General features: G+C 46.4%; 1 protein-coding gene across 1 annotated transcript; it reads left to right on the top strand.

Annotated features, from left to right (window-relative positions):
- The first annotated feature begins 13,904 nt into the window (after positions 1-13,904).
- LOC119165532 (uncharacterized) lies at positions 13,905-30,335 on the top strand. Its single transcript, XM_037417684.2, has 2 exons — positions 13,905-14,334; positions 29,070-30,335. The coding sequence occupies exons 1-2, from the start codon at positions 14,044-14,046 to the stop codon at positions 30,186-30,188; spliced, it is 1,410 nt and encodes a 469-aa protein (XP_037273581.2). The 5' UTR covers positions 13,905-14,043; the 3' UTR covers positions 30,189-30,335.
- Positions 30,336-72,089: the final 41,754 nt, after the last annotated feature.

Here is a 72,089-nt window from a genome sequence, read left to right on the forward strand (position 1 = left end):
GCTGAGAGCGCACAGGGTGTCACGAGTGAGCGTTGCAGGTAGAGGTGCTCAGGGTGAGGTGAGGGCGGGTGTACAAAAGCCGATTTGGCCCCTGCGCGCGAAGCAATTAGAAGTGGCGTAGTGAAGTCTTGCAGACCACCCATCGACAAGTAACGACTTTGATGGCGCTTTTGCGGGCGTGTACAGCACTGGCACCGATGTCGGTACACAGCTGTGTGTCGTGACTTGAGCGGCATTTGAATATGAGTTGACTTGACCACTTACGTTAACAGTGGGTAAGTAGCATTGTACACGTTGGGTAGAGGTGAATGACGTATGCAGCTTGTAAAAGGCTGTGCCTACATTTCAGTTACCCGCCCGCTGGCCCACGGTTTCCGTCAAGAACTCAGTAGGAGGCATGTCTTGTGATCCAGCAGATGTGGACTCTGGAGGAGGCTCAGTGGGCGTACTTTGACTTGAGGAAGCACCTTGAGTAGTCGGCGCTCGTGGGTTCGTGCGCAGGTCGGTATGGAGGATGGGTGCCTGCATGGCAGGCGTGAGGTGTGTGGTCTGCTGTGACATAGGCGAACCAGGCACGTCATCCTCAGAAGCGTCGGTCGTACTCGCAACGTCTCGGAAGTTTGGCCGTGGTTGATGGCTGGTGGCTTTAACTTCGGCTGCGGGAGACTGTGAGGGTGATGCTGGTCGCTGCTGGCTTATGCGCAGAGCGATGAGGCTGGTAGAGAGTGCCCTTCGGACTTTGGGGATGGTGAAGGTTCCGCGATCGGGAGGTGAATAGCGGGCGGAAGGATATCTGCGCCAGACTCCGAGGCGTGCGGCCAGGTAGCCGTCGAGGAGTCGGGTAGGGTCACAGTGTCGCGTGCCGTCGATGTCACGGAAGACGTGCAGGTAGCAGGCACGTGCGAAAAAGGTGTGCACGATGGCTCTGAGGGATTGTACCTCTCGGAGGGGTCAGCCACAGTGGGGGCGTCTTCTTCCTCGTGGTCGTGGTCAGGTGCAGGAGTGGATGTTTCTGCGACCGGATCAGGGGTAGAAGTAGTCGAAGCCGGGGTACCGAGGTAACGGTCCATGGAGGGCTGCGGACCGGTTCGTACCTTGCTCTGCGACGCCTGGGAAACCTGCCAGGTGCAGGTAAGCGGAAGCGGGCGGTACGTGTGGCCGTTGCGGGCGAGCACCGCAGCGCAGAGGGTATCGTGAGGCTGCGGGCTGGTGCTTGAAGTGGCAGCGAGATGGCGCAGCTCTACCGGAAGGGCGTCGAGAGGAATGGTGTGCATCAGCAGCTGGTCCGTGATGCCATTCACTGCAAGAACGGCGTCGAGCTGTAAACCATACCTTGGGGTAGGTCGATTGGAACGGCGGCACTGGTGGGCAGAGTCGTGGAAATATGGCAGCCAATAGCGCGTAAAAGGGCGCGTTCTCCGGGTCACCAATGTAGCAAGAGAGGAAGACCGGATGGTAGCCAACGTGGTCGTATCGTCCTCTCGCCACTTTATTCCACGCCTGAAGCGGAGCTGCGGTGGCTGACCACATCCGACACGCCAAGTTGTTGTTGTTGTTGTTCAGCTATTGGTAGTGGCGCATACCCACTATGAGGGATGGGCCAAGAATCGAGTGGTTTTAAAAATTACTGTTCAAATTTGGAATAATGAAGGTATAACAGAAAGATTACCGATAGCCTAGGAAAGTCTAGTGCTTAATGTAATGCATACAAATATTTACATAAACAAATTTATTCTTAGAATAGAGGAATAATTTGATTTTAAACGTATATAATTATGTGGACATGTTAGGATAATAAAACTGGTTAATTAGTCAACGTATTAGTTTCATCAATATAGTACCGGACGGCCACGCATACTGTCACATTAGAGAAACCAGAAATGGAAGCTCCAAAAGACAAAATGACAGGCACAGATAAGTACATACCAATACCACGTAAAGGTATTTCTAAATGGGTTTTTCGTAATGAGTTGAACCGCCTGCAGGTCAGAAAGAAATGATCTATTGTTTCCAGTTCATCACAGAAGGCGCACAGTGGTGAAGGTGCCTGAGCAGACCTGTGTTTGTAGAAATTTAGATTTGGTAACCGGCAACGCAGCCTAGTGATAGCTACTTCTTGTTTACGAGTGCGGCAAAAGTCTCTTCGCCAGGGATATATTAATGGTGATATTCATGGTGATATCAACTGCCCACCCTCGTCGGCAGTTGATGTAATAACGCAGACGCACGCTGAGGCCAACAACAAAATGCTCATCATTTCTATAACGCGCGCGTTTATGTTTGTTTCCCTTTCAGCCTGCGATGACGCTGCTGGGGCCGCTGATGTTCTATCTATCTATCTATCTATCTATCTATCTATCTATCTATCTATCTATCTATCTATCTATCTATCTATCTATCTATCTATCTATCTATCTATCTATCTGTCTATCTATCTATCTATCTATATATCTATCTATCTATCTATCTATCTATCTATCTATCAATTCGCCTATGACTATTAGCTCTCCTGGCCGTTTCAATAAGGGTATCTATACCAAAATAGGTATCGCATAACATGACTGTATGACGAGCTCAAGTGTCTGGTCATCGCATAAATTTTGCCATGTATGCCTTGAATGTCATGACTTACATGTCAAGGTGTTGCTGCTCCTGTGGTGGTTTCGTTCACATGACATATCCCAAACTGGTATGATATTAGATGACTGCATGCGAACACAAATGACAGGCTCTCACGTGGAAATCATGACACGCGTGTCATGTAAGGACATGACTACATACCATGACAATGATGCTCCCGCGGCCGTTTCACTAGGATCACACATGCCAAATTAAGTATTACGTGACGCCGATGATGACGAAAGTAAATGATACGTCCAAACATGATAATCATAACATGCGTGTCATGTAAAACATGACTACATGACACGCTCATAGTGCACTTGCGGCCGCTTCGCTAGTTTCACATATACCGAATTCGGTATTACATGACGTGAACGGACGACGAAGGTAAATCTTATGTCCAAACTTGATAATAATGGCATGCGTGTCACGTAAGAACATGACTGCATGCTATACTCTTGATGTGCTCGCGGCAGTTTCGCGAGCTTAACACATACACAATTTTGTATTACTTGACCCGAATGAACGACGATGATAAATGACACGTCCAAACATAATAATCAGGACATGCATGTCATGTAAAACATGACTAGATGCTGCGCTGATAGTTTGCTGAGGGCTTCCACTAGTTTCACGTTTATCAAATTTAGCAATGGGTGAAGTGAACGAATGAAGAACACTAATGGCAGGCGCGAACATGATAATGATGCCATGAAAGTCACGTACGGCATACTTTACGTCCGTCTCCAAACGTTCTACTGATTTTATGTTGATAAATGAAACTTCATCATTCATGCTTCGCATATCATCTATTCGCACTCTACGTGGGATCTACCAGTTTTATATAGATAATATTATTAAGAGTGTTACGTCGCAAAACAACTATAAGACCATGAGAGATGCTGTAGTGGTGAGCTCAGGAAATATAGGCTATCTGGAGTTCTTTAACGTGCACTGACATTGCACAGCACACGGGCTTTACGTCCATAGTGTTACGGGGTCGTGACGTTGATAAAGGAAGCAGACTTCAGGTCGAATATGAAACATTATTTGGGCTGACTTTGTGGCCACGCAAGATATAGTTTCGTTTTGGTTTATTCATTATTATTGCATGTACAAAATAAAGGGGACATAATACAGACAGAACCAGGAGGTCGTAAAGTATAGACTCTCAGGGGAACCTCCCATAATTAGTGGCACACATAAAACTAAACAGCAGCAAAAACATTGAACATAATAAAAAATAGAGTCTAAAGAGAACTATATTTACCGTAGCAGCAATACCATAGCAGATATAGATTACCATCTCCAATTAATAAATATATAAATGATGAGCCCAACTTTTTATTGTTCACAAAAAGAGAAAAGTGAGAATATTTCTCCACCCTGGCCTAGTATCTTTTTTTTCATCATGATATGTTATCATTACTCAATATATCTGAATTTTTTCAGTCTCTGTCCTGTTTATTTTGATACTGTTCAGTGTATTCATGAGTGCAGATACATAGTTATTAGTTTGTTCTGTGTCTATTTGTTCTACGGTTGTATTTGTAGAATATTCGTGTAATTTTTTGTTCTAATGGCCTACTTACGTTACAGCAAATTTTCGAAAGAGCTTTAATTTCAAAACTGCTGCCATGTACGCGGGGCCTCAGGCGCTCTCAAGTGGTTTTTTCAACTGCTTTTTGCCTGAGAGACCCCTCAACTTGTTGAGGGACCCCTCAACTGGTTGAAAATAAAGTATGATGAATGAATAACCAAAGCTTAAAACATTGGCCCGAATCTACATGTTTTACTGTAAATGTCATCGAAACACAATAGTCTTGCGTCTGGAGAGAGTGAACAAAACGTTTATTTGATGTTCTGCGCAAGAAAATCGGTGAATGGTATTCTGCAGGCGCTGTGTTAGAGTGCCTCTAGTGTGTGGCGGAGGCGAACGAGTGCATCTCGGCACGTTAGATACAAGTGCCATCTGGCAGTTATCTTCGAAAACGAAGTCGTGCAGCCAGCGGAGAAAGATGCGCGCCAGTCTCGGAGGTGATAAGGTGTAGAACCCAAAGCGACGGGCAGGCGACACCACCGTGACGTCGTAGCAAAGCGTTGGAAACACCTTTTTGAGCATCGCGTTGCACGGTCAGCTCAGCGCGATTAAACGCTACATTCCTTAAAGTTACTTGTGTGTGTCTCTTCTAGTATAAAGGCAGACATACAAAACTTGGCACCTCGGATATGCGCAATAATCGCTTTTTAATTGACCATCGCACAACTATGAACGCTAAACCTTGAGCAATATTGGTAGGCGCGGCGGATGGGGTTGGCTGTTTGGTGCCGTTTTAGGTATCGTTAGGGTGGACAATGGAGAAATGTACAGACAGACAGACAGACAGACCGACAGACAGACAGACAGACAGACAGACAGACAGACAGACAGACAGACAGACAGACGGACGGACGGACAGACAGGACAGACGGGCAGACAGACAGACAGACGGACTGACGGATAGACAGACAGACAAACGGACGACGGACGGACGGACGGACGGACGGACGGACATACAGACAGAGACAGACACAGACAAACAGACAGACAGACAGACAGACAGACACACCAAAATTTTTCCGTCGAAGGTCTCCGAAAAAGACTATCGTCTTTAAAATGCCAATACAGAAGTGTGAAGTGATGATGAAAATAAATTTATTATAGATGAAGAAAGGCTCCTTTACAATATGTTTTTCATGTTGTATTTAGGATATTCCAGTGACAAAGATGGTTTAGTATTAACAGGTATGCGATTCGAAAGATTAATACCATAGAAGCGAGCAGTAAATCTGCCAGAGTTCGATCTTATTTTGGGTAAAAAAAGCTTTCTTGCTTTGAAATTCTGGTATTATTCTTATTGACAAGGACATGGTGAAGAATACTGTTTAATGATATATTGCAATAAATCACGCGGGATGTGATGATGGATAAGCTGTGATAAAATAACTTTTGAATTGTTAGAAAGCGCAGCTATCGCTAAATGTGTTTATTATGGGAACGGAATGGACTATACGTCATTAATTTTATCGTCTTGTTTTGAAGGCGCTGAAGCGGTTTTAGGTGAATGACACAAGCGTTACCCCATGATGATAGGCAGTTTTATAAATGACTGTAAATACAAGCACTATAAAGACAGAAAAACTACGAAGTTGAAAAAATGCGTGTTTTAATGATAATGCGGATATCATAAGAAACCTCTTCGATATGTCAGCTGGCGTGAATAGTATATTAAAGTGTTCAACCCGATTATTACCCACTAATTTAACGTTATCAGATGTCGGCATATCACAATAATTCAATGAGACAAGTATGGAGAAAGCAATCACCGATTGAGGGCTTCGAAAAAGCACATTTGTTTTAGGATGATTAGTTTTAAGTTGGTTATTTATACACCATGAGTGAGCGTTTTTAGGATCGGTAGTAAGTATGTCCTAAAGTGCGGTGATTGATTATGTGGTGAATAAATGGTCGCACTATCACCATACAGCAAATAGTTAGCAGAGGTAAGGGCACTGAGTAAGTCATTAATGAATATAGAAACATCAAGAGGCCTAATATAGAGCCTTAGATACATATGCGGGCTTTAACGTTTCAAAACCACCTAGTGATTATGAGTGACGCCGTAGTAGAGGACTCAAAGAATTTTGACCACCTGGGGTTTTTAACCTGCTCCCAAATATGAGCACATGGGCCTACAACATTTCCGCTTCCATTGTAAATGGAGCCGCCGCAGCCGGGATTCGATCCCGCTACCTGCAGGTCAGCAGCCGAGTACCTTATCCACTGGTCTACCGCGGCGGGGCTAATATAGAGCCTTGGGGAACGCCGCAGGGAATTGGTTTAGTTGATAATAGTTGGCCATAATTATACACTAGTTGCGGCCTGTCGGACAAGTAGCTGTGAAATGAGTTTGATGGTTGGTTAGTAATACCAAAAGACTGCAGTTTATCATGACGAATGAAATGTACTAGTGCGTCAAAGGATTTGTTATGCCAATAAATATGACTCCTTCGACAAACTCTTCATCGGTGGATTTTTTTATTGCTGTTCGTGAAATTGATTATTGCCTGTTCCGTCGAACAACCATTCTTACAACCAAATTTAAGTGGCGTGGGGAAAGAACGATAAACTTGTGTAGATAGTTCATTCAACCAGTGTGCAAAAGTATTTCAATTGCTTTACTAAAATCGACAAAACACAAATTGGGCGGTAGTTCGTTATGTTATCACGAGCACATTTTTTGAACACCGGAATTACATTAACAACTTTCGAAAGTTCGAGAAATTTACCTGTTTTGAAGTCGTTAGTAATACTTACCACAACCATTGGTATATCCGTAGCAACCAGTTTTCTTTTAGAAGGTTGGATAGAAACCAGCCCCGGTCTCGTGACCTTTAGAAAATAAATTACGTTAAAAACTTCTTCTGAAGAAACAAGACCAAGGAAGAAGGACCAAGAGCTACGTGGAAGATTGGGTCGAACGCTAGAAGAAGACATATTTTGTCATGTGGCAAAATGGTCACTGAAAACTTTAGGTATATTATTTCCTATCGTTATGTATACTTTTATTACCCGTGTCTAACTCTGTGATAATAAATCATTCTTTAATGTGCTCCCAATTGCGCCTTGCATTTCGTACGCTTTCTATTATGCTCCGTTTATATTATTCTCGTTTCGCATGCTTAAAAATGCCGGAAAGATTATTGTTGTAGTTTTCAAATCTAGCTCGCCAAGATACGTTGAAAGGCTGCAGTTTGACTTTTTAAAGAAGAGTGTTTTTCGTGATTATAGAGTGCAGCAGAGCATTTGTGATCCATGGATGATCAGGAGACAAGAATGTGTGCTTACGGGATACATGAGTGTTGCAGTTATTAATGAGGTCATGACATGGTCACCCGACAATTTGTGGTTTTTGGCAAAAAACGAAGGTAGAGAGTTGAATATGCTTGCAAACGTGTGAAAACTGGACTGTGAAGGATAACTTAAGTTCAAAATAAGGCGTAGGAGTCTTCGGCTGTAAACTCTGCCCACTGCAAGCGACTGCCATTTTGCCTTGGCGTGCGTGACGTCACAAAGCGATGGGAGCAGTGCCGTCATCTGCTGCCAAACACCACCTTCGGCACGCGCTCACTGTGTTCTCTTTGTTGCGAGCGTTGCTTGCCCCGGGGTCCGCAAGTGTTGCGAAATGGTACCGGTGCCATCGCCATGTCGTCGGCACCGTCATCAGCTCACGATTCGGGCAACGATGCATCGAGCAGCAGAAGCGGTGACAGCGTCGTGTACGTTGTGCATTTGGTTTTTACCCTATCGCCCCCCCCCCCTCAAGTGACGATCAAAGTGTTGGAGATGGGGCGAACGCAGATTCCAACGCTATTTCTAACGACTAATGCACTCACCAAACTACTTTGACACTTTTCAAAAGCACCCCGATGCTTAATTTGGATATCAAAACGGTGCAAAAACAATTTCAGCACAGCGTCCGGCCGCATCCTAGGCCTTTTCAGTGGTATACCGAGCTCACCAAGAAGACACTGCTCATTATTGCCGCTGCCTCACGTGAAGTGCGCCTAGTATACAGAACAGGTGCGTTATTTGCTCACCAGTCTTTCCTGCGCACGTTTAGCTCCCAATCGTTGCGTATCGTGCGCTCTTTAGGGATCTTGAAGTATAATGCAGTACTCTTCTTGCTCTGTACGCTCTGGCACTCACAGCGCAGCAAGGGGGACGCGGTGCCAATTATTCAACCGCTGCAAGCCATTCAGTTCCAGTGGCACGTTGATTGACGCTGAAAAAACTGGATGGCAAGCGCAGCTGACCATTAGTACCATCGCCCTCCGGTTTGTTACGTCATGGCTAGCGAGCGCGCCAGTGTTGCCCGACCACCAGGCTGCTCACTAGTTTATGAATATATTTGATTATAAATTAACCGCACGACCGAATGCACTGAAATTTCACCAGCTTGTTAGTGAACGCATAAGGACCAGCCCACACAACACTGATTATAGTAGAAAACTGAGTGTCATGACCCCTTTAATGTATATAGTCCGCCATTGTTGACAGTAACTTGTAATATGCCTTCTCAGGACAATTTTAATTTAAAACACTATTCCATCATGTACCGTGCACCTTTCGTGTAAATATTGTTTCATTGAAAGAATTGAAAGAATGTATTTGCGATGCTGTATATGTTTTCCATTGCAAAGACAGAAACACAGGGAATAATGATCCGTAATGAAATAATCCATCTCTCCTGTGGTGCGATCGAAGGATGAAGACGATAATATATGGTCTATTAACGTGCAATCACCAGCAGTGTCACATCATGCTCAAACATAAATAAAAAAGAAAAGCCATGCCTGAACAAGCAGTCGATATATTCAGAGCATGAGTGACAACTGGGATGAAGTAATCACCACAAACGATGTTTTGCTTTCATTTTCACTATGTCAGGAATTTCTTCTAGCTGTGAACAGAAGTCCAAGTGCGAAGACGACGGGGAGTGGTAAATCCATGCCAAGATTTTATGTCTGTCATTGAGCGGCAAGACATTCCGACCGAACTCTAACCAGAGAGACTCACACAACAAATTACGGAGTGAAATATCGTGACGACGAATGTACGGAACTGACGAATTTCTAAAAAACGGCAGATCCACCACTTCTTTATATCTCCCAGTAGCTATGTTGACTAGCCTACCGTACAGGATCAAATAGATTGATATCTGTTTGTGTTAGTCATGTTTGTGTTAGCCAGACGAACAGACTATACAGAAGTTATGACCAAGTATATAAAGAAAGTTTATCTGATCATCGTGATGCTTACGAAGACTCCGAGCACTAGATTGAATTATTGAAAATTGGGGGGTTTATTACGTAGCAGTGCTCTCGTTTTATCACACCAGAACACGCCCCCGTTCATGATCTTATTTCGAGTGAAGGATGCGCAGAAGCCCTGATTATGCAAATATTGCTAGATCGTTCACGCTGGAGATGCGATAAGCACGAATATTTTGTCTTTCGGCAAAAAGAAAGTAAGATTACAGCAAGACACTGCCACTGATAGTGGTCAACAGAGCGTCGGCCGTCGATGAGCTGGCTAACGGCGAAGCGCGTCGGCATTTAAACACGTGCCGTCGGATATTCTAGCGTTATCGCTAGCAGCCACGTAGGTTTTAAAGTGATCTGTAATACTCGCGAATCCCATGTTATCTTAACAAAATTGATCTACTGTAGTCACGAAGCTTCTCGAACACTGCGGGCACAGTTTGCGCTGAGAACTACTCAAAATGACACGGGGCGCTCACATAACTTGGAATGTGACAATGCTCCCCTCTGAAAAAAGGTATCATCCTGATGCTTTAACAAACGACGAAAGTACAATAATAAAACTACAAAGTAAACAATGAGTGCAAACAATAAGTTACCGCAACAACAACAAAATACAGTCTTCAGGTTCTCGCATGAAATGGCTTAAGGCACACGACATGGACGTTGCCCTGACGTCGAAACTTTTCGGCCAGAAGACGACTTGATGACTCAGCATCTTAGCAGCAGTAAAAATCATCGTAGCCAAGATCCAACGCTGTGAGCTAACTGCAACGCGAGGAGGAGAACAAGTGACATGGGCATCCTCATCGACGGCCACAGCGTCACAGCTCTCGTAGACACCGGAGCCGCCTATCAGTCGGCTCCAGTGGAACATTCACCGTGAGGTTGAAGAAATTAAAACAACTTGAGAAGACTCCGAAATACGTACAGGTGGAGGTCACCTAGTTTTGCCGGAAGGAACGTGCACAGCCAGAATCACCATTAACCACAAGATTGATCCTGTAAGCTTCGTCGTACTACAGCATTGCTCGAGAAATATCAGACTTGATATGGACTTCCCAAACTTACATGGTGCCGTCATAGACCTGACAATTACTGACAGTGAAACAGGCCGATAACTTAGAACTAAAACGACACTGCATGGTGGCGTCTTTTAGGTAGAAGTAGACACGGCGTAGTTTTTCTTCAGGGTCCCAGCTGTTCAGGGCGGCGACTAGGCCGTATATCTCGATACAGCTTTTCGGGTCCTTGAGTGACAACCCACGGAAGGTTGGTGGTGTCTTGGGCTGCCGGAAAACAATTGGGGCATATTGAATGAGGGTGGTCATCGTTTCTTAAAACGTTGTCGGAATCCGGGGCTGCCTGGATGTTACAGAAAAGGGTCCGTACTCTCGTTGCAGTCTCCTCTGCCCGCGGCTTGTTCACTGTTTGGGGTAGGCGTCGGTGTCTTTTTTGCCACTTGGGCTGGGTTCACAGTCTGAAAGGGGAACCTAGAATCGTTGGTCAACTAGTGAACGGCGAAGCGCGTCAGAATCCCTACACGCACCGTCGGATATTTCAGCGTTATAGATAGCGACCCGTAGGCTCCAGAATAATCTGTAATGCTCGCCCAGTGGGCATGACCTTAACAAAAATCATCCACTGCCGTCCCGAAGCTTGGGGAACATTGCAAGTGCGCTTTACACTGAGAATCACTTATTGTGAGAGGGGGTCATAACATAACTTAGAATGTGGCAGTAGATATGAGACCACCGCAGCCGAGATTGAACCTGCGAACTTCAAGTCAGCAGCATAGCATCATAACTAACGATGGCTCAACTATGAATAATAATAATAATAATAATAATAATAATAATAATATAATAATAATAATAATAATAATAATAATAATAATAATAATAATAATAATAATATTTGAATCACTCGCGTTCATGGTTACTTTTCATGTTTAGTAGAACCGGCCACCATCGGGAAAATTGGAACAGCTTCCGCGCATCAACTGAATGAATGGCAATGAAAAAGTAAAAGTGATTTTCATAGACAGGGTGGACAGAAAAAAGGAAGATGCTATACTCTCTTTTTTTTCCGGCCCGCGTTTGGGCACCGTCTTTTATAATGATGACTCACAACAAGCTGAGTGCCCTGCTAATTTTAGAGACAAAAAAAAAACATGCATGCGAAAAACAACCATGCTAGCACAGCTCAGTGTGGCGTATATTCTTTCATCGCTGCTTTATGCTGGTGACGTGTAGATCAGGACTGTCAGGTAAAAAAATCGAATCACCATCCTCTACCCCAAGCCTCTGAAAAATTGTGGAAGCGTTTATAAATACAGTTATTACCCTAGGGTTGTCAGGACAGTGGTGACGTGGGTAATAGAGATCACGTGAGTCCGGTATTAACCCGCATGCCAAGATTTTGTGTCTATATATACACATTTAAAAAATCCATAGGACACCAGTGCTTAACGGGTACATTAGTCAGTGTTGCCAATAATCTTGCTCGATAAGTACCACGTCAAAATAAAGCATTATAAAGGTAATTTCGCAGCTAACGTTTCCAGCCCATACTCTTTGAGGTTAGCCTAGAATGAGAATAACATTTTAACAAGACATTCACAACATTACAGGTCTTGAGAATTGTGTGCTAAAAGCTATATGATAACATGATGGAGTCTACGGTTCCTTGAAACTGGCTGCAATAGAAGGAAAGATGGGCGGAGGGCCGCAAGTATAGCCAATGTTGTTCTACCCCAAAAAATGTACTGGTGCGATCAAACGTGGGCAGACCACGGACTCGCGTGACAGAATGCATCGACAATATAAGGATTAGCATGATCAATTTTGCCTAAATAGATTTGGCTATAGTTATTTCGACTCATGTGGGCTCATCTAAGCTTAACTTCACGTAACACGAAAACATCAAGATGAACTGGGCTTAACTAAACTTACTTACGCCTGATTTATTTAGGTAACAAAGTACTGGACTACATTTGATTAATTTCGGCTACATTATCTTTGACAACTAAGATCATTTAGGTGCAACGTGGATTAGCCCGACAAACACAAGCTGGCCTGAGAAAATTTATTTTGTGCGTTTGCCTTCGTCAAGTTGTGCGATGCTCGCTATGCTTACTTGCCCCGTCGCAGTGGTCTAGTGGCTAAGGTACTCAGCTGCTGACCCACAGGTTGCAGGATTGACTCCCGGCTGCCTTTATGATGGAGGCAGAAATAGCGCAGGTCGTGTGCTCAGATTTGGGTGGACGTTGAAGAACCCCAGGTGGTCGAAATTTTCGGACTCTTCACTACGGCATCTCTCATAATTATATGGTGGTTTTGGGACATTAAACCCCACATATCAATAAATCGCTATGCTTACTTATTCTAATCAACCGGTGTCAATTACAATACGAGGCGGTGCTTGAACTGGCCTCATCACAGCCACTACGTAAAAGAACGGCACAGATTCAAAAAAGCAAAAAAAAAAGCGACATCCAGTTGCCGTTTTGGCTACGAGCGTCGTAACTGCATGCAACAGAGCCACATGAGAAGCCAAGTGATAAGACTTGACGCGCATGAGCCCTGAAGCAGTTGTCTCGTTTTGTCTCATCACTTGATGGCGTGTCGATGCATTCTGCCACGTGATCCTGTGTTCGGCACACTTTTGATCGCACCTGTACATACGTGTATACCAACCGCATCGTAGAGCAGATCACATGGGCGGTTGCAGCAGTTTTCTTTTGTCGTTTTATTCATAATAATCTTGACAACCATCAGGTTTAGCCCGGCCACGATGGTCTAGTGGCTAAGGTACTCGGCTGCTGACCCGCAGGTAGAGGGATTGAATCCCGGCTACGGCGACTGCATTTCCAATAGAGGCGGAAATTTTGTGGGCCCGTCTGTTCAGTATTGTGTGCACGTTAAAGAATCCGAGATGGTCAAACTTTCCGGAACCCTCCACTACAACGTCTTTTATAATCATATGGTGGTTGTGGGACGTTCAATCCCACATATCAATCAACCACCAGGTTTGCAAGAAGTTTTGTTTCGGGCCGGAGAAGTTTGGATAAAAAGCAGACGTTTGTATTAAATAAAAAATAGTACGAGTAGATAACAGGTTATTTTTACAAGGAATGAAAGTTAGATATTTCTGGCATGGGTCTACACGTGAGAGCGATTACACCGTTTTCGCACACTCCAATCTTCATATTTCTTCCAGCTATGGTCGAATCAAGATTGTTCGCGATGCGATTTCAACATTCATTGTCATTATCACATTACAGCAACGAATGAACAGGACGACCTTGTTATTCGAACGCGACGCTATCTACCACTTGCGCATTATGATGTTCTTCCAGCCTTGAAGCGTAGAAAGCCGCAGAACGGTTAGTTGTCTTCCTAATGAGAGATGATACACGCTCGACTAGTGGTCGCGACTGGGGCTACTATTTGTCAGCCATTGCTGCAGTGGTGGCATAGAAGCAGGGTGCCCCGCAGATAGCTATGGCGTAACCTTTCTCGATTTCGGTTATTCGTGTGCCGAACGTCATTTGAGATGGCCGAGGGTCGCAAGCGCGAGACGACTCACACGTTGTACGGCTTCGGCGATGGCTTCGACTGGCGGAGCACGTCTTTCTTGGAGCCTTTGCCTTCCGAGCTGGTTTGCAGCTACTGTGGGTTCGTCTGCAAATGGACGGCGCGGTTGCCGTGCTCTCACACTGCTTGCACTCGCTGCTTCAGAAAATCCGAGCGAAGGCCGTACACGTGTGTGCTGGATGGAACTTGCTGCACGGACAGCGGCGTATCATGGTCTGCTCTTTCCGAGGACCGACTGGCTCAATTAAGTGTAAGTGTCAACGAAGCGTTTGTTTTGCCGTATTTGGGTTCGCAGGTATTGATGGTGTCAGACTGCGTGGAAGACAGTAAAAGATCGACGAAGGGCGTAATAGTGCGCTTTAGAGCGCTTCCCATTGCCAAAAGCAGCTTACCGCTGTGGTGTAGCGGTTACGGTACTCGGCTGCCCACAGTTGAGGGTTCGATCCCGCCTGCGTGGCTTGTATTTCGATGGGGGAAAATTCGGAGGCTCCTATGCTGTGCACGCGAAAGAGCACCAGATGACAAAAACTTCCGGCGCCCTCCTCTGTGGCGTATCTCACAATAATAGGAAGATTTAGAATAGCGCAGAGCAAACTCTTGCGGTGCGGTCGCTGCCATGGCGCATGTGTCGTAACGCGAGCCGCCGTTCGCGGCCCGCACGCAGAAAATCCGAAATAGCGGGTAGCGTGTGCAGCCCACATACACCCCGCAAACGCTGGTGTCGAGGCTATGTGTGGTTTTCATGCATTTCAGTTTGCGGGGCAGCTAAAGTCCTTAGATTGTTCTCTAGGAGGGGCAAGCGTTAATCTAAAACTCATATGGTGCCCGATATGCCCAGAATGCCCGCAAACGTTATTCTAAAACTCCCGAATAGCGAGTTTTAGACTAGCGTAAGCAAACACTATCCATTGATATTATTGCCACTGCGCATGCGTCATGAGGCTTACCGCCATTAGCGTTTGTAGCCCCGTCGTGGTGGTCTGGTGGTTAAGGTACTCGGCTGCTGACATGCAGGGTGTGGGATTGAATCCCAATTGCGGCGGCTGCATTTCTGATGGAGGCGGAGATGATGTAGGCCCGTGTGCTCAGATTTGGGCGCACGTGCAACAACCCCAGGTGGTCGAAATTTCCGGAACGTCTTAGAATCATATGATGGCTTTGAAACGTTAAACCCCACATATCAATCAATCAATCATTAGCTTTTGTAGTCTTTTTGCAAGAAATCTGAAATTGCATGCTGCTCCCAAGGCCCGAAAAGTCATTTTGTGGTGACTCTAGCACGTGACAACGTTTGCAGGAGACAAACGCTATATACAAATGCTCATATGGCACGCAAACGCTACGCCCGCTAATTCAGCGTACGATATTCCTAAATTACCTATTAACAAGGTAAATATACAGCACGTAGGACCACCGCAACTATACAAGCACACCCAGAAGTATCGTACGGATGAACACTCAAAACCGAACAAAAAGGTGCTTTCGAAAATGTTTGTTTCCATACTGTATCCTTCTTCACTGAACTCTTCATATTTTCAAAACGTCATTAGATTTCCGAACGCACCTTAATAGTAAGCATTTAGTGTTTTCATTCATACTTATATGCCACTACATCGTGATCACACGAGATTTTGTCCAATTCTCGATTTTTCTCAGAAACAGAACCGGTCAGAAGCAGCATGGTGTTCATGTTTTCTTGAGCCTTCGTCTTTCGTCATGTTTAACTTTGCAGATGTCCTACGAACATAAGAAAACTGCTCTTCCGTTAACCAAGAATGGCTGATGAGCATGCGCATGTACCAATAGAAGTAGTAAGTCCTTTTTGATAAAGACATATACATTGCCTTCTGAAACTGCGTTACACAAGGCGTTTTTTTTTTTTGTGGGGGTGGGGTGACTCTCTAGTTGTAATCCTCAAGTATGCCTGACTCTAGCGCCACAGTAGATTTGTGACATTTTTATTGATTGATTTGTTGGGTTTAACGCGCTGAAAGCGCCATATGATTGAGGGACGCCATAACGGAAGGCTCCGGAAATTTCGACCACCTGGGGTTCTTTAACGTGCGTCCTAATCTGAGCACATGGGCTTACAGCCGTTATGCCTTCATCTAAAATGCAACCGCTGTAGCTGGGGATTCATGGCATTTTATTTTTCTGACAGGACCCAGTACACTTCAAGCGAAAGTTAGAAAAAGCCAGTTCTTAGCTTTGTGCGCAAATGACGAGCCTGCTCTAACCATATTTAGCCGTTGTCCTTCAGCCACTAATTACCTCAAGCCTGTCCTGCAACCTAAATAATAATTAGTAGTCCTCCGTAGAAATTATTCATTAGTAACACCTGGCCTGGGTTCTTACAGAATTGCTATGCGAGTTCACGGGTTGATCGTGCTCCCGCAGTTATCTCAGATTGCGCAGTGCGCCACCTGTGGTCGGTGGGTATTGCGAATATAGGCTGCAAAGTTTAAAGTACAGTAAGTTTCCAGCTCATCCAGATCTCTTCCAAAAGAATCACAAATATAAATGCTCTAATATGGCTGGCGCATATTAACACCTAAAAAAAAAATCCCATTTGAGAATATATGCTCCCAAGCATTGACTTCGCCCCTCGTGCATCTTGGCCCGACATTCCCAAATGAGCGCGAAGTTATTAAATTCGCAGAGCCTTTTTTTTTCTCGCCGCATGCGAGCTACGCTAACAGCGTGGCAGTGTTTTTGACCCTAAGAAGGAGCGCCGCGGTACGGAGAAAGGAGCCGGCTACGCCCACCTTTGGAAACGCGCTCTCTCCGTGTGACTGGGACGGCCGGAGAGAAACATGCCGCGCGCCCGCTATCTCGGAGGCCGTTATTCAGACCTTAATTTGGGGGCTACATGACCTGCCTCGGAAGTCACTTGTGGCCAATCCATGATCTAAAATAATAGTTTGTCGCACGAATCACTTACCATAATTATTGTGATTCCATTGGTGTCGTATTTTGTTGCATACACCTAATGACGGGGACTGAACTTGTAAAGCGAGTGGTCCTTTCTGACAACAACCCCACCATTCGGAACTGTCGGTGGCGTTCGCTTGCCCTGAGTATCTTCTGAAGGCATTCAAAATGCGTCGTCTCTTCTTTTTGAATCCTTCTCATCTGATTTTGCGCAAAACTCCTGTCTATCTATCTATCTATCTATCTATCTATCTATCTATCTATCTATCTATCTATCTATCTATCTATCTATCTATCTATCTATCTATCTATCTGTCTATCTATCTATCTGTCTGTCTATCTATCTATCTATCTATCTATCTATCTATCTATCTATCTATCTATCTATCTATCTATCTATCTATCTATCTATCTATCTATCTATCTATCTATCTATCTATCTATCTATCTATCTATCTATCTATCTATCTATCTATCTATCTATCTATCTATCTATCTATCTATCTATCTATCTATCTATCTATCTATCTATCTATCTATCTATCTATCTGTCTATCTATCTATCTATCTGTCTGTCTGTCTGTCTGTCTGTCTGTCTGTCTGTCTGTCTGTCTGTCTGTCTGTCTGTCTGTCTGTCTGTCTGTCTGTCTGTCTGTCTGTCTGTCTGTCTGTCTGTCTGTCTGTCTGTCTGTCTGTCTGTCTGTCTGTCTGTCTGTCTGTCTGTCTGTCTGTCTGTCTGTCTGTCTGTCTGTCTGTCTGTCTGTCTGTCTGTCTGTCTGTCTGTCTGTCTGTCTGTCTGTCTGTCTGTCTGTCTGTCTGTCTGTCTGTGACTTTTAGCTCTGCTGGCCGATTTCCGCGCTCATCACATGCCACGCTCATCACGCGCTCGCGCTCACTTCGTTAGCTTCACATACACCAAACTGGGTATTACGTGAAGTGAATAGACGACAGAGCACAAATGCCAGGCGCAAACATTATCATCACGACATTGAAGTCATGTACGGCATAATTTACGTTTGCCTTGTAACGTTGTGCTGATTTTATTGTGAAAATTTAAGCTTTTTCATTCGCGCTTCGCATATCATCGATTAACACTGTACGTGGGATCTAAAAAGTTTTGTATGAAACTAATTTTCGAGTTCAATTTCAATCACACCATTGTCACTAAATGGTAAATGCGTGCTTAAGTTCTTGCGAAATATAGCCTGCTTTTCTCGTATTATGCTTCTTTAGAAAACAAAAAATAAACATTCTTTCTCTGCGACTTCACAGCGGTGTTTTTCATCCGCCTTTTGGCAAAAAGTTTCATGTGCCCCAGTCATGCTAAGCGTTACTCTTTCGTGCTTCGTGACTGGTATTGTAATCTCTCTTTCTATCATGTGATAAAATGTTTCATGCGCATGACACAAACGTCAATAAGTTCAGTTGGCTTGAGTATGCTTTCTCCTGCAGCGACATTAATAATGCTGCTTTGGTGCCGAATGTTGTCTGACTAAGCAAGAAATAAAAAAAAACTCCGTTATAGTAATGGATGATTGGCCGTGGTATTTTCCGCTGCGTTTCAGCCTAAATGATGCCCGTGGGGTAGGACATCTGCTTGCTTCGCAGATCGCGTGGGTCGGATCCTCACTTAGACAAAAAAATTTTTACTATTGACGTCATTTGCATTCATACAAATATTTCGGTTGCGGACAAAATGATTTTTCGGTTGCAACGAACGACGCCGGCGTTTTTGGCGCGACGAGCTCTTAAACGCTATCGCGTAAGTCAGGACTAACTATGACCAAGGTAATTAAGCGGAGTCATGTAAACACAGAGATAATTAAAGCTGACCTTACTAAGAACATGCTGAGGAAACTCATATAAATATATGAAGCTAATTAAGGCAAGAAATACTCTCACAAAATAACCTAATTAGTTGTTTAACAAATGTGCTAATTACCTACACAGTAAATAGTACCTAGCTAATTAAGCATGACTTTATTACTGCCGCGCACAGAGTGATTGAGCTCCTGTGATGGCACCAGCCTTCCACATGCAGTACAAGCTCAAAAGATAGTTTTAGAGGCAAAGAGGCTCCTACTTAGCATCACTGCACGAAACGTTAAACAGTTACACCGCGAATATGCCCCGCCGCGGTGGTCTAGTGGCTAAGGTGCTCGGCTGCTGACTCGCAGGTCGCGGGTTTGAATCCCGGCTGCGGTGGCTGCATTTCCGATGGAGGCAGGAATGTTGTAGGCCCGTGTTCTCAGATTTCGGTGCACGTTAAAGAACCCCAGGTGGTCGAAATTTTCGGAGCCCTCCACTACGGCGTCTCTCATAATCATATGGTGGTTTTGGGACGTTAAACCCCACATATCAATCAATTACACCGCGAATATGACAGTCACGAGTTGAACTTGGCTTTTCTCAGAGTCAACGAACTGGCACCCGAGTTCGCACATCAATAAGTTTGATTGACAGATGTTCACGGTGAAGATAGGTTCCACCAACTGCGTTTGCTTTTGGTTAGGAGCAGTGCCCAGGCCACAAAGCAAGTGGTGTGATTGATGAGATTAATCGCACGGACTACGCTAACACACACGAAGAACGAGTGTGATGTCGTCACGTGGTGATGATGTATTGCATACAATTTTACGGCCCTCACGCCGTGCTACTCACAACTATGACGCAAGCACCACTGGTAGCATTTCCGTTCAGAAAGCATAGTATTCACTTGTTTGTAGATAAATTGCTTCCACTAATTCATTACTGCAGAAAATAATATTTAGCGGAAGACGACTCAGCAATGTAAACCCGAATAACTACGCAGTTGAATATTTCACGAACATTGTACGCACAATACTTTTTTGGTTTTAATAACTTCTGAATAGAACGTGTGAAGGTAATAAAAAATGACAAACTTACCTTCAAAAATATTCAGCTGAGGCACGTGGTTTGCGGATCCACCAAAGAAGGTGACTTTTTATCACAAATCAAGTTGACGGCGCCTATTTGTCCAGTCTGCCGAAAGGAAGCTGCGCTGGAGTCTTGCAGTAAGCGAGTTGCCCATTCTTCCGCTGGAAGGTTGCGATGCTGGGTATGATGAACAACCGTGCCACCGACGCAAATGTACATGTACCGTAACAAGTACAACACATGCAGTGAAGTAGCTTCTTCACTTTTGAGCCCATAGTCTGCTTTAATCACCGCACTCACTTTCCCAGAAATCAGAGCAATAAAAATCAAGTGACGACACGAGCCGAATGTGTGACACCGGGGAGCGATTGTGATACACAACAAGCGCAAAGCGGCAATCTCAAATATGCACTTCACACGGTTGTAACCGGCAGCTATTACCGTGAAGCTTGTTTGCGATATAAATTTCAAGATTTCATATCGCAATGTTAAACGCTCAACAAATACTTTTCTTGTCCTATTTTCTTGATCGCAACAGTAAGAGGGTCAGGCGCCTTTTCACCCGTTCAGTGGTCGCCAACTAATCGCTGTTCTTCCACGTTAGTGTCTGCACGTGCAACCACGTCCACTCTTGAGTTGTTAAAAAAAGGAGAAAAATCGGCAGTTTTCACGTACCTGGGAATCGAAGTCATGCGAAGCATGCGGAGGAAAAGTGACCGTTTGGCAAATTTTTTTATTGAGCGACATATCATGAATTGACGCTGAATACATGCACAAATGTTGCCCGCTCAGACATATGTTGAAGAGTTGCAGATGTTTATATAACCAGTAGTTTGCACTTTTGCAACAATGTCAACTGGAACATGCGTATTAGCAACAGCAGAAGCTGATATGAAGCGCTGATACTCGCGAAAATGCTGGCCCTGGACACTGATACATATATCAACTTCAGCGCATGGCAACTAACCTAATTGACGTTAACCCGGCATGACGGCTGTACCAAAGGAGTACATATGTAGTGTTTATAAAATTAAATAGGCAGAACTGCAGCCACTGTTGACGTTTCACGAAGATTAGCGTCTATTTGAAAAGTAGTTGCGAGACCTGGTAATGTGTGGTAAAGTGCTTTATTGCCACGCAGATTGCTTGGGTTCGATTCCAGCTGGGATCCTGAAGTTTATTATTTGCATTTGTCGTGGGGTTAACGCTGGCTATGTCAGGTTTTTCTTAACACTGACATTTATTCTCTGCTTTCGTTGGGTCGACGCTGCCGATGTTTAGGTATTGCTTACCACCCACGCATTAAAATCGCCCTTGTGTGTTCTCGTCGTTCCTTGGTTTCTGACTAAGTTTCAATCACCTGTGGCACATACTCGCATACCAGTGGCACACACCCGCCAATGTGTATGTGCCACTCTCTGGCGAGAAGTGTTTGACGGCGTACGCGACGGGATTATGACATTATCTATGTCTCGACCAGCACGAAATATTCGTCAAACCATCTCACCCTCACATGCTACTTTTGGTTTACGCCAAGTTAAGGGGGTGACCACGGGAGCACCCAAAAGTAAGCGGCTAGATGGATTGATAGATGCGCTCAAAGTTGCCAAAGTTTGCTAAGAAATGCTTTGCATTCGAAATATTCAGATGTGTAGTGTTAATAACAGTAACATGTTACTTTATTTATCTGTAATATGTGCTGCGTGTGCACGCTTGTTGCCCTCGGGAGTGAACATGCATGCTGTAGGTGGAGCGAATACATTGCCTGAGAGATGACAAATGCCTGCGAGCACGCCTGTGGGCGGTGCGACTTTCAGTGTCCAAATATACATAGTGCGAAACCCACGATGTCGTTTGCGCGTGATTTGTGTTTGCAGGGTGGCGGCGCCGACGCGTTCATGCAGGCAGTTTCTTGGAAATCACCCCTGATACAGCGCATGCATTTGTGACCCCACGTGCGTTTTTGTAGCCACTTTACGCAACGCTTTTTTGTCACTATCGTTCTTGTCATGACTGTATGGGGTGAGCTCTCAGCCGACTCGGCTATCCGTCAAGCTCGCGTAATCCTGCATAGCACCACAGCATTTGCATTTGGCCTGTATATGCGTTGGTAACAAGTGATTTGAAGCTGGAGTAGTTATTTCAACTCGAAAGTATTCACTGCAGGCGTTCACCACAGCTTAGCTGACGCATTTCCGTCACCGATACGACGTTGTAAACTGTATACTGAGAGATTGCAAAGAAAAAAAGAATGGCAGATCCCACGTACAGTGGGAATCGATGATATGCGAAGCACGAATGATAAAAGTTAATATATCACTTTAATGTCGGCAAAGCGTTACAAGGTGCAGGTAAATGATGCCGTACATCAATTCCATATCATCATTATCATGTTGGGATGTGTCGTTAACCTCCGTCATCTATTGACGTCACGTGATACCAAAATTATTATGTGTAGAGCTAGTGAACCAGCCGTGAGCACGCTATGAGGGTAGTATGTTGTCATGTTCTTACATGACAAGTGGGTCTGGATTACCATGTTTGCAGCAGTATTATACTTTCGTCATGCATTGACCTCCCGTAACACCAAAGTTTGTATATCTGGAGCTTTGCAAAACAAACACGAGTGCATCATGAATGGCCCAATATACTCTATTGTAGCGTTGATGCACGTGCACAAAGGGCTCAGCGACGCTACGTTAGCGAAACGCGAGCACTCTATAGTCTGACGCCAGACGTGACCGGCATGACCAGCGTCTGTTGGCGCTGCCCGATGGCAACCAGTGCGAAATGTGGCATGCTGCATCTCGCGCCGATGTGTTACCCAGACAAAACTGCGTCTCCCACTTTTCGTTACGGATGGATGCCGCACGAGCTGAAACGCGCATGCGCCAGAGGAACGCAGCGCGGCGAGCGCCGGTGACTATATGGCAGGACCGGCGCCTGGCGAGGGACGCCGACGTGCGCGACGAAATGAACGTCGGCGAGCGCGCGCACCGCGTCACGTCGAATTGTATTGGCGCTTTGACTATGGCACGCAGTCAAGTTCTCAAATGACACGCATCTCATGATTATCATGTTTGCCCCAGTCATACACATTCCTTATTCATTAACGTCACGTAATACCGAATTTGGCATATATGAAGCTAACGAAATGGCCGCGAGTGCATCATGAGTGGCATGTAGTCATGTTGTTACATGACACGCATGTCTTCATTATCATGTTTGGATGTGTCATTTAGCTATGTCGTCCATTTGCGTCACGTAATACCGAGTTTGGTACACGTGAAGCTAGCGACGACCGCGAGCGCATCATGAGCGTAGCATGTAGCCTTCTTGTTTCATGAAACACAAATCATGTTTATCATGTTTGCACCAGTATCTTACCTTCGACATCCATTCCCCTCCCATAAAATCAAATTTGATATAAGTGAAGCTAGCGAAACGGCCGCGACCAGATCATGAGCGTGGCATGTAGTCATGTTGTTACATGACACGCATGTCATTATTTTCATGTTAGGGTCGGTCGTTTGCGTTCGCCATGCAATCATATCATACCATACCTGTTTTGCAACATGCCACGTGAACGAAACCACCGCAAGAGCTGCAGGATCATGAAATGCAATTCATGACATGTATGACATATGTGTCATGGTTTTTTAATGACTAATCATATATGTTCTTCATACAGTCATGTTTCGCCATACCAAGTTTGATATTGATACCATTATTGAAACGGCCAGAAGAACTAAAAAGTTGGCAGATCCCACGTACAGTGGGAATCGATGATATGCGAAGCATGAATCGTAAAGGTTTATATGTCACTTTAAAATCAGCACAACGTTACGAGGTGGAGGTAAATAATGCCGTACGTGACTTCCATGTCATGATTATCTTGTTTTAGTGTGTCATTTATCTTTGTCATCTATTCACGTCACGTGATACCAAATTTAGTATACGCGGAGCTAGGGAGACGCCCACAAGCACGCTATGATCGTGGTATATTGTCATGTTCCTACATGACACGCGTGTCAGGATTATCACGTTTGCACCAGTCATGTGTTTTGCCATTAATTTACGTCACGTAACACCAAATTGGTATATGTGGAGCTAGGAAATGGCCGCAAGCGCATCATGAAGGGCCCCATATACTCTAATGTAGCGTTGACGCGCGCACACGCTGGGCACAGCGACGCTACGTCAGGGAAACGCGAGCACTCTATAGTCTGACGCCAGGTGCGACCAGAGTCCGTTGGCGCGACCCGATGGCAACCAGCGCGAAATGCGACCTGCTGCATTTTGTACCGATGCGTTACCCAGACAACACTGCGTCTCCCTCTTTTCGTGAAGGAGAGACGCCGGATACGCTGAAACACGCATGCGTCAAAGCAACGCAACGCGGCGCGCGCCTGCGAGTGTGGAAGCACCGGCGCCTGGCGTGGCAACACCGGTGTGACGCAACAAAATGAACGCTGGCGAGCACGCACACCGCGTCAAGTCGAAATGTATTGGCGCTTTGACTGTGGCATGTAGTCATATTCTCACATAACATGCATCTCATGATTATCATGTTTCCACCAGTCACATACCTTCGTCATCCATTGACGTCATGTAATACCAAATTTGGCATATTCGAAGTTAGTGAAACGGCCGTGAGCGCATCATGAGTGTAGCATGTAGTCTTGTTGTTACATAACACGCATCATGTCGTCATTATCTTGTTTGGATGTCATTTACCCATGTCGTCCATTCGCGTCGCGCAATAGCGAGTTTGGTACATGTGAAGCTAGTGAAGCGACCGCGAGCGCATCATGAGCGTAGCATGTAGTCATGTTGTTACATGAGATGCATCTCATGTTTATAAAGTTTGCACCAGTATCATACCTTCATCATCCATTCACATTCCGTAATATCGCATTCGGCATAAGTGAACCTAGCGGAACGGCAACCAGCGCATCATGAGCGTGGCATGTAGTCACGTTGTTACATGACACGGCATCTAATTATGATTATCATGTTTGCACCAGTCACATACCTCCTTCATGCATTCACGTACCGTACAACAAAATTTGGTATATGTGACGCTAGCGAAACGGCCGCCAGCGCATCATGAGCGTGGCATGTAGTCATGTTGTTACATGACACGCATGCAATGATTATTATGTTAGGGTCTGTCGCTTGTGTTCACCGTGCAATCATGTCTTAGCATATCAGTTTTGCAACATGCCATGTGAACGAAACCAGCGCAAGAGCTGCAGGACCATGAAATGTAAATCATGACATTCATGACATACATATAATGATTTTCATGTTACGACTAGTGAAATATATTCTTCATAGAGTCATGTTATGCCATAACAAGTTTGGCGTCGATACTATTATTGAAACGGCCGGGAGAGCTTAACGTCATAGGCGACTAGATAGATAGATAGATAGATAGATAGATAGATAGATAGATAGATAGATAGATAGATAGATAGATAGATAGACAGATAGATAGATAGATAGATAGATAGATAGATAGATAGATAGATAGATAGATAGATAGATAGATAGATAGATAGATAGATAGATAGATAGATAGATAGATAGATAGATAGATAGATAGATAGATAGATAGATAGATAGATAGATAGATAGATAGATAGATAGATAGATAGATAGATAGATACGCTCAATGTCGCCGAAGTTCGCTAAGGAATCCTTCGCATTAAAAAAAAAAAAGAAGAGTTCCCCAACAAGCAGCTTCGCACTTCTCAGCGTGCGATGCTAACCGCTTTCCCACAGATCAAACCTTATTCACCGTATTTATGTAGAACCATATATATATGCCATGCTGCACTGCTGGTCTAGAATTTCAGCTACTTTAGTGCGCTTTCGTCATCAGTAGCCTGATGGCACGATGGGCGCGTGATGCGGGCACGCTCTAAAGACCATCATGCTGTGCCACCCCGTGTGTTACTATGCGCGCGCATCTCCACTTCTCGTGGTAAAAGTGCGTATAGTTCTTCAATAGCGTGTTGGGTCACTCGCGCGCACACTTATTTCGAGATTCGGGGGCCTTGTGCATCTTGTGCACCCTCTACAAGTTGGCTTTGAAGTCGCAGTTCATGAACGCCACTTCGCCCACGGACGCGTTTATAAAAGCAGCCCGCTTCTCACAGACGAACAAATAAGAATTGTTACAGGTGTTCGCACCCATCCTTTCTATACCTATGCGTTCAGTTCATGCGTGTTTCTTGCTGTTTGATCAGTGTGCTTTAAAGGGGCCCTGCAACACTTTTTGAGCATGGCCAGAAAACGCTGCCGATTGGTACTAGAGGCTCCCGACAACACGCGAGCCAAATATCATAGCGCAGCACGTGGCCTGGAATTCACAATAAAATATCAAATTCAGCTAAAATATTTTTCTTCTTTCCACAAATTATGAATTATGCCCAAAGATCACACTTAGTAATCCCATCTAATAGCCATTGGCTGATTTGAACATGGCACGCTAACTTGTTACAGAGATCGCCACGGGAGGCCGCTACTTGTCGAGGCGTGCGCGCGATCACACTGAAAGAGCCGCGAAATCCAAAAAAAACGTGCTGAAGGTCAAGAGGCACGCGTGACGTTTTTCTGCGGCCCTGCCATCCCTCCCTGCTTAGCTTCCAGCGCTTTCGACGGGACGAGAGAAGAGAGAATGCAGTTGCAGCTTGCGACAAAAATTTGTAACTCCACTCGTACTGGGTGGTTTCTTAACATTTTTGCAGCGTTGAATTCGTGAGGCAATAAGCCCTTCCAGTGAATTCATTCCATGGTTACTTGAAAAAAGGGTTACAGGGCCCCTTTAGGAGTCAACTGTGATAATTGCTTGTCCACGCTAGTGCAATATATGTTAATTCGGGCGTGCTTTCTGCTTGAGGCGTGCGCTGCATGTCTCGAGCTGCTAACCGGGTCTTCACGTGGAATTGCAATTTGTTGCTGTAGCATTCACACCTTCGCCTGTAAGGAGAAACAATGCACAATGAATGCTCAACTACCTTTGCGAGGGCGTGGTTCACTTTCGTTTTTCACCGATTCCCAAAAAAAGAGGGATCAGATCCGTTTTTTTTACTATTAACTGTTTGGCCATGCTCGACTTGTCTTCGTCGATTACAATCAACATGGTCGTGCTGAAATGGTAGAGGCCCGTGTATCGCGTGATGTTAGCGTGCCTTAGTGGTCAAAATTTCCAGAGCCCTCCCCTACGGCGTCCCACATAATATAGTTTTCAGAATTTAGAAGCCCAGATATCATTATTTTTTAACACTAATGTCGCTTATGGATGTAAAAGCCATATATTAATACTACTTTGCAACGGCACATTTGCAGTTTATCATCTAAGTACGGCCAGATTCATGGACACTCAAGCCCGCTATAGGAAAGAAACTTTCGGGAGCAATGAAATGCGGCAGAAGCTGAACGTTTTCTTATGTGACATACCTTTGTTTATTAGCTGGAAATGCAAAGCCTACCATAAAATGCGTTTGACCACAGAAACAGTACCGCAACTCAATGCACTCTAAGGACTACACCTTTTTTTTTTTTCGGGATGAAAGGGCGCATGCCTGGTGCCAAAATAAGAGGGCTAATACCTCTTATGAGCGTCATACGCCCGCATGGCTGCCATAGACATGGCTTTACACTCGTTGTGCATGGTGATTATGATCAAAACATTATTTCTCCTGAAAGAGGGGACCAACCCAGAAGTCGGTTACAGTGCTTAGAGTAAGTCGGCAGGAATCTCTTGGGATACCGCGGCCTCCAATGCCCGTGAGACAACCAGGCGTTACTATGCCAAGTTGATTGTGTGAAAGAGACACTTGCACGTACTGAAGCATTCCAAAACTTTCAAAGGTACACCCACGCCTCTTCTTTTGGGAAGCTTCATTCCACGTTGTGCAAGTATTGATGAGTGGCTTCGCTATACGAACCGTCTAAAGTGAACCATCCCATGCTACGTTATAGCAGAATGTGAGTGCGTCAATGTGGTTTCACATTAAGGGCCATACATTTTTGAGCACCGTGCGTTGCCGGTATTCGAGCAGTGATAACCAGGCCATCTTATTCCGACTGCTCGAGCCAGGCACACGTGCATCAGCTTGAAATCTGAAGGACTGTTGGTGTGGCCACGTTCGCTCCAGTCATGCCCCATGAGGCCATGCCGAGGCGAAAGCTCAGTCTGTAGCATTCAAATATAGAATGCTGGGCGAGCTGGTTTGAGGACAATTATGGAAAACTTTGGGTGCGCACACAGTAGACAAAAATCGAAAGCTAAGAAGACGAACAGGAGCGAATATTGCGCCCGTTTCTTTTCTTACCTTTCGTTTTTCGTCTGATGTGTGTGTGCCCGAATGTTTTCAATATGTTCGGCTTGTAACACCTTGCGAAAATGCAGTCAGATGTCTAGCGAAAATGCAATGCGTGCAACCGCGCAACTGGCCAAATACATTTGCACCTGTCGCAACACTCCGCTTCCGCGTATTTTTGTGATGGTTGCAAATGACGGAGCGTAACTACTTGGTTTTGGGACAACGATGCCTCGCGGTTGTGTGGGCGATGATAAAGTCATGCCTTTTCTGCTGAGACGGCTTTCGGTTGTGGTTCTTCTGGCCCTCGACTTGGAAGAATTGTACCGGCCAGTTTGCTTTGCAGGCTTCGACTCAGGATGTGGTACCATCATGCTCAATTCTGGGTGACTTCAAGAAGCTATGAAAGCTACAAAATTAGTTTGGCTAATTCTGACTTCCAATTGTAAACCAATATATCTATTACGTCGCATATTTTGTAAAACCTTTGTTCACTTGTCTACAAGTAGCCTTTTGGGTGAAGCTAACTCTGAATGTTAGTCACTTGCCTATTCCTTGAAGGCTTGCTCTTGGCACCAAACACACGAAACACAGTTGAATGCAATGTGTACAGAAAGAGCATTAGGCTTTTTGACGTGTGCGCTGTTGTGATATACAGGCAGAAGTGTACTTTGGGCGGCAATAAACTCGAACACATGCTTCAGACACAGTGCCAGAAATTACCTTTGCAAAGAACAAAAATCAAGAACGTGTAGAGATGGCAGATTTCTACTTAATCTCATGGTGAGTAGGCTAACGTGTCGTTTTCTTATCTGATTCGCAGATTCGCTGCTGGAATGTCAACAATGGTTGTGGAGCCTCCGGTCCTGCATTTTATATATTAAGCCATTTCATGAGGGACTGTGAGTACCACGCCGTCATGTGCAGTTTCTGCAGCAAGAGTTTGCTACTGTGTAATCTAAATCGGCACTTGGCGTCAAGGTGCTTCCAAGCTTTCCTGGCGAATGGTGCGCTCGCCCGTAAAGCTGAAACGGATTCGACGAGCACGTCATCAGATGTACCGAGTTCCGTCGAGGAGAATCTGCCCTCAACCGAGCCGCCATCGCATGATAGTGACAGTGATATGAGTTTGACAAATCAAAGACCTTTTCAACGGGTGCTTGATAAATACGAAGAAGCGAACGTTGAGAAAGCCCTGAACTCCGTGCTAGTGGCCACGGTTAGCGTGGAAGACACCGTTGGCCAATCGCGCCGTTTGGGTGAAGTTTATCGCGAAAGTCAATGCAAAGCCTGGGAGGCTTGCGCGCGAGTGAAGATTTTTACTATAAATGGAAGTCGCGATGCTGCCGAAGAGGTCGACCGATGGGGTTCTTCAAAAAGCGCAAGTGGGGCAGAAAATTCGGGTGTACTTACGGTTTGCAACACGGACAAAATGTTGTACGCCAGTGGGGAATCTTTAGGACATTATCTTCGGCTCTTGTGGGAGAGCATCCCGTCTGTGAAGGAACGGCACGACCATGCTGACGAGGCACAACGTACGTCTTTCCAGTGGCATACGAGTTCAAGCAGAGAAGCTGAAGAGGCAAAAGAAACGCTAACGGGGCTGACAAATGGGATAGTAACCACACAAGTCCACTCAACTCATGGGGACGAACCTGACGGCACTGGTGAACAGGAATGCGGCATGCCGAAAATCGAGGAGACATCAACGTTGAGAGAATGCGCGGACCTAATAAAGTTTGACATGAATTGTAATAGCCACGGGCTACCATATTCTGTACTTTTACATCGGGACTGGCTGCACGAAAACCACCTAATCACAGCCGAAACACTGATAGAATTTGTCATTGGCTTCTCTGATGGTGGGCCTCCACAACTCGTACCCAAATTGGAAGGCCCTATCACGCTGCTGTCCAAAACGGTGGAGGGCATTAATGGCTGAACTAAGAAGCTTAGCAATGCGGCTGGCATATCTCGAGGTGCTACCAGGAAAGAAGCGATCGTTAACAGGCATAGCGGGAGTGTACACAGCGGAAGTGGGTAATGAACCTCCTTTGCTTCTGTCACGCCCATTTACCTGCAGGCTGCCCTAAGGTTTATGAAGCATCTTGTTTGGAGCATTCAAAACTGGTCCGCATTGAAGGCAACAGCAATGGCTGGCAGCCAAGCCTACGCACGCTGCCACATCACCCGTTCAAAGGCTACGGCATCACATCACTCCAACGCTGCTGATTCTAAATTGAGAAGGTTCACTTGGTGTGCACTTAGCGTTTTTCGTCTGCAATGAAGCATTTGACAATTTGACGCCCTGTCCTATTGAGAAAATGATGTAGTTGACCTTCCTGCACCACGGGGATAAGAGATCGTGGCTCAGGCTTACAACTGAACGCGATGACGAACGAACGAAGCGAGTGCTGCATGACGTCAAAATACAACGAGGGGGGCTCTACACAAAGCATAAGAGTCATTACAGTGGAAGAACTGGAGTCGAAGGATCTCTATGTAAACGACGAAGTTTCGTTGACGTTTGAAGGACTGGTGGTGCGCAGCAGCAGTTGCCGAGACTGAAGCCGGCATGAGTCTTCGCGTAACGTTGATTTTTGGGTCTCATTAAAAGTTTTTTTAGCAAGTTAGTTGCGCCTAATCGAAGTTATATTGTCTTTTTTTTTGAAAACGCTTCCATTACATAGCTTCCAGCGATCCTAAAACTTTTCCAACCATAAAGAATGCTGTCGCAATGGCGTACAAAACAATATAATTGGTGCCGCATGACTACTATATGAGTGACTAGAGACGCTTGTAAAGTAATTTTTATTGATGTAAGCGTAGTAACTTACTAAGATTGTGACGTATAGTAGGGATAGTTTACTGTTGTGAATGTTCCGTTGAGTTCCGGATAATGGTTGGTAGCCTGCACCAACTGTAGGTGCAAGGTGCGCTTCCTCGTTCATGTTAAAGAGGTGAAAATGACGCTGCTGTACTGATCCTGTGACTCTAGGCTGAGAGCATTACGGGCAAGCAGATACGCTTGAAGTTCGTATTCCTCCATTCAACATGGCCGTACTTCGAGAGCGCAATCAGAAGACTGAAAACTCCTAAGTCCTCACTCATAAGGAGACATTACGTGTGATATTGAAAAGCCCTTTCCAGTGACCTTTACGCAAAACAGCGTCTCAAAATGCAACTCCCACGTTAGGGTGTCGTTTTATTGTCTTAATTATGCGTCGAATAAATCTGTTCTGTGTTGACAAGCCTACACTACGGTTTTTGAACCCATGCACTTGCAACTGTAGCGCGTATAGCGCACTTGAAACGCACAAACAAAAAAAGTTATGCTAATGAAGGGCTATGAATACTGGGCTTTATCACACTTGTCGGTTGCTATTAAAGTTCCAGCTTGATGATGCTGAGTGCATGTGTCTGATGCCGACTTGCAGCACATAGCGGCACATTGTTTTATTGGTTGCGGTACTCAAGCTATAGCGCCAAATTGTATAGTAGTGTGAGTAATAAAAGAACAACAAAATAATCTATCTCAATAGTAAAAGCAATGTGGTCAGAAATACGTAGTACTTTTGGTGAATCAGCGCTCAAGAATAAGCTTGGGACAATTCGGCCCTAATGTACTTTTAAGGGCTTAGGCAAAAATCAAATGGGTTTAAACAAAACTGCTCCATGGGCGAGTTGGATCAATAATATTAATATAAACTTGGCTATCGTGAAAATACGAAACACCTACGAATAATGACACAGATCTTTTCCTTTGTTTCTGTCTCCAAGAAAGAAGTGCACTAGCTATAGCGAAATCCTTTTGAATAACTTTTGAAGCCGTCTTTTTATCTTAGTCTCGTGTATACACCATCCATGGCTTGTTGGGATCGGCCATGCTGTCAGTGAATTTTAAGTTTTTTTTACTTTCGTCTACTCTATTACAATCTTGCTTGATGTTTTGATTATTCTAACTTCACTGTCACCATTGCTTCAATGTGTTTTTTTTTTTTCGGCAACCTGTTCCTAGGAGTCTTTTTTTTTTTCGCTCCATTTCGTGAAGTTGTCTTTCCGTTGCTTTCATGCACTCCTCAAAAAGCCTTTGCGTGCAAAGTAATAAATCAGTGGGGAGTTCAGCACAGTGCGTGTGTGTGCGTCTGCCCGTCGGTGTTCTCTCTTTATACGCTGGTAATATCTCTCTTAACCCAATTGGGCTTGCGTTAGCAGGTTGTTTTCATTGTTTGGAGTCAAATCTACTGCTCCTAGACGAGGTTCAGAAAATGGCCGTTGGTTCCTTCAGCTCGCAGTTTTTCAGTCGGTATCACACAGGCTGCCGTAAAACAAAGACTGACTTCTTTGTCATGATTATCATGTTTAGATGTGTCACTTACCTTCGTCATCTGTTCATGTCACGTGATACCAAATTTAGTAAATGTGGAACTAGCGAAACGGCCGCGAGCACGCTATTAGCGTGGTATTTTCTCATGTTCTTACATGACAAGCGTGTCAGGATTATCATGTCTGCACCAGTCATATATTTCGTCATCCATTTATATCCCGTAACACCAAATTTGGTATATGCGGAGCTGGCAAAACGGCCGCGAGTGCATCATGAAGAGCCCAATATACTCCAATGTAACGTTGACGCGCGTGCACGCTGGGCACAGCGACGCTGCGTTTGCGAAACGCGAGAACTTTATGGTCTCACGCCAGGCGCGACCAGCGTCAGTCGGCGCGGCCCGACGGCAATTGGCGCGAAATGCGACATGCTGCATTTCGCATCGATGCGTTAGCGAAACAACACTACGTCTCCCTCTTTTAGTGATTGGGCGACGCCGAAGGCGCTGAAACGCGCATGCCTCAAAGCATCGCAACGCGGAGCGCGCCTGCGAGTATGTTGCAGGACCGGCGCTTGGTGTGGAAACGCCGGCGTGACGCGACAAAATGAACGCCGGCGAGCACGCGCCTCGCGTCACGTCGAAATGTATTGGCGTCTTCACTCTGGCATGTAGTCATGTTCTCACATGACACACATCTCATAACATGTTTGCACCAGTCGCATACCTTCGTAATTCATTGGGGTCGCGTAGTATTGAGTTTGGTACATGTGAAGCTAGCGAAATGGCCGCGAACGCATCATGAGCGTAGCATGTAGTCATGTTGTTACATGCCACGCATCTCACGTTTATCATGTTTGCAGCAGTATCATACTTTCGTCATTCATTCGCGTCCCGTAATATTAAATTTGCTATGGACGAAGCTAGCGAAATGGCCGCCAGTGCATCATGAGCGTGGAATGTAGTTATGTTATTACATGACGCGCATCTCATGACTATCACGTTTGCACCAGTCACATACCTTCGTTTTCTTTTCACGTACCGTAGTACCAAATTTGGTATATGTGACGCCAACAAAACGGCCGCGGGCACATCATGAGCATGGAACGTAGTAATGTTGTTACATGGCACGCATGTCCTGATTTTTATGTTAATGTCTGCTGCTTGTGTCCGCCATGCATTCATGTCATACCATACCAGTTTTGCAACATGCCATGTGAACAAAACCACCGAAAGCTGCAGAACCATAAAATATAAATCATGACATTCATGACATGCGTGTCTTGACTTTCATTTATGACTAGTCAAATATGTTCTTCATACAGTAATGTTAAGCCATACCACGTTTGGTATCGATACCATTATCTAAACGGACAGGAGAGCTGAAAGTCGTAGGCAGATAGATAGATAGATAGATAGATAGATAGATAGATAGATAGATAGATAGATAGATAGATAGATAGATAGATAGATAGATAGATAGATAGATAGATAGATAGACAGATAGATAGATAGATAGATAGATACGCTCAAAATCACCAAAGTTCGCTGAGAACTGCTTTCATTTGAAAGAAAGAAGACAAGTTGAGCAACCCTCTCCGTCTTGTGGTGTCTCATTCTGAGCTTTTATTTTTCGGCTTGATCCCTAACGAAATCCCACCAGAGGTATTTCAAGGCTAATAATGCCAAGTGACCCTGATATACAGATTTGTTTATTGGCACACAAACTTCAATTGGCTGCTTCGTGATGCCCTATAGGATAAAGTTACAACTATTCTGAAAATGGTTGTTTCGTGCAGCCAGAGCACGGCTGCTTCGCAATCTCTAGCGCAAACTACGTTAATCTTTCAGTCATCTAGAGCCAATCACAGCATTCGGTTTAAGCCCAATAATGACTATTCAGAAATTGAGAAATTTAGGAACGCTACGAATGCGTGTCACCTGACAAACAGACTCGGTTAAAACATTGTCAGCAATCTAGGACTTAGGCACTTTAACAACGTGCATCATGGGCCACTTTGACATGGGCCACTCTGACACTTTGACGGAGAACGAAAACATCTGAACAAGTGTATTTCATGTGAAACGCTTCCATGAACGCGCTACGGTCTGCCCAACACGGCCGTTCGACGCCCCCCTACTTACGGTGGCACGTCTGGTGGCCACTTTTGTCCCCATATGAAACTGATGCAGGCCCAGCATATACGTATTCCGGCGCCCCTAACACCGACCTCGACGCCCCATACACGCTTTCTGATTTACGATTTGCACTCACGAAAATGCGACGGGGCACGGCCCCTGGACGCGACGGAATCGCAGTATCGCTCCTGGCAAATCTTCCCGACCAAGCACACCTCTCACTACTCCACCTTATAAATTCGATATGGGACGGCTCTCCGCTTCCAACGGAATGGACCACATCGGTCGTGACATTCACTCCCAAATCGGCAAAGTCCGTTAGTATTGAGGCACTGAGACCCATCTCACTTACGTCTTGCGCAGGCAAACTCATGGAAACCATGGTTCGCGAACGCCTTTCCGCCTACTTGGAGGCCAGGAGGACCTTTGCCGACACGATGTTTGGCTTTCGCCCCCATCTGTCGGCGCAGGACGTCCTGCTCCAGCTTCAACACGATATCATAGAGCCGACTGCTATGCGCCATAACGATAAAGCCGTGCTCGCTCTCGATCTCCGCGGGGCGTTCGACAACGTCAAACACAGCACTATACTCACTAACCTGTCTACCACAAACTGCGGGCAGAAGACTTTCAACTACATTCGCGCCTTTCTATCACATCGCACCGCCTTCATTCGCCTTAATTCTACCGAACACGGCCCGTACTTATTAGGCACGCGGGGTACACCTCAAGGGGCAGTCCTGTCTCCTCTGCTTTTTAACCTGGCGATGATGAACCTCCCCTCTCTTCTGAGCGAGGTCGAGGGAATACAACACGCACTATATGCGGACGATATCACAATCTGGACCAACACCGGCTCCTTAGCGCAAATCGAAGAACGCCTGCAAAAGGCTGCCCTTCTGGTGGACACCTACGCAGGTTCATGCGGCCTGGAGTGCTCTCCAGCTAAATCGGCTCTTCTTTCAGTCTCTCCGCTACCACCGCCTCAAATTTTTCTTCCGTCCGGGCCCGTCCCGTCAGTGCAAAACATTCGGGTTCTTGGCCTTCACCTCACATCGTCCTTGGATCCAAAGGGCACAATAGCAGGCCTCAGACGCACCAGCGAACAGGTGAGCCGCATGATACGGCGAGTTTCTACCAAGCGCGGCGGCCTCCGCGGGTCTCAGTCCCTCCGATTGGCCCACGCGTTTGTGACCAGTCGCGTCCTCTACGCCTTGCCTTACCTTCGCCTGCGTCGTCGACACGAGCACCAGCTGGACGTCCTTCTTCGTTCAGTATACAAACGCGCTCTGGACCTACCTATTGCAACTTCCAACAGCCGATTCGTGGCTCTGGGGGTACACAACACCTTTGCAGAGATGCGCGAAGGTCATCGCGTTAACCAAATCAATCGACTGTCGCAGACGCCTTCAGGGCGCCGTCTTCTACACAGACTTGGCCTTAACCCGATATCTGACCAAGACCCTCTGCAGCCGGTACCAGAGCTCTGGCGTCAAAAGCTATGGGTGGAACCTCTACCCCGTAATATGAACCCCGACCTCCATCCTGGCCGTAGACTAGCACGCGCCGCGGCCCTTCATACGCGACACTCCGATCGTCCTGGTGTTTTCTACGTGGACGTCTCGGGTCCCTCCCCCTCGGGTCACTTCACGGCTGCCGTGATTACAGAGGGCAAACACGTAGATGGCCTCTCCTTTCGAGCAGACACAGTAACGCACGCTGAAGAGGTTGCCATAGCTTTGGCCGCCTCTCACCCTGCCTCACGCACCATCCTGACGGACTCGCGCTCGGCCTGTTCTCAGTACCTTCAGGGTTCCATTGCCCCGCTGGCGGCTAGCCTGCTACAGGCAGCCTCTTGGCGCTTTAACCCTCATCCCATTCGTATAGTCTGGACCCCAGGCCACTCGGGCCTGCCCGGCAACGAGGCGGCAAATGCCGCTGCCCGCGCTTCTCCTGTCCGGGCCGTTGCCCCACCATGTCCCGAGACGGAATCTGGCAATACCAACCTGACGTGCTTTCGCGAAATTTTGGCTTATTACCGGGCTTCGCGCCGCCTCTACCCGGACCCCGCACGCGGTTTGGAGAAAGCGGACGAACGACTGCTACGCCGCCTGCAGACAAACACCTTTATCAGTCCGGCGGTCGCCAGGCACTTTTTGCCGGAAATCAATGGCACCTGCTCGACCTGTCATGTCCTCGCCGACACATATCACGTCGTAGCATCGTGCCCAGTTAATCCCGTCCCTTTCTCACCCCCTTTTCCTATCCCAACTAGAGAGGCTTGGGAGGAGCACCTGCTCGGCTGCTCTACCTTGGCTGCACAACGCTCCTTGGTGGAGCGCTCACGGGCAGCTTCCAGCTCCACTGGCGTCCCGGAATAGGGTCTTGCCACTCTAGCACGCCGATGGGCCACGTCGGCACTCTCTAGTATACTTTTTCTGAAATAAATGTTTTTTACCACCACCACCACTACCTCATCTGCTTTCCCTCAGCCATGACGGTGTCGACGTTACGAAACAGCAGCGTCCTCTCTTCGACGAACATGGTCGCGTTTTTGTTCGGGAGATGTGCCCGCGTCTCCACCAACGTAATGGCCCTTTTTTTGTGGGCGACGCTCCTGAACGCACCCAGGAATGTGCCATGGAAGAGATCCCAGGCTTGAAGTCCAGACTCCGATTCTCGCATTAGGTCCTTGCCCTGTCTTCCAGGTAGAATCAGACGTGACGCAGCTTCTCTTCAATGTTCTAGTGGTTGAGGATGGCCACTCGGTCGTATGCCTACTGCCGGGTCTTTGGGTCTTAACTAAAGGATCCATGAATTCTCGGTGGCTCTCTTGGTGGCTGCATCACAATCGCCACGGGCGATGGCGCAGCGGCTGTCATTTTTCGCTGCAGTCGTGGTCATGGTCTTGGTTGTGCGGGTATTGTCGGGTAAATGTCGGGTAATCCGGTGAGAGACCTTGTTGCCTGCGGCTGACTCGCTTGTCGTGGTAGACGTTGGTGTCTTCTCAGTGGCGTGAACTTGGCGAACGGCTGGAGGGGGCATGCGGTACATGGATCGTGAAGCATTTCCACCAAATGTCACAGGGTCGTGACGTCGACGAATTGAGCAGATGTGGGATGAAGATTAACTCTTTATTTGGCCTAACTTGTAGCCGGTCAAATAGAAGTCGGATAGTAGTGATACACACTGGCACTTATAGCGGCGAGCTGAGCGTCGGCCGTCGATGAACTGAAAGCGGGGAAGCGCGTCGGCATTTTTACATGTGCCGTTGAATATTCCAGCCTTCTCACTGCTCGCGCTAAAGCTCTGGAATAATCTCGAGTGGGCCCTGCGTGGTAATCTACTGGCTAAGGTACTCGACTGCTGACCCGCAGTTTGCGAGATCGAATCCCGGTTACGGTGACTGCATTTTCGATGGTGGTGTAATGCAGTAGGCCCGTGGGCTCAGATTGTGGTGCACGTTAAAGAACCCCCGGTGGTCGAAACTTACGGAGCCCTCCACTACGGCTTCTCTCACAACGTTGTGGTGATTTTGGGGCGTTAAATAATTATAATCTTCATTGTTCGCGTCTTGCGCGAAATCTTTACAGTGCGATCCACAGTAATCGCGATCCTTCTAGAACATTGAGGCGCACTTTGCGCTGAGCATTCCTGACAAGCTTTGAGGGCGGCAACCGAATGAAATAAAAGTGAAAACAAGATACATGCGTGGCAGTACCTGCAGAAGTCTCACACTCTGAAGAATCGTGCATCCGTATTTTAGCCGAGACCTTCAACTGGTCATTCTCATTAAGACTTCCCAATTTTTATCAGTCATTTGGGAGGAATGTTTGGCGGTCATTGGGCGTTAAGAAATCTCAGCCCATAAACGTCAAATGAGCCATAGTTACAGATTTCTTATATTTGTGCTCAGCACTCGCAGCAAATGGTTATTCTCAGTTATCACGTACTTATAATTATCTGGTACCTACCCGCGGTACTCAAGTCAGACTTGAGTAACAGGAGACAAATCTATAAAAATGAATGATATGGTGTACGGTCTGCTGAAAACTGCTCTCAGTGGCCCGATATTCTCATTTGCTTTAACATCAGCCCTCATAATTCGTGACAGATTTATAACACAATGGGAGAATATTAATCACTCATCTAAGCGAGTATCGACAGCTCTTGTTCTATTGGCTTAGAAAGTTTTGTTCAACACGAAAATAGGAAGTTATTTATAATAAGCTACGCTGTCACCATCCAAAATCACACTATTGTATGCACCGGGGTGGTATCGTTTCTTCCTTATTGACTCGTTTTGTAGCAGAGACGAAACACTATAGCACCGTTTATTATCTTGTAATCGCCTCTATTTACTAAGAAAAACATTCTCAAAGAGGTGTCTATTCGCATTACGTTAGATATTCTTATTTCAAGTGTACTATCCTTGGGAGCCTCTTCATTGAGTCGTTGCCAACGGGATCTCTGTTGAGCGCTACTAAAACTTTTGAATGAATCGGGGTGGTATTGATCTCAGGTATCTAATAGGTATCAATAATTTATTCTTTCTTTTCTATAGTTAATAAGTCATGACATTCCTATATGATCATGATTTCTTATAGATAATTCGTTTCTTGGCCAATCACCCAAAGTAGTTGATAGCCATACGTATAGGCAGTCATGGTCATCATCAGAAGTAGACGAGACAAGTCTTTATCATCGGTATTGTATTTAGAACAGCGAATAATCAATACTTCGACAGGAGCGAACTAGCCCCAATCATCGCTCTACTTACATCTTCTTTACCTAAAAAAAAAAGGAACCCTATCCCTTCACTCCTCTGTTCAACGAGACTGCTCTCTTCGACTTGATGTGGACGTTTCAATGGTGGACGTTTTGTACGACCTGTTCTGTCTGTATGCTGTCATACATCTTTCCCAGAGCTCGGGTGGTCGCTTACACCAAAAGCTCACCCAAACGGCACATGTCTGCAGCCACTGCATTCGCATTCATTGAAATGAGAGATGGCCAAGCAGCAATTTAGAAAGCTCTTACTTACGTGTTACCACCTGTATATCAACAAGATATATTGCTTGTGTCTGCACTCAGCACAGTCACCATTGCTGGGTCGCAATCCATATAAACATGTTAATTCCACGGTATGCTAAAATAACAAGCGATGTCAATAATGAAGGCGAAGCACTGCCGAATAAGACACGTCGACTGTGCAGACAATACACGCCACTATTTTATTTGAACTCTGTTGTCCAATGACAGCTATAGTATAACATTAAATATGCATAATATACCAGGCTGTTCATAAATTTTCACTCAGACATATCACCATTCCAAATTTAACCGAAATGCACGCTTCATTCCAACCTTTGAGTAGATGTGTAAACAGAGCTGCGAGATCTGGAGAATTCTAAAGAAGTGAGCATATGAAAAGGCATATAGAATGGTTGCGCAAGAAGGCTGCATAACGGGTCAGCAATGTCGTGCACCCTTCCAGATTTTCACTTTCCTTTCGTGTCACCGCCGTCTTACGGAACGCGCGAGAAAGTCTAGCTGCTCACGCCGACAGCCAGGTGACCTCGATTCAGCCCTTCTCCTCCTTTCCCCTCCTTCTCTTACTCTTTCAGCCTCACTCCCCCTCCAATCCGCTCCTATGCTTTCGATCCATAGGGAAATAATCTCTCCTTCCCTTTAGTTTTTGTTTCTCGCACCACTTCTGTTTTTCCATTTGGGCAAGTGAAAGGCGCCCAGGAGAGGGCACGCGCCATGAGCCTGAGGATGAGACTGAACGGCGGCTGCGCTTTGCGTAGTAAAACCTCCCACGCAGCCGTCCATTGAGAAAAACGTAGCCCCGAGAGGCGATGCGCACTTCCTCGTCGCAGTTGGATGCAGCGTGCTTTGAGCGCAAACAACGAGCAGCCAACTGAGTTGTACGTTTCTATGCTGCACGATCTAGTCCTCATTGTTGTCAAAATACACGGTCAACGCGAGACGCTAGTGGTTCTAGAGAGTCATGCAAAAAGAGAGGCTCTTGACAAGCTTCGACAATGCAGGACAACTTAACGTTCGTCTGGCAGGTTATGATTCGCTGGAGAAGAAAGTAACGAGCGCAGACCAGGAGACGAGATGAAAGCACGAGAAACGCCACCGATATTTGTGTTGTCAGTTCATTTCATGTTTATATTTTGGAATCAAGCTTTCCTTTTGTTCTTTGATAACTCGAGGCAGCTTTGGAATAAAACATTTTCAAAAATGAAACGATCTCTTTGAAAAGGGCTAGGGAGAAGTATGCCGGCTTGCATCCGTAGTGATGACTCATCCTCAGATTCGGGCATGGCTGGCCCGGCGTCCCAGTGCACGCAACTAAGGCGCACAAGTGGGCGGTGCTCGACAGCCGTTCTCTCAGACGCCTCCTCAACTCTTTCTCCGTCCCTCGGCATCTATGGCCGTTGCCATGGGAACGGCCATTGGTTGCCCCTGGCAACGGGGCTTTAGAACTGATCGATGACACCACAAGTTTGGGAGCCCGGAGGCGAGGAGAGGCGGGCTCGGGTCGACGCCGTTGCCGCAGCGGCTGAGCAATGCGTAGTTCGTACAATACAAGGTAGACTGGAAATCTCTCAGTGCGGTGGACATTGTTTCTGCAATGATGGACAACTGGCCATGCGCCAGCATTGTTAGCGTACACGTGCAGCAGTCGCCATCTTGTAGGGCTAGCCTTTTCCTATGGTCCTTTCGCAAAAATGTGCGATTTTCCATCCTCTCTCACTGTTAAGCAATCTTCAAAGGAGGAAAAAGTAAGCGCGTGATAATGGCAGCAATATAAAGTGGCATTTCACAAAAGGCATCGCAATTTATTTTTCATGCTAACACATACATATATCAATAAATGCTATAGAGGAGGTACTTTTGTACAAAATCACTTGTTGAAGTTTTGACGTCGGTGTGTTGGAAAACAAAGAGTGTGGTTCTTCAATTAACAGGGGATTGTTATGCACAACTTGCAGTGGTGCTGGTTGCGGGGGGGGGGGGGTAATATGGCGCTGATTATCACGATGATGCTGTGGGTGGGTTTAGGCTGGCACATGGCGCACGCAACCTCGAGTTGTTCAGTGCGAGTTTCCTATTCGTTGACATTAGTAGACCTCCGAGGTAACAAACTTTGAGATAACAAAATCAGTGCATTGTCACAACTGTTTGTTATAAAGATAATAGGGGCACAGAGTCAAGGTTGGCAGGTGACGCATTTGTAATAACATGATTGCCTCAAAACATGCAGGCAATAAAAAACAAAAATGTAAGAACGAAGGAATATCGGCTCTGGAAGATCTATAACGATGAGAACAAATATTCGATGTATAAATTTTTGCGTCGATATTCGTACCAGAACTGGTTCGAGTAATTTTATCAAAAAGCTTTGTCCATGAAAGTAAAACCAAAACAAACAACCGTAAAAAAACCTTGATAACGAAAAAAGTTGCTGGGGCGTGAGCATATCAGGTTTTATGAAATTAAACTGCCGAAACATCTTCAATCTCACCCCCCTCCCAAATTACTGACTTTGCTCTGTGCTTGATCTTCCATCTCCACATCTTTTTAAATAAAAGACAGTGTAATGAACGAGCCAGTTAAGATTTCGGAAGCGTTCAATGCATATTTGCTTTGGTTAATTCGAGTATTGCTTTACTTACAACTAAAAATCATCATACAATTGATTACATTAGCATTAGCCTATAGGATGTTCTGACCCGTGTACTCAATGTCGCTAAAAAGAGACCAGCTGCAACTGACAGAGCTCTGCATTCCTTTTTAATACGAATCTCGCAATAGACATCTAGGTATCTGTTCATTGGGTTTCAAAGGTTTCCAAATCGCAGTGTCGTTACTACTTCGAAAAGTGCTGACGTACTGCTTCTATATATATCGGTGATATATATTATTAAACCATTGGCGTATGTCTTTAACACCAATATCGTGAATATACTAGTACATACAATCTATAATCATATTATGATGTTCTCAGAAAATAATAACCGCCTGACAAGATTTCAACACTGCTTCAGGCAAATTTTTAGTACATTGACCAAACTTGTGGAATTCACGCTTAGTCATTTTCTTTTTATCGATATTGGTAATCAGAATTATGCCTCATTTATTGATTTTACTAACACATTCGACACACTACTACGGTCTAAATTGCTTTTATAGTTTTAAATATTCTCGAAGAATCCCAGTTGTTGACACCTATTTCCAGTTAGCTTTTTATGCGTTCCTAATTCATATGATATCGTGTGTAGTTCAAGTCACCTCAAGTGTCCCACAGGAACCCTGACTTGGTGTTGTTCTATCTTCATTGTTTTTAATCACCTCCCACGTCATGTTACGTCGAAGGTGCGCCTCCACGCAAATTAAAGTGTTATCTGTAGCCCTGTTGGCTCAATAAAGGAGGAGGAAGAGGAAGGAAGGAGCATGGCTGATTATCAGTACCTAAGGGACAACATTTTTTTTTTTTCATTTTGCGACTAGCGTGCGGCATGAAAATGAACATCCGTTGTAGTAAACGTATTGTTGTCTTTTCTTTTGTAAATATTTATTATGCTTACAAAGGCGCACATTTTTTTACGCATTGCCGGCGCATCTATCTATCTATCTATCTATCTATCCATCTATCCATCTATCCATCTATCCATCTATCCATCTATCCGTCTATCCATCTATCCGTCTATCCGTCTATCCGTCTATCCGTCTATCCGTCTATCCGTCTATCCGTCTATCCGTCTATCCGTCTATCCGTCTATCCATCCGTCTATCCATCCGTCTATCCATCCGTCTATCCATCCGTCTATCCATCCGTCTATCTATCTATCTATCTATCTATCTATCTATCTATCTATCTATCTATCTATCTATCTATCTATCTATCTATCTATCTATCTATCTATCTATCTATCTATCTATCTGTCTGTCTGTCTGTCTGTCTGTCTGTCTGTCTGTCTGTCTGTCTGTCTGTCTGTCTGTCTGTCTGTCTGTCTGTCTGTCTGTCTGTCTGTCTGTCTGTCTGTCTGTCTGATCTATCTATCTATCTATCTATCTATCTATCTATCTATCTATCTATCTATCTATCTATCTATCTATCTATCTATCTATCTATCTATCTATCTATCTATCTATCTATCTATCTATCTATCTATCTATCTATCTATCTATCTGTCTGTCTGTCTGTCTGTCTGTCTGTCTGTCTGTCTGTCTGTCTGTCTGTCTGTCTGTCTGTCTGTCTGTCTGTCTGTCTGTCTGTCTGTCTGTCTGTCTGTCTGTCTGTCTGTCTGTCTGTCTGTCTGTCTGTCTGTCTGTCTGTCTGTCATCCACCTACATCTGGGTGCTCTCATGATCACCAAAACTGGTAAGGGAGGGTAAGAGGCAACAGAATCGAAAGTTGGGCTATTTGGATGTGCATGGTATATTTGTATTTGAAGCGCACGAAGAAACAAAAAGAATAGAGAACACTGGGTAAAAGGGTTGGACGATTATGACTACTGTCTCGACACGACATTGACAATGAGCTGATCCCGTCCCGTACGTCGACAAACCCTTTTTCTAGACACGCATACCTGTGTATTAGGGGTGGGTATGTGCCGCAGGTGATTGACGGTTGACTCAGGAATGCCGAGAATCGGCACTGTTAATTTTCACTTAAAGGTATTAAGAAAAGATTGACATCAGCAGCATCAACGCGACGAAAACAGAGAATAATAGTCAGGGCCCCAGCAGAAATCAAACCCCAGAATTATTTGTGGCAATCAAGCATCCTAGCACAGAGCCACGCAAGGTCTCCGAACTGATTTTCAAATAGACTCTAATAATCGTGAAACGTCAATTGTGGTTGCAATGCGGCAATTCTATTGTATAAACATTACATATGCACTGCTATGACACAGGCGCCACCTCAGGTTACCATGAATTGCTGTTGAACGCCATTCACTGATGTTTTTTGTAGCAATGTGCACAAGCAACCCTCACGGGCACCTGCGATTAGAATCAGCTAACTCTTTCTGGTGTTGCTGATACCTATATTTTTGTTGGCATCATTGCAAAACTATAAACAACGGGTGATATAGCCTATACGTGACGGTTCAGTATATGAGGGTGCGTGAAACATTTGTACATGTCTTTAGAGTCATTTCGGAGCGTGGCGCTCAATAAATTGCTCCAACACAGTCACTTTCCACATGCCTGCTTTGCATAACATTGATGCCCAAGGTACGGGGATCTCCTAAATTTTTTAGTATACATGATTAGGTTTCATATTTACATACATATTATCTTGCTCGAATCGAATACAATAAATATGTTACAGATCGTTAAAAAAGCTTCTGTACATTCATATAGGACATTGTCGGCTGCCCCGAAGAATGCCAACTTAGCAGCGTACAAAAGCGCCAAGCCTGCGTGGAAGGCGCAGCACAGTAACAGCGTAAGCTAGAAGAGCGGCCTCTCAGAGCATTTCAAAACACTCATTGCGTAACACTGCAAGCATGCTTGCTTGATACCCACTATAGATTATTAATAATCTTTTGGGTAGTAGGCCGGCATTCGCTATGCTATTTTTCGCCATTCTTCTTAGCAGGGTTGTATCCGCTAAACATTTGCAAGGAATCTTGTGCCAATTGTTTATGCAGTGGCTGAAGACGACGAGGAATTATGCCTGAAGTGGCTAGGCGCCACAGGTAATAGGTGATCAAGAACCAGCTTTTGTAATAGGTTTGAGCACTGAATGACCCACTCATTACGCTATTCGCATTGTGTGACACCTCGTTGTTATTTTGCTGTTCTAAAGTGCTTTATTACTTGTATTACTCGGATTGCCGGCCGATATCAAGCCTGCCTAAGGCAAGTTTGTGAACAAGTCTCAAGCACCAGCGTGGCTCAGTGATATAATACTGGGCTGGCACGCAGCGGACCCAGCTCTGAGCCCCACTGTGTCCTTGGTAATTGGTTCTTATTTCGCACTAGTGGTTATGGACACCGACGGCGGCGGCGGACATCGACGGCACAGCGCTTGACCCTAGTTTTGGTCTCTTATTAGCTTTCGCGGCAAAACTCTATTGGCACAATCCTAGAATACCCTTGCTTGGCATAGGACCTGTGCCTAAATAATCTTTTTGAATCCATTCAGGGGAAGGATACTCGTTCGATTTTCTGTAGCATCAACCGATACTTCCCACCAGCAGCTGCTTTCTACAAATAGCAGCTTTTTTCGAGATGGCGACACATGAAAGTCTTTAGGCTATGTCCTCACAAAATCACAAAAATACCGGGAGTCTTACGTCCTAACGTTTTTTTACCTATATTAGAACCTCGTTCGTTGCCTTTTTCATCCTTTCATTTTAATATATGCTTAATGACATCAACTACAATCGATTAAACCTCAAACATTACAGCCTTCTATCTTAGCACAACTACCTGCAAACACAACTTTCACGATTGAACGCTGAAATTTGTTAGGCATGCGGAAGCCTGCACCTTACTCATTTCTCAATTTTTAGTCACTAGCTGTTAGTAATAGATAGTTCTTATTTGCATGTTTTTCTGTTTTTCTATCTGTGTATATCCCAAAACGCTGTATATTTATTTGTACGCATGCCAACTCCAGCCATAGCCCCTGATTATCTTGCACAGAGAATGATGGCTAATATGTTGTTACTAATAGGCTTTATATTATTGGGAAAGGACTTATATAGACATCCTCGGCTGACTTTTCTGTCGTCATTTGCCGTATATGTACACGTATCTAGATATACGAAAACCTAAGAAAAAACAACAATCCAGAAAAATTGGCCCCGGAAATGTATGTAATCTGCAAATGTCGTCTAAAGACGATAGTCTTGCGTGTGGAGAGAGTTAACAAAACATTTATTTGATGATCTGCGCAAGAAAATTGGTGAATGGTATTCCGGAGGCGCTGCGTTAGTGCCTCGAACGTGCAGCGGAGGCAATCGAGCGCATCAAGGCACGTCATACGTGAGACATGAGCGCCATCTGGCAGTTTTGTGTTTTGGACAGACAGACAGACAGACAGACAGACAGAGAGACAGACAGACAGACAGACAGACAGACAGACAGACAGACAGACAGACAGACAGACAGACCATAGCTTTTGCGTCGAAGGTCTCCAAGAAAGACTATCATCTTTAAAAAAGTATCCGACGCACGAAATCGAACGTCCGATTTCGTGCCTGTCAGTGCGTGGCGTTAGCCACGGAGCCACGAGAGAGCACCTCATTCAATGTTGAAACGGCAAGCTATTTAAATATGCCACTTACCGCTGGTAATGCCGATCTGGGAGGAAACATCGTGTTTTCAGCATTAACCGCGAGATGGCCCAATGAGCACGTGTCACCAGATCGTCACGACGCAGCGACGCGTGCTCGTGCGTTAGTTGATCTCCCGCGCGTACTTTGCCCCGCGAAGGGGGGGGGGGGGGGGGTAGACGCTCATGCTTTTGCGCGCTTATCTCGTGGTGGAGAGAATCGCATGCCTTGGGCTTTCGGAACAATTCTGTTCCGAAAGCCCAATTCTGTACCGAAATTCTGTACCGGGCTCACACAGGTTACTGCACTCACTGCAAAGTCCACGATTGCGAAAAGGGCGCGCTTTTCAGACACAGTGAAGTAACAAGTGAGACACTTATTAGCGTTGATGTTGATCTGCACTTGTGAGTACATCTCGTGCGTCATTTGTGCTCGAGCACCGCGGGGCACGTTTGGACCTGCTTGCCATTCTGCACGTGACGTTCCCATATGTTGCTATTTCATTCATCGCTTCGTCTTTGCAGCAAAGCTGTCACTTTTTAATGATGGATATATTTTGCAAGCCCTCGGTTATTGCTTTCTACACGATCTACATTTTGTAACTGTGACTGTGTTTCTTACTGTTTTGATTAAGCTCCACGGGTCGATGTCAGTAAAAAGCGTTTTCGTAAGTCGAATGCCGTCTTCGTTTCGCATATGAGTTATGTAACTCAGAACTCCGTGGCGTATTTATAACAATGCATTCAATGACCTGTCAAGAAATTTTATGATGTAGCGTACTAAAATTATTTATAACGTCTAGTTGATGACAGTGCAAATCAAATAAACCCGTTTTTAACTGGAGCATTATTTATTTATTGGATGCGGGTCGAAATCTTAAGGGCAGTCGGGACTACCTTCGAAAAAAATTTCTCGCAGTGTTGACTTAGGTAACTGGAAGTTATACTTTGCCAGTATGTAAAAAAAAAAGTGACACTTCACATTCTTCTTCACGAATGATCTTTGCAATGTGCACAAAAGCTATCAATTTACGAGTCGCCGGTTTACATAGAGGTTCCTACAATGTTTACTACAAAGAAAGCTGGCGCATGTGTCTACGGAAGTGGCAACGCATGGCGCTTAAGCCAGCACGGGAATGAATGGTAGTACACAGATATGTGTAGGCTTCTTTATGCGAGCTTTGTTTGGCTTCATGTCGCCTGCAGCCGCTTCGTCGCACGACGGAATTCAGAAAAAGTTGAGCAGCTACAGGTTATGACGTTACCCTTCCCAGGCTCCCCAATTCAAATTGGCTCACAAAATTCACAACGGTGCATTGTTTTATTCAAAACAAACGCCGAAAAAGAAAAATGAACGAAGCCACAAGTGCGTTCCAAGGTGCAAGCACAAAGACAAGGCAAATCTGTGTGCAACCCATCATTCCCTTGTTGGCTGAACAATCGCAGATTCAAAGTGCTCTATAGTTATTTGTTGGGAACTCTCTGCTGATGTATACAGGCTTTTGCGTTCATGTACACTATTAGGCAATAGATTGTTCCAATGCTTGACCTTCTGTCATTAAAGATCACGTGCTCTAGCTTCAATATGTTACCACTGTCAAAAAATAAAAGCATGGCACAGTATGCCAAATAGAGAGGAAATGAAGAAATTGATTAGTATTTTATACGTTTCATACGCTTGCACGCGTGGCGTTTGAGCAACGTACACCGTAATATATTGCCACGTTTCATTTCCCAAGTTTTTGTTATCGTCCCAAAACACCACACGATTCTCAGCGCAAACCGCGCTTGCAGTTTTCGAGAAGGTTCCGGACTGTAGTAGATCATTTCGATAAGATCACGCCCACTGTGCGAACGGTACAGATTGTTCTGGAACCTACGCCACCGCCAGCGATAACGCTAGAACTTTCGACGGCAAGAGTATAAAATGCCGACGCGCTTCGCCGCCTGTCAGTTGTTGATCGAAGGCCGACGCTGCGTTCGCCGCTATCAGTCCGAGACTTCTATCTGTGCAAGACTGCTGCTGTAATTAGACTTTCCCTTTACCGGGCACAGGTTCGCCCAAATAAACAGTTAAATCCCAACACGAAGTTTTCTGTCTTCGGCCACGTCACGACCCCGTGACAGCTGGTGGAGGTGCTGCTTCGTTCATGTACCGGACGCCCCCGTCAAGCCGTCAACCCAGCCCCCGTCGCGGAGAAGACACCGACGCCAACCAAGAGCAGCGAACAAGCCGCCGACAGCAAGGTCTCCCACCGGAGTACGGCCTTCTACAAGACAAGGCGCGGAAGACCAAGATTATGACCTCGACTGCAGCGACAATGACAACCGGAGCGTCCCAGACCGCGATCGTCATTCATAAACCCAGGGAACCACCAACGTTCCATGGCTCATCGTTTGAAGACCCGGAAACCTGGCTAGAAACATACGACCGCGTGGCCGCCCTCAACCACTGCGACAACAATTAAAAGCTCCGTCGTGTGTACTTCTACCTGGAAGACACCGCAAGGACCTGGCTAGAGAATCAGGAGTCCATGCTCCGAACGTGGGATGTCTTGTGCGGCGCATTTCTGCAAACGTTCGCAAGCGTCGCTCGCAAAGAGAGGGCCGCTGCTCTACTCGAGACCCGGGTTCAGCTACCAAATGAAAAGGTTGGAGTTTTCACAGAGGAGATGACCCGCCTATTCCGTCACGCTGACCCAGACATGCCTGAGGAGAAGAAAGTTAATTTCCTCATGCGAGGGGTCAAACAGGAGCTCTTCGCGGGACTAATGAGGAATCCACCGAACACCGTCAAAGAATTTGTATCCGAGGCGACCACCATCGAAAAAACCCTGGACATGCGCACCAGACAGTATAATCGTCGCCTGACTCCAGAATGCGCTGCTGCTCAAGCCAGTGACTCCGACGACCTGCGTGAAACGATCCGAGCGATCGTGCGGGAAGAGCTGCGGAAACTGTTGCCTTCGGCGCAGCCTCAAGTGGATTCGATCGCCGACATTGTGCGAGAAGAAGTCCGGCAATCGCTTCCAATTGCCCACGCACCACTGCCCGAGCCGGAAGCTATGAGCTACGCCGCTGCACTGCGCCACAACGCTCCTCCCCGTCCACGCCAAAACGCCGCCCCGTCGCACTTCCGTCGACAGACGCCACCGCCGCCACCACCCCCACCGACGTCATACCGTTCGCCAGCGGCCCAGCGCAGTGCACCGAGGAAGACTGACGTCTGGCGCACCCCTGACCATCGCCCGCTCTGCTACCACTGCGGCGAGGCCGGACACACATACCGCCGTTGCCAGTACCGACAGATGGGACTGCGTGGCTTCGCCGTCAATGCACCACGTCCACAGCCACGAGAACGACCACGTGACATCGCCGACTACCTGACAGGAACTCGGTGGACACTACGAAGCCCTTCGCGTTCGCCGTCGCCCAGCCGCCGCACGTCACCGCACCACCGGCAGTACTCTGGCCCAACGCGGGGCCGGTCTCCTAGCCCGTATCCGGGAAACTAAGGGCAGCAACCGGTGGAGGTGCGGTTGCTGTGTGACGAACTACCGAAGAGCCTCCGACGACGACAACGCCGCGACGGAGCTTTCCGAACACAATGCCAAACAGGCAAAGCCCTGACGGCGAAAGCTCACTTACCGAAGGTGGCCTGACGACGCAACATAGAAGCAGCGGAACAAGCCGACGCAGCCGTGACCCGACGTCATGCCCTAACTGTAATGCGAGACGGCGAACTAGCGACCTCGACGTTCTTATCGACGGCCACAGTGTGACCGCTCTCGTCGATACTGGAGCCGACTATTCTGTCGTCAGAGGGTCGTTTGCCGCGAAGTTAAAGAAAGTTAGGACAGCTTGGAAAGGCCCTGAAATCCGCACAGCCGGAGGTCGTCTCGTAACGCCTGCAGGAATCTGCACAGCGAGATTCACCATTAACGGCCGTATTTATCCTACAGACTTCGTAGTCCTACAGCGTTGCTCGAGAGATGTCATTCTTGGCATGGACTTCTTATGCCTCCATGGTGCTGTCATCAACCTAAAAACAAAGTCGATAACGTTATCCACAGAAGAAGCACAACCGCCGCGCACGCCATCAGAACACCATGCCTTGAATGTGCTGGAAGAACAAGTCACCATTCCGCCTCGCTCAAGCGTCATTATTTCAGTCGGCGCTCCTAAATCACCTGACTTGGAAGGCGTCGTTGAAGGAAGTCAGCATCTGTTGGTCACCCGAAATATTTGCGTCGCAAGAGGAATTGCAGAGCTGCGGGGAGGCAAAGCAACGGTTATGCTCACGAATTTCAGCAATGAGTACAAACAAGTGAACAAAGGAACAACGGTCGCATACATCGAAGAAGTTGTCGAAGCCACCAGTGCTTTCGCCCTCGCCGATTCTGCGGAACCTGCTCAGAGGAACCAAGCCCCTCTCATAGCTTTCGACGTCAATCCCAGACTTCCGAACGATAAGCAAGAACAGCTCAAGGCCCTGCTCCTGCAATACGAAGATTGCTTTTCGTCGTCATCGAAAATTCGGCAAACCCCAATCACGAAACATCGAATCATAACCGAAGAAAATGCCAGACCACTCCGTCAGAGTCCGTACAGGGTTTCGACGCGAGAATGTGAGGCCATGAAGAAACAAGTTGATGAAATGCTGCGGGATGACATTATCCAGCCGTCCAAGAGTCCATGGGCATCCCCCGTGGTGTTAGTGAAAAAAAAGGATGGGACCCTGCGTTTCTGCGTCGATTATCGCCGCCTGAACAAAATCACAAGAAAGGACGTGTATCCTCTCCCACGAATAGACGACGCACTTGATCGGCTCCATAACGCCAAGTACTTTTCGTCAATGGACCTCAAGACTGGCTATTGGCAAATTGAAGTCGACGAAAGAGACCGAGAGAAGACGGCGTTTATAACACCGGACGGCCTGTTCGAGTTTAAGGTGATGCCCTTCGGCCTTTGCTCAGCGCCTGCAACTTTTCAACGCGTTATGGATACAGTACTGGCAGGATTGAACTGGCAGACTTGCCTTGTTTACTTGGACGACGTCGTCGTGTTTTCCTCGAGTTTCGACGAGCATCTTCGGCGCCTTGAAGCTGTACTTCAAGCCATCAAGACTTCCGGACTCACACTGAAGCCAGAAAAGTGCAGATTTGCGTATGAGGAGCTCTTGTTTCTGGGGCACGTTATCAGCAAGTCTGGAGTTCGTCCCGATCCACGGAAAACAGCCGCCATCGCTGACTTCCCGCCGCCCACTGACAAGAAAGCCGTGCGCCGATTTCTGGGCCTGCGTGCCTATTATAGGCGGTTCGTGAAAAACTTCGCCTGCACCGCCGATCCTCTTACTAACATTACCAAGGCCGACGTGGAGTTTAAGTGGGAAACGCCGCAGGAACACGCTTTCCAGGAGCTTAAACATCGCCTCCAGGCGCCTCCGTTACTTGCCCATTTCGACGAATTCGCCGACACAGAAATACATACTGACGCAAGCAGCGTAGGTCTTGGCGCCGTTCTTGTGCAGAGGGCTGACGGACTTGAAACGGTTATTAGTTACGCCAGCCGATCGCTATCCAAAGCAGAAGCAAATTATTCCACAACAGAAAAGGAGTGCCTCGCCATCATCTGGGCTACGTCGAAATTTCGCCCCTACCTCTACGGCAGACCCTTCAAAGTTGTGAGCGACCACCACGCATTGTGTTGGCTAGCCACCTTGAAGGACCGGCCCTTCAGGTCGCCTCGCACGATGGAGCTTGAGACTTCAAGAATATGACATTACTGTCATTTACAAGTCCGGCAAAAAACACTCCGACGCCGACTGTGTCTCTCGTGCGCCTGTCGACCAACCGCTACCCGACGACCCGGATGACGACTACTTCTTAGGATCGATAACTACCGACGACTTCGCTGAACGACAGAGGGCCGACCCGGAACTTAAGGCCCTAATAGAATACCTCGAAGGCAGGACCGCCGAAGTCCCGAAGGTATTCGAGCGCGCACTTGCGTCGTTCTTTCTACGAAACGGTCTTCTACAAAAGAAAAACTTTTCACCGCTTCAAGCTAAGTACCTCCTTGTGGTGCCTTCAGCTCTGCGACCAGAACTCCTGCAGGCCCTGCACGACGATCCGACGGCAGGACACCTCGGTGTTTCTCGCACGCTCGCGAGGATACAAGAAAGGTACTACTGGCCACGTCTTACCACCGACGTCACTCGTTATGTGAGAACATGCCGGGACTGTCAGCGACGCAAGACACCGCCGACAAGGCCAGCGGGACTTCTGCAGCCAATTGATCCACCTTGCCGACCTTTCCAGCAGATTGGTATGGACCTACTGGGGCCATTCCCGACTTCAGCTTTCGGAAACAAGTGGAACGTGGTAGCTACCGACTACCTCACCCGCTACGCCGAGACAAAAGCCTTGCCAAAAGGCAGTTCATCCGAGGTAGCTAAGTTCTTCGTCGAAAATATCGTCCTACGTCACGGCGCCCCGGAGGTCCTTATCACCGACAGAGGAACGGCATTCACTGCCGACTTAACTCAAGCGATCTTGGCATACAGCCAAACAAACCACCGCCGGACGACAGCGTACCACCCACAGACCAACAACCTCACCGAGCGGCTTAACAAGACGATCGCCGACATGCTGTCAATGTACGTCGATGTCGAACACAAGACGTGGGACGCCATTCTTCCGTATGTGACCTTCGCATACAACACGGCGGTGCAGGAGACGACGCAGATATCTCCATACAAATTGGTATACGGAAGGATCCCGGCAACGACGCTCGATGCCATGTTACCCAACGTCACCGACGAAGAAAACCTCGATGTGAGCGAGTACCTTCAACGCGCCGAAGAAGCCCGACAACTTGCGCGTCTCCGTATCAAGAATCAACAAACGACCGACAGCCACCGTTACAACCTTCGACGACGCTTTGTGGAATACCAGCCAGGTGAACGTGTTTGGGTGTGGACGCCGATACGCCGACGTGGACTAAGTGAAAAGCTTCTGCGACGGTACTTCGGACCGTACAGGGTGCTTCGACGTCTCGGCCCACTTGATTACGAGGTTGTCCCCGACGGCATCACGAACTCTCAACGACGCCGATCGTGACCTGAAGTCGTCGATGTCGCGCGCCCCAAGCCGTTTCATGCGCGTTAACAAACTGAACCAGTTTTTTTGTATTATTGTTGTATCGTAATTTATTCACTGTACTTTCTTGCATTATTATTGTACTTTCATCTTTAGTTAAATCATCGGGACGATGCCTTTTTTCAGAGGGGGGCAATGCCACGTTTCATTTCCAAAGTTTTTGTTATCGTCCCAAAACACCACACGATTCTCAACGCAAACCGCGCCTGCAGTTTTCGAGAAGGTTCCGGACTGTAGTAGATCATTTCGATAAGGTCACGCCCACTGTGCGAACGGTACAGATTGTTCTGGAACCTACGCCACCGCCAGCGATAACGCTAGAACTTTCGACGGCAAGAGTATAAAATGCCGACGCGCTTCGCCGCCTGTCAGTTGTTGATCGAAGGCCGACGCTGCGTTCGCCGCTATCAGTCCGAGACTGCTATCTGTGCAAGACTGCTGCTGTAATTAGACTTTCCCTTTACCGGGCACAGGTTCGCCCAAATAAACAGTTAAATCCCAACACGAAGTTTCCTGTCTTCGGCCACGTCCCGACCCCGTGACAATATATACGGACAAGATTTCAGCACTGTCCCTTATTACAACGTGGGAGTAATTTTAAGCGCAGAAATGAAAGGTCATCTAGGTGCAATAAACAGTGAGCAAAGAAATTACAGGACTTAAGAAGCTGCTTTTTGTTTTTGTTTTTTTCAGTCCTTATGCAGTGCGCATAGGTTTTGAATTTTTATCCACACAACGTTAGCGAACATTCACTTCTTTGTTTTGAGGCTGAAAGCATGCTGCTTTTTTCAATAACCTTGAGTGAAAAAATACTATGCGTAAAAAGCGGTTGTATTAGGAAAAAAAAACACACTAATCTGTTTTGAAAACACCGTGGTGCCAATTTTTTTGCCATTTTCAAAAGACATCGCGTGTTGAACAGGCTGAGACAAAATGATATTAGAAAAAAAGATAGTTCGTGGCCGAAGTAATGATATTAGAAAAAAAGATAGCACATTCCGTGGCCGCCGCCTCCGCTCCCGAGAACGGGGCTTCTGATCTGCCGAATCGAGACACTTTGACAGACACGCAGCGACAACACAGACCACAATGGTCGTGGGGTGATCGTCTCATCACGTTCCGAGATATTACGCAACACTACAGACTGGAAAGGCGAAAGTTCCCGCCACCGCATGACAAATTAAACAGACACGATGCCGTAAGCTATCGCTTACTACAAACCCACTCTTACCCCAGCCCGGTCGTCTTACGCCACTGCTACCCGCACTTACACATTACCGATCTATGTAAAGCATGCGGGCACAGAGCAACGCTGCGCCACATGCTCTGGGAATGCGCCGATAACAATGGTCGAGAAACGGCCGCCGTTCGCGATGCGCCTATGGCGGCTGCCAATACCAGGCAACAGGAAGCCTCGAGCTCACTCGTTCCCGCCGCCGTCCCGTCTGCGGGAGCCGCGGGGGACCTTCTCCGTCGGCGACGCCGCCGCTGGGAGGCGGCGCTCAGAAGCTCGGAGCTCAACGACCAGCTCTGGGCTGTCCGGCAGGCCGAAGATGCCGCCCGAGTTCAGGGACTCAGCGCCGCCATCTGAGGCCACCAAGACCAAGCTGCCGGCCAAGTTCTAATAAAGTTTCCTCTCTCTCTCTCGTTTAATTTTCTGATCAGAAGACACGAAACGCCTACCGAGCGGGCGCGTTCATGCATACAGTAAAGGAAAAAAACACAAGCTACTTGGAAAACCATACAGCTTCGCCGTTTTTCGTTTACTCAGAACAGATGCATCTGTGCGCTTCATCGTGCATGCATGATTACCTGCGGCGTCTCCCCGGGTCGTGTCTACATTTCTTGAAGGATTAAAACTGTTTAAACAAACAGATTCAAGGAAGTCACCACAAGTGAAATTTTTAAAACAGCTGGGATCTGTTGAGAATGTTAACACCATATTTCTAAAGAAAGACAGTTCTCTTACCACCACAACAGCTCACATATTATCACTACAAGGGGTCGAAAATTGTGTTTTGTTACTGTGTCGTTATTTCGAGGGCATGGCAAAGAAATTTTGTAGAAAGATAAAATTTGTATGAAGATTGCTGGATCGACCGTCTCTTTATTACTGCGAAAAAATGAAATATTTATAAATGCTTTAGTTAAGGGGGGCGTAAGGGGGCGTAAGGGGGGGCAGGAAACGGTATTTTTCTCCGCTTCTAATTCTATGATTTTATTTGCGCGAGATTTTGTTTAGGCCGAAAAATATTGCGATCAGCTCTACACACTTCATTGCCTTCAAGAATTACTGTGAACATTCATTCTCTGTGTGGCCCAGAACAACGAGGCGCATAAGAAGAGCAACGTGTATCTTTTTATTTTCAAAATCGAGGTGCTTGCCCCGAAACGTTGTTGCACGGCAATATTTTCAACTGTGTTGTGGAAGCAGGTGAAAGAAAATTAATCAATGGTCCAGCTATGACCTTTCGGTCACAGCATGTTTTGCATGTCGTATCGGCGTTGTTTCTCTCTTTTTTTTTTTGGAGGTGGGGGGATGGTACAGAACCACTTGCTTGCTTGTCTTCACGTTGGGTCTAGGTTTCCAAAGACTTGTAAACTTGTGCTTTAGTAACGCTTTACAGAAGTATTGTCCACATCTGATGGCAGCTAGTTTTAAAGCATAAGCAGAACGACTTCTGAATCTTGGCTACCCTTCTCACGTACAGGTTTCTGATTGATTTATATGTGGGCTTTAACGTCCCAAACCCACCATATGATTATGAGAGACGCCGTAGTGGAGGGCTCTGAAAATTTCGACCACCTGGGGTTCTTTAACGTGCACTCAATTCTGAGCACACAGGCCCACAACATTTCCGCCTCCATCGGAATGCAGCCGCCGCAGCCGGGATTCAAACACGCGACCTCTGGGTCAGCAGCCGAGTACCTTAGCCCCTAGACCACCGCGGCGGGGCTACAGGTTTCTGTCGCGAGAAATCTGGTCAAGAAGCTTCAGTCCTTGTAGCAAACCCTCCTTCATGTTGAGCCACTAAGGCGTCAGAAGCTCGCCGTAGTGCCTTATCGGCATAGAATATCCCACTACTTGAAAAAGGTTGGGGAGGGGGCAAATGTAAAGGTAGTCTTTTCTGCCTCGAAAAAGCTCTCGTACTTTTGTATAGGTTGTTTCATATGCAAAACCAGGATGTTCTAAAAGGCACCTAACGCTGTTTGTCACGTTTGCAGAAAATGTAATCTATCAGATACCTCTATCATGCGGCAAGTACTACATAGGACAAACTTACCATTGTATTAATGACCGGCTCCGTGAACACGCTTGTAACGTAAGAAAGGGTCACGATGGTTTTTTTCGCCATTACATTGCAGCATGTCTGGCTGCAAACCACTTTTTCATGGTGCGGTTATTCTAGGTAAAAACAGAAATAAAGTGACAAGGGAGATTACTGAAGCAGAGAGGATTTGTAGATTAGGGCTGAACTTGGTCAGCACGCCTTCTCTCGGTCTTTCTGAGAAAGAATTGCATTCTCTGGATTGTAAGATTTTCGCGCACGATAATTGAGAGTGTTTCATCTGTTTTGTCTCTTCTTTTGCATTTCGGGAGCATATATATTTACGCTCCTCGGAATAAAACTATGCTGGAAGTAAGCACTCCCCTTTCTCCCTTCCCTTTTCCTGTGTCTCATAGTTTAGGCGCTATGTTATTATTTATCGGTGTGTGAAATGCTCGCACGCGTGCTGTCACTCTACGCAGGGCTCGCCTGAATGCATTGCAACCATTTGAGTAGCCAGAGAAGGCTGTGTGTATGTGGAGGGGCGCGTTCGTGCCTCTTGCCACACACCCTCGAATTTTTGCATCGGTTACGTGTTATATGCAAGTAGGCACACAAATGCACAAACGAACATACCTGAGAGTTGTTGGACAACTGTCTTCCCGCACTCGCTTCGTTCCCGAATAAAAAAATTCTACTTAGCCCCCGATGGGAACATTCTCGATGTATCCTTTAAAGAATAATGGCACCGCGCTAACGATAGTGTGTATTATGAAATGCATGTCACCCCCAGCAATTGCGTAGTGATGTACCTTGACTAACATTTCAATAGGTGATCGTGTTTGATCCACAGATTACCTTTTCTGCGACTAACGACCCTGGTTATCCCTTTCTTGGTTGTGTGAGTGTTGGCTCTTGCTGGGCTGATGTTACTCCATATATTTGTTTAATAGTCATCGCTATGGCTGCTGCATTCTTTTCTAGCCGAGCTATGAAGCAGTATTGTCAAATCTATTTTGTACTCGGAAGAACTCAAGTGCCTCCTTGAAGGAGCCGCACAGACATTTGAGGCTTTGGTTTGCTTGCAATTTGTACTGCAGTAGTTATTAGAAATAAGCATTTATGAAATGACGGGAATACCTATTAGTAGTGATGTAGATGAGGCCCCAGTGTTAGCATCCTACTGTAAGCCCGTCCGTGCCCTGGAACAGTATCAACTGTAGCCTCTCCCCCTCACACTCCGCAAAAATCACTTGATAACACAGTGACGGGACCGGTAGCAACAGTTGCGCCACCACAGCGGTGGCTTGTCCCGCTTAGAATCCCAGCAACACGTTATGGTAATGGCGTGGTAACGTTCCTTCATGAAACGTCTCGTGAAGCAGTGGATTTGGTCAGATGGCTAAAAACAAACAAACAAACAAAAAACATGGCACAACCAGACGACTTTCCACAGGATTTCAGCGAACACACTATGGAATTTATAAATCCTTGTTCAATTTTTCTTTTCATGTAATGTCGTCCCTTTCCCCTTCACTCGAGAGCTTTCTGCTAGTAATGTGATTCGCACTGCCTCCTGGATCGTGTACATTGGAAGCTTGCTTTAGTACCTCATCTGGTTTTGCAACGCCATGAAATCACCCCACCATTGGTGATATGATGACGTAATACTATGTTTTTATTGTGTGACGTCGCGTCATACGGATTTGTTGTGGCGCAGGGAGGACGGCATCCTGAAATTCCAAAAACTGCTGTTCTAACATGCCGATGACTTCACATGATATAACATGGTGGCATCCTTACGCGATGATGATTTCTGTGCATCAGTCGGGCTGAGGCTGATGCCGATGGTCAGTCCTCTCGCTTCATGGCTCATCCTAGGGTGTCACCTTTGTAATTACGCAGAGTGAAGGGATTTTCTATTTCAGCCAACTTGCAAATGATGTGCGCCGTTGTGGTGTAGTAGTTATGGCGCTCGGCTGCAGAACCAAAGGTCGCAGGTTTGATCCTGATGACAGCGGTAGCACTTCAATTCAGGCGAAATACTAGAGGGGCCTCTGAATACTCTGCTACGTTAGTGAATATGCTTTGTGAGTCTTCCACTACAGCATGTCTGATAATCATATGAAGGTTTTCGGATGCAAATGGTCTGGTATTACTATAATTATTAGATTCATATATATAAGCACATTTCGAATGTCAACTTTCTGGATTTTCGTTTAGCTTTCGTTAACTGCTTCACTATTCGGATTTTTTCACCATTTAAGGTCTCGAGTAGTATGCTTTTATGTAGTATCTTTTTCTTTGTGATGCACTGGCAGCTGCGCTTGAAGGTAAATTTTGAATGTCCTTTATTCTCATAATTCACGTATTCAAAGAATTCACGCGAATTCACAGAAGCCTCTACGGGTCACATTTTCGTGTGAAAGTACTTCGGCCAATGATGATGGAACAGATATTTGTGAAGCCGGCAGCCAATAAGAAAACGTACTAGCGAAACAGATGTTTTCGTGAATTGGGGTTCTGCTTTGTGGAACAAAGATTCTTAAGCGTACCACCAAATGGCCGCGATCTGTGGTTGCCAGAGTAATATTGATCTATCCGACATTGTCTATTTAGGTGAGTTTTCTAGATACGAAATGCGCTGATGTGGTTATAAAATTGTATAAACGATAAGAGTTATAAAATGATATATTGCTCCTCTTCCACTGAAATGTGTAGCAGAATATTTGTTTCTTTCTACACTAAATTGGTGGTGGCCTTAGAACATTGTAGTGAAATGAATTTTCAAAGGAATGTAGAAAGTGAGCGGCCTTCAATATCTGCTGCAGAAGACAGGCAACGCGCCGCAGTTACAAGCTAAGTTGAGCTGCCGTCCAAGTGGATTCACAGTGGCGGCTGGCCAGTCTACGGCCACTGCCGCCTTTATAAGCTTTAATTCGAGCCAACGCTACACTCGAGAGCCCTACCGGCACCCTCCTGCATTCAGACCACCTCCTGCTCCTCCTCAGCTTCTCTCGCTTCGTCATCCCAGCCGGGGGTGCTGGCAGCGGCATCGACGTTTTGCCGGCACTTTTGTGTTGGTATACTCGTTCATTCCCGCACTACAACGCCAGCCTCGCGCACTCCCTGCGGGTGGCGTGTGCAGTGATTGTGAAACGCAGGTCCATTCATGGCCCTTGACGCACAAAGCGCCCGTCGAGAGCAACGGCCTCTCTCGCCGCACCAAGTGCAACGCTCCGTGGGTTGGCTAAGTGTTTCTTTAGGAAGTCTTTTTATTTACGCCATTCACTGACGTTTTCACGTTAGAGCGGGATACTGTCATCTGGCAAAGGGAAGTGCATCAAAAACTGCCCCCAAAAAAAGAGGCAGAGGGAGGTATGATGAAACATGTGAGAGGCCGCCTTTTTGTACCCATAAATTGGCCACCCATCAGATGGTATTTGTTACCGTTCTTCAATGAGCACTGGTCTCCCGACAGCGGCGTCAACATCCTGTTCGAGAGAAAAACATCTTTGCAATATTAACTTTTTGTCGAATTGTGAAGAATAACTTGTTATTCTCACGAGGGTGTGAAAACAAGCCGGTGCGTACTTGGCTGGAAATAAACATTGCAAATGAGCAGTCATTCCTTGGGCGTTCGCTCTGCTGTGTTAGTAGCCACAGACACTCAAAACGCTGCCTTGTGATTTTGGAAACGAGACTATATACAAAATCTTCTAAAAAATTTACGCGACACAGGAATTTCAAGCACGACATAAAAAGATTGAGAATGAAAAGAAAGGTGCAAAATGGAAACAGAAAAAAAAGAATGAAGAAAAAAGGCGTGGTTAATCCGTCTGTTTAGGAGTCGGTATAACAAGACAGTGGCGAGTGCTCGCAGATGTAGTTCAGTGTTAATATCACATTGTTTCGCCACAAGGATGAAGGAATGAGTGCTTCAGCAACAAAGTGCAATGTCACATGAAGAACGGCAAGCAGCTCGAAACATGCAGCGCAAAGCAGAAAGCACGCATGAAATGAGCACACGGAGCGTGGACTAACAACTGTAAAAGCTCGACACCTAAAGCACGCTGCTCGAGCAGAAAGAAAGACGCACGAAACAAACACACAGGTATACACAGGACGAGAGTGAACAACTGTCAATTCTTACTTCTTCTTGTGTGAGCAGCACCCTCCTCTCGTAAGCGTGGCCGTAACTTCAAAGCAAACTTGCGGTGGAAACACAAGGGTACAATGAGCCCGAATCCTGAGATTCGAATCCTGAGTGAGCCGCCTTTGTGGTGAACACCTATATGCACTTTGACTACGCGATGTTGCGTGCGCCAATGGCGGGACCTACAAGCACAACAGGCATTTCTGGCTAGAGCCGGGGCCACTGCGGCCGCTGCAGAGATACCGGAATTTTAGGAGGGACACTAGGAGAGATTCCTCTTAGTGTTTGTGAAAGGCGGGGCCTGCAGACTCGCCTTATCCATACCTCAGACTGTAAATATAATGATAAATGTTTTTCACCACCACCACCCGTCGTGACGTCGCCCTACTGATGACGGAATCGCGCTGAAGTTGCTGAGCTCTGACGACCGCCAGTAGTACATTGAGTATATAAATGGCTCACCGATAACACGTTGGAAAGGTTAGCCCTGTGCCTTAGTGACTAACGACGCGCGCTGAGCAGCGCGAGGTCACTGGTCGTATACCCCGCTGGGGAACGTTTCCTTTTCGTTTTTAGATGCGAAGCTTCTTATGGTCGACCTAAATACGGTGTGCGGTGGAACCACCCAAACGGTGCATGCACATCTCTCCCCCTCTCTCCTCTCCTATGCTCGCTCCCCCTTTTATTGCTCTAGACATCCCTCCAAACCATGCAGTTTCCTAAATATACATTGAATGATTTGATTGATACGTATGGTTTAACATCTTAAAACTACCATATGATTATAAGAGACGCCGTAACGGAGGGCTCCGGAAATTTCTACCACCTGGGGTTCTTCAACATGCACCCAAATCTGAGCACACAGGCCTACAGCATTTTCACCTCCATCGAAAATGCAGCCGCCGCAGCGGGAATTCGATCCCACGACACGCGGGTCAGCACCCGAATAAGTACCTTAGCCACAAGACAACCACGGCGGGGCGCTAAATATACACTAGACAGAACTCTGGCGCTAGTGCCTATTGAAGCTCCAACGCACGGCGCTTCAGCGAGCATGGGAAGGATGGGTAGTACACTAATTCGTCTAATCTTCGTAGTTCTAGCTCTGTGTGTGCTCGTGTGGCTTGGAGCTATTGTCTGACGAAACAAAAAAATCAGCAAATGTTCAGCGGTTGCGCTTCACCACCTTATTCTTTTAAGCTTACCATTTGAAATCGGATGGCGAAGTTCAAAAGGGTTTGTTCTTTCCTTCAAAACAAAACCGAAACACAGCAATAAACGAAGCCACAAGTGCGATTCGCCACCCACAAGTATGAAGACTAGGCGAGTTCATGTACTACCCATAATTCCCGTGGTCGCTGAACGATTGCAGCGCCAGAGTCCTCTCAAGTCTATTTTAGGAAACTTAATGCTCCCAAAGGAATGACCACCCCCATTGCGCATGCGCTTCCCCTCTCCTTTCTGCTCTCCTACACTCTTCCCTTTTTCGCCTTGCAACAACTACAAGCGTCTTACGCTCGCTCATCCCTCTTTCTCCTGTAGGCACCTCTCTCTCCTTGCTACACTCCCACCTCTCTAGCCTCACAAAGCCGATGCAGGCAGCGTCTGCCAGCAAGTTTCTTGACTGAAAAAAAAAATCGCCAGATCCCACGTACTTGGGAATCCACTTATGTGAAGCATGCGGAGGAAAGGGGACCATGTTGCAATTACTTTATTCAGCGACACGTCATGGAATGACGCTAAATATAAGTACAAATGTTGCACGCCCAGACATATGTTGAAGAGTTGCAGATGTTAATACAACCAGTTGTTTGATTGATGTGTGGGGTTTACCTTCCCATAACGACCATATGATTATCAGAGATGACGTAGTGGAGGGCTCCGGAAATTTCGGCCACCTGGGGTTCTTTAAAGTGCACCCAAATCTGAGCATACGGGTCTACATATAACCAGTCGTTTGCACTTGCACAACTACGTCAACTGGAACATGCGCATTTGCAACACCAGAGGCTGATATGAAGCGGTGATGCTCGCGATGATGCTGGCCCTGCACACTGCTTCATAAATCAACTTGAGCGCATGGCACCTAACCACAATTGACGTTAACCCGGCGTGACGGCTGTATCAAATAGTACATATGTAACGTTTATAAAAGTGGGTAGGCAGCACTACAGCCACTATTAACGTTCCACGAAAATTAGCGTGTATTCGAAAAGTTGTTCCGAGACCTGGCATAGCTCTGTGGTAAAATGTTCCATTGGCACCAAGAAGGATCGGGTTCGATTCCAACTGGGACTCGTCGGGTCGATGCTGCCAACGTTGGGTATTTCTGATTGATTGAATATTTCATTGATTGGTATGTGGGGTTTAACGTCCCCAAACAACCATATGATTATGAGACACGCCGTAGCGGAGGGCTCTGGAAATTTCGACCACCTGTGGTTCTTTAACGTGCACCCAAATCTGAGCACACTGGCCTACAACATTTCCGCCTCCATCGGAAATGCAGATGCCGCAGCCAGGATTCGAGCCCGCGACTTGCGGGTCAGCAGCCGAGTGCCTTAGCCACTAGATCACCACGGCGGGGCCGTCGGGTATTTCTTAACACTGACGCTTTTGAATTGCCTAAGCATGTTCTCATCGTTTCTGGGTAGATACTAAGCGTTTATAACCTGTGGCCCATACCCGCATACCAGTGGCACATACCCGCCCATGGGTATGTGCCACCGTCTGGCGGGAAGTGTTTGACGACGTACGCGTCGGGATTGTGACATTATTTATGTTTTGACAAGCGCGTCATATTCGTCAAACCATCTTAACCTCTCATGCTAATTTTGGTTCACGACAAGTAAATGGGATGACAACGAGAGCACCTAAACGTAAGCGGCTAGATAGATAGACAGATAGATACGCTCAAAGTCACCGAAGTTCGCTAAGAAATGCTTCGCACTTAAAAAATAATTGCTCACGTTGCAGCACCGTTCACTGGCCCCTTCGTTGATATGTATAGGCACTAGATCTTCACCCGCAAGGTGGTTCTGGTGGGAGATTTCTTCTGTACGTTGTCCAACAATAAAAACTCGCAGCGTGTGCATTAACGACTGTGGATCTCTGAGTGCAATCGGAGTGTTACCTCTCATTGATTGTTAGCAGCATGGGCATGTTTCAGTAAAGTATACCGGTCCATCACTGCATGATTGGCTTCTCTCCAGGTTTATTTCCTGCACAGCGCCACCGTCGATGTAAGCGTTAGCGCCCGCTGCTTCGCATCTACGATGGTTCCCTTCAGCGGGAGATGGTGTAATGCTTTATTTGGAATCTGTTAGCATATATTATTGCGAACCATTTCTTAACGAACTTCAGCGACTTTGAGCATATCTATCTATCTATCTATCTATCTATCTATCTATCTATCTATCTATCTATCTATCTATCTATCTATCTATCTATCTATCTATCTATCTATCTATCTATCTATACATCTATACATCTATACATCTATACATTTATACATTTATACATCTATCTATCTATCTATCTATCTATCTATCTATCTATCTATCTATCTATCTATCTATCTATCTATCTATCGATCTATCTAGCCGCCCACGACTTTTAGCTCTCCGGGCCGTTTCGATAATGGTATCAATACCAAACTTAGTATGACATAACGCGACCATATGAAGAACACCTTTTCTAGTCATAACATGAAATCATGACATATATGTCATGAACGTCATGATTTACATTTCATGGTTCTGCAGCTCGTGCGGTGGTTTCGTCACATGGCATGTTCCAAAACTGGTATGGTATCACATGATTGCATTTTGAACACAAGCGACAGACCATAACGTGAAAATTATGGCATGTGTATCATGTAACCACATGACTCCATGCGACACTCATGATGCGCTGACGGCCATTTCGCTAGCTTCACAGGTATCAAACTCGGTATTACGTGCCGCGAACGGATAACATGAGTAAAGGAAACATCGAAACATGATAATCAAGACATGCATGTCATGTAACAACATGACCACATGCCACACTCCTGATGCTCTCGCTGCCCTTTAGCTAGCTTCACATATGCGAAATTTGGTATTACGTGACGCTTATGGATGACGAAGGTATGTGAGTGGTGCAAACATAATAATCATGAGATGCGTGTCATGTGAGACCACGACTACATGCCGCACTCAAGGCGTCAATACATTTCGGCATGAAGCGGTGCGCGTGCTAGCCAGCGTTCGTTTCGTCGCGTCATGCCGGCGTTGCCACGCCAGGAGCCGGTCCTGCCATATACTCGCAGGCGCGCGCCGCACTGCGTTGCTTGGACGCATGCGCGTTTCAGCGCGTCCGGCGTCTCTCCGTCACGAAAAGAGGAAGACGCAGTGTCGTTTGGGTAACGCATCGGCATATAGCAATGTTACTCTATGGCATCGGCGCGAAATGCAGCATGTCGGATTTCGCGCTGATTGCCGCCGGGCCGCACCGACGGACGCTGGTCGCGCCTGGCGTCATAATATAGTGTGTTCGCGTTTTGCTAACGTAGCGTCGCTGTGCCCAGCGTGCGTGCTCGTCAACGCTACATTGAAGTATATGGGGCCCTTCATAATGCGCTCGCGGCCGTTTTGCTAGCTCCACATATACGAAATTTGGTGTTACGTGAAGTCAATGAATGACGAAATATATGACTGGTGCAAACATGATAATCCTGACACGCGTGTCATGCAAGAACATGGCAACAAATACCACGCTCATAGCATGCTCCGGCCATTTCGCTATAGCTCCAGATATAATAAATTTGGTATCACTTGACGTGAACAGATGACGAAGGTAAGCGACACGTCCAAACATGGTAATCGTGACACGGAAATCATGTACGGTATTATTTACCTCCACCTTGTAACGTTGTGCTGATTTTAAAGTGACACAGTCAATATTTCTCATGCATGCTTCGCATATAATCGATTCCCTTTGTACGTTGGATCTGCCTATTTTTTTTTCAGATAATAACTGTGCATATATAAAGACACCATGACTGATACGCCTGCGTATGACACGCTCTATACGCTTTCTTTCTTTAAGCAATGTTACGCGGCAAAAAATCAAACGCACTTGGCGAAAATTACCATCGTAGTGCAGCCGACGCGGTTTACAGGTTGGACGAGCTGATTAGCAAGGAGCTCGTGGCGCGGTTGAGTAGATGAGCCGACTGTGACCAGTGGCCGTGCGGGAGCAGGACTGGCTGGTCCTCATGGCAAAAGTTCGTTTCTCTCGGCTGCGTCCTCGCTGTGCGAGTCAATGCTTTCATTTGTATCACACAGGAGCCGTTCGCGTGCCATGAGCAGATGCTGTATATAGAGACGCAGCAGCTGGCTGTTTTCAATGACCACCTGGTAGTACTGCGGTGCTAGCTTGTCAACAACCTGGGTTCTTCCGGTGCACTGGTTGTTTCTAATTTGTACTTGTGCCTTTCTTAGCGGTGGAAAAGTGGTTAGCTGCGCGTCGAGTGGGTTTCATTCATTTCGTGGTAATGGTGGGATTTTTCGCTGTGCTTCCTCGAATTCTTGCTTATTACAGCATTTGAGATGTCTGTTATCGGCGTCAAGTTCTGTCAGGTTGTTTGGCACGTCAGATTTAGCGAAGAACGTGCCGGAAAGTGAAGCGCCGGTGGTAGGAGCAATCGAACGCTTCGCGAGGCACTGTCACCTTCTCTGTGAAGTGGGGCGCAGATGTTGCCACATGTTTTCGGAGTGTTTTTATATATATCTTGAGTTAGCCATTGCCAAGAGTTCTGATTATTTGTGTTGATTATATAGGTTGAACACTGGTCGTTCATTTATTCCTGCTTGGATCGTATTTAGTCTTTATTGATACTGTATTACGGCTTATTATTGAGTGTGGCTATGCTCAAGATTTGCAAGAAATTACGAAGAGCTAGGCAAGTCAAGTTGTTCAAACATTTTTAAAAAGTCTGAATACTTATCGAATATCACTTCATTCCATTCTGTAGTCGAATGAAATTGCGCATATTTGAACTACGAAATATTTTTGAAAACTTTTCAAATAATCAGCCCTCATGGAATAACCCAAGTAACAACACGTTCAAAAAAGAAAATTTTTTTATTCTTTGAATCAGTGATTTACCATGACACAAGCAGCTCAAGCTCTACGGAGCTTCCCGAGTGCACGCGGTGCTTTGTGGTAAAACTCAACATTGCCAGTGAAGGACTCGGGCTTTACTCGGCCTTGAGTAGAATGTTTTATTATTTATTTTGTATGCCTTCTCGATTTGTTCAGTCACGTCCCAGCGATGTCATCCGCACAGAATTTTCCACGGGATGGCATCTTTAACACTATCGCTTTAAAATCACTCGCGCATTCTTAGAAAATGCTTAACACACCGTCATGGAAGAAGAAAATGTTGCCGAAAGATGCTGTACTCTGGGCTGCAGTCACAAAGATGTTTTCTACGCCATAAAGAAATTTATATGTCAGTTTAAAACAAAATATAGCTAAATGCTTCATTATTTATATATTTCAATACAAATATTCCGTACGTATGTTTTTATATTAGTTATTCCTAGCTCATACTAGAAGTATAGCGAATAAGTACTGAGAAAATTCACCTAATGCTCGGCCAATCCCCTGCAGTGGGTATGAGCCATGAGAGGAAGAGAAGAAGAAGAACACGCACTTCTGAAGCTCAAACATGAATGACTGCTCTGCGATACCAGAACATCAGCAAGGAAGCCACACGTCACCTCAGGAATCGAGACCCGAGGCGAGAGCCGCAACGTTTGGTAGCTTCCCGACGAGTGTGCACGCGCGGCATCCGGTCCCGCTACTGATTTGCGGCCTGACAGTGGTCGCCGCCATTCTCGGTGCCGTCTATGTGACATACCTATTGGAACACCGCAAGCAAGACACCGGTAAGCCCAGTTTCTGCTGCCCCAACGAAGCCGGGCAAATGTTCGGGTACATCAACAGAAGCGTGGCCCCTTGCAGGGACTTCTTCTCCTACGTCTGCTCCAACATAATCAGCGACGAAAGATTATTGCCAGAAGACCAAAGGTTGTACTCGTGGCGTGCCTTGATCACCGGTAACGCCGCTTCGGGAGTGCAGCGTGCTGACACCGGGCGATTCGTGACCACGTACTACAGATCATGCATGGAGATCGCCGCAAAAAGAAATTCCTTCACACGCTCCCTCGCCAGTGCGTTGCTTAAGGTTGCGTGGAAAGGAGTAGGTGTCTTCAAGAGCAGAGAAGCGTTCGCCTTCATGACCGCTGCCTCGGTCGTGTACAAACTTCCATCAGTCGTTTACATTTCCTTCGACGGACTAAGGACAGTGATGTCCATAAAGACGAACGTCGACTGCAAGGAGGACACTCAGGATTTCGACACACTCGCACCCGTACTGGACGCCTTTTCAAGCACTCTGAACGCGACAACGGAGGAAGCAGTGCGTAGCTACGCACTCGCCTTCTGCACCCACCTTTCCGCTGCTGGAAAAATGAGAAAGTGGTACACCCTGGTGAACGAGAGTGTCGCGTTTGATCGAGAAGTCTGGAACATCGACGACGTGAGCGCCGGTCTCGAAGGATGCGGTTTTTCGCTGCAGAACGTGACCTCCGTCCAAGTGCAAGGTGTCACCGGAGTACGCACCCTTTACTCCACGTTCGCAGCCAACGAGAACATCGAGGCGACTGCAAAAACAATCGCCTACCTCGTGTGGTACAGCGTTTTGCTCGGATCGCGCCAGATCTACCGGTCCTTCGATGGCACTGCGCCCAGCATGCTCAAGGTGTGCATGGCCAGCCTGCACTTCATATCAGAAATACGCAGCACTTTTGCGGCTGCCCAGTTTATGAGTCGCGAGAAGGACGTGGAGGTGCGAAACATTTTCGCTCGCGTTAGGGACTCTGTGTACGCTGACTTGCAGCACTATTCGCTCATCGACCCAGAAGACTCCGCATGGACTGAAAATTTCTTCAAAAACGTGCAAATAGTTTCTTACGAGGACCTGGCTGAAAACCTTGTTCCCATTCCGAACGCCACGGACTCCTTCGGCGAAAACTTATTGCGAGGACGGGCGTACGGATTCGAGGTCGTCAAAAGGCGGCAGTCGAGTTACGCTGGTGGAAAAGTGTCGCGTTATGGCTACGTAGATTTCTCAGCTGACAGGTGGTTGCATTTGTTTTCGGTTGTCTACAAATACTTGAGTGCCGATTCAGGAGAGCACAACCTTCCCAACTACGCTTTCGTTGGCCGCATGTTGGCAGAGACTCTGTGGTACATTGTATTCACGCATTCTAATTGGTCTACGAAGACTCTGAACAAAATCGGCACGTTCAAGGACTGCTTCATGCGTAGCCACCCCCGCGGCAACATGCCCGTAGCCCCATTCACACTGACCATCGCCACTCTGGGACTGGCGTCGACAGTGCACACGCTCAACGTGTCCGGCTGGTACGACCCCTTGGTCGTGTACTCAACGTGGCGCCTTTCCCCAGCGCAGTTTTTCTACACCCTGACCACCTCCCATAAGTGTCCAACTAACTGGGAAGCCCGGATTGCTCAAACAGTCAACTCGTCGCTGCTGTACCTTAACGACTTCGCGGACGCGTTCCACTGCCCGAAAAATGAGGCTTTCACGAGAATTCGTCAGTGTGTTCTTGAGGTGCAGCATCAGCGTTGAAATTTATTGTGCCCGCACTGACACTAGCCACGTTAAATTGGAGTGCAATTGCATTATTTTTCTCTTATGTTTTTTAAATATACATATTTAGAACTACCGCCATTTCTGGCAATTATATGTTGACAATGTCATCATGCGAGGGTTAAGGCTTGCAGGCTCCTTGACCGAGGCCCCTGAGACGTTCTTATAGTCAAAGTTGCTATAAGGCATAGTGGATGTAAAAGGCCAAAAGATGTGCGAGCGCCCCGTGTTTTCATTAGCTTACCTTGCTTGCTTGTTCATTAGTACTGACACTGAGCAACTATGCGAGATTAGATGAGTAGATGGTTAATATAAACGTCAATGAAGCCAGGGCAACGGAAGTTCACATTTTGGCGCCAACTTCAACCTAAAGCACTCTGGATTTCTCTATTTGTCTGTCTTTCTTGCAAACTACGTCTAGGAGCTCTCGTGCCACTGCTTTAACATGAGATATACTGAAGTCGGGATAAGAGCGTATGCATGTATGGTGAAGATGATGCCAGGTCATAACGTGGATAACAAGAAAATTATTTCGCGTACGTCATGAAACCCTGGCACCAGCCACGTCTGGGGAATATTGCCAACAATGGCCACTTGTATGCGGGTGTGTGCCACGGGTGGTTCATAACATAGATTATATTGCGTATAAGACATCTGGCTTGCAACAATACACCGTTTTTTTAAATGCGTATGCATCTACCGCAACACATGTCGTATCGTGGTCAAAGATAACCCAAAGGCTAACAGCCCAATATGACGGCACTGAGACCAATCCGTAAAATACTCTATACGTCAACTCAGATATGACGCTAATAGATATCAGAAATATGAACGTGAGAGAACTAAGAAGCCCGTGTTACAGCAAACTAGGACAACGATTGTGGGCTTACTGGCGTCGAGCTGGTGACTTCGCCGATGTCTCCTGGGAACAAGCGTTAACCTGATCTCGACGACAGCGACACGTGGTACGTAGCTCTGTTAGCGCCCTTCATTCGCTCGCTTCGTGTCTCTTCGCCGCTCTAGTGTGGCTGCACACCAATTTTCGCGTCTGTCGAGATCAATGTAGTATCGGGAACAACGCGCAACATCAGCGGTCTCACCGACTCCGTGGCTGCTGCCACGTAGAGTGGCCGCTGCACTTCTTGAATATTGTTGTTTCAGTGTAGTAGAAACGATCGTGTAAACAGCGAGCGAAAAATACGGCAGATGCAAAAAATGAAATCAAGGTTTCGAGCCGTAATCGAACCGATATTCTATGCGGCAATCTGGTATTCTACCGCATAGCCTGGACTGTTCTGGATCCTGACTTGCAAAACACCTATTTCCTGTAATACAGTAATACGGAAAGACGGGCTAGTTGGTTTTGTTGCATACTGAAGCTCTATAGCGCACACACACGAGGACAAGTACAATAGAGACACAGGGACCCGCGTAGTACCTTAACGTCAAATTAGACACAGGGACTGCGCTGGTCTCCGTATCTCTATCGTATTGGTCCTCATGTGTGTGCGCTAAAGCTTCATTCAGTATGCACATATATGCTGGAAACGTGCACTTTGCTTGCAGTTTTGTCTATATAGATTGATTAACTTGTTATATTCATTTGATATTCATTACCATGAATCAGCAAGTTATGTTCAAGCGTTGCTCGAAAAAGAGTACTCTGATGAACGTAGAGCGTGCACATCATCGCACCGTACTATGAACTCGGTTTAGTTATAACTGACTTCGGCGCTCTAATGTTAGCGGTCGCATTACCACT

The sequence above is a fragment of the Rhipicephalus microplus genome, chromosome 9 (assembly GCF_043290135.1).
Source record: "Rhipicephalus microplus isolate Deutch F79 chromosome 9, USDA_Rmic, whole genome shotgun sequence".
Taxonomy (NCBI): Eukaryota; Metazoa; Arthropoda; class Arachnida; order Ixodida; family Ixodidae; genus Rhipicephalus; species Rhipicephalus microplus.

What these genes read in the sequence shown, in the direction of transcription:
- LOC119165532 (XM_037417684.2), top strand. Translation starts at nt 14,044, where the DNA reads ATGGCCGAGGGTCGCAAGCGCGAGACGACTCACACGTTGTACGGCTTC. An exon ending in ACCGACTGGCTCAATTAAGT is followed by an intron (nt 14,335 to 29,069) that starts GTAAGTGTCAAC and finishes TCTGATTCGCAG; the next exon opens with ATTCGCTGCTGGAATGTCAA.